The sequence below is a fragment of the Carcharhinus amblyrhynchos genome, chromosome 22 (genome assembly GCF_965287045.1).
Source record: "Carcharhinus amblyrhynchos chromosome 22, sCarAmb.v2.hapA, whole genome shotgun sequence".
Taxonomy (NCBI): domain Eukaryota; kingdom Metazoa; phylum Chordata; class Chondrichthyes; order Carcharhiniformes; family Carcharhinidae; genus Carcharhinus; species Carcharhinus amblyrhynchos.
The window spans coordinates 44166844-44238932 of NC_137345.1; the positions used below are offsets into that span (position 1 = coordinate 44166844).

At 45.7% G+C, this 72089-nt stretch overlaps 1 long non-coding RNA gene across 1 annotated transcript; it reads left to right on the forward strand.

The window, feature by feature from the left end:
* Window positions 1-8122: 8122 nt before the first annotated feature.
* LOC145357100 (uncharacterized) lies at window positions 8123-15679 on the forward strand. Its single transcript, XR_013889251.1, has 2 exons — window positions 8123-8681; window positions 10132-15679. It is a non-coding gene; the product is annotated as an uncharacterized LOC145357100 (long non-coding RNA).
* The last annotated feature ends 56410 nt before the right edge of the window (window positions 15680-72089 follow it).

Here is a 72089-nt window from a genome sequence, read left to right on the forward strand (position 1 = left end):
AGGGGTGAGGGGAGGGGGGAGAGGGGGTGAGGGGAGGGGGGGAGAGGGGTGAGGGGAGGGAGGGGGGTGAGGGGAGGGAGAGGGGGAGGGGAGGGGGGAGGGGAGGGGGGGGAGAGGGGGAGGGGAGGGGGGGGAGAGGGGGAGGGGAGGGGGGGAGAGGGGGGAGGGGAGGGGTGGGGGGAGGGGGGAGGGGGGGGGGAGGGGTGAGGGGGGGGAGGTGGGGGAGAGGGGTGAGGGGAGGGGGAGGGGGGAGGGGGGGGAGAGGGGTGAGGGGAGGGAGGAGGGGGGAGGGGGGGGGAGAGGGGTGAGGGGGAGGGAGGGAGGGGGAGGGAGGGAGAGGGGTGAGGGGAGGGAGGGGGGGAGAGGGGGAGGGGAGGGAGGGGGGGGAGAGGGGTGAGGGGAGGGAGGGAGGGGGGAGGGGGGGGAGAGGGGTGAGGGGAGGGAGGGAGGGGGGAGGGGGAGGGAGGGAGGGGGGAGGGGGGGAGAGGGGTGAGGGGAGGGAGGGGGGGGAGAGGGGTGAGGGGAGGGAGGGGGGGGAGAGGGGTGAGGGGAGGGAGGGGGGGGAGAGGGGTGAGGGGAGGGAGGGGGGGGAGAGGGGTGAGGGGAGGGAGGGGGGGGAGAGGGGTGAGGGGAGGGAGGGGGGGGAGAGGGGTGAGGGGAGGGAGGGAGGGGGGAGGGGGGGGAGAGGGGTGAGGGGAGGGAGGGGGGGGGAGGGGTGAGGGAGGGAGGGGGGGGAGGAGGGGTGAGGGGGAGGGAGGGGGGGGTGAGGGGAGGGAGGGGGGGGGAGAGGGGTGAGGGGAGGGAGGGGGGGGGAGAGGGGTGAGGGGATGGAGGGGGGGGGTGGGGGAGGGGGGGAGGGGGGAGGGGGGGGAGGAGGGGTGAGGGGGTGAGGGAGGGGGGAGGGGGGGGTGAGGGGAGGGAGGGGGGAGGGGGGGGTGAGGGGAGGGAGGGGGGGAGGGGGGGGTGAGGGGAGGGGGGGGGTGAGGGGAGGGGGGGGTGAGGGGAGGGGGGGTGAGGGGAGGGAGGGAGGGAGGGGGGAGGGGGGGGAGAGGGGGTGAGGGGAGGGAGGGAGGGGGGAGGGGGGGGAGAGGGGTGAGGGGAGGGTGGGAGGGGGGAGGGGGGGGAGAGGGGTGAGGGGAGGGAGGGAGGGGGGAGGGGGGGGAGAGGGGTGAGGGGAGGGAGGGAGGGGGGAGGGGGGGGGAGGGGGGAGGGGGAGGGGGGGAGAGGGGTGAGGGGAGGGAGGGAGGGGTGAGGGGAGGGAGGGGTGAGGGGAGGGAGGGGTGAGGGGAGGGAGGGGGGAGGGGGGGGAGAGGGGTGAGGGGAGGGAGGGGGGAGGGGGGGAGAGGGGTGAGGGGAGGGAGGGGGGGGAGAGGAGGGAGGGGGGGGAGAGGGGTGAGGGGAGGGAGGGGGGAGGGGGGGGGAGAGGGGTGAGGGGGAGGGAGGGAGGGGGGGGGGAGAGGGGTGAGGGGAGGGAGGGAGGGGGGAGGGGGGGGGGAGAGGGGTGAGGGGAGGGAGGGGGGGGGAGGGGGGGGGAGAGGGGTGAGGGGAGGGAGGGGGGGGGGAGAGGGGTGAGGGGAGAGGGGTGAGGGGTGAGGGGAGGGGTGAGGGGAGGGAGGGGGGGGAGAGGGGGGAGGGGTGGGGGGGCGAGGGGGGTGGGGGGAGAGGGGGGGGCGAGGGGGGTGGGGGGAGAGGGGGGGGCGAGGGGGGTGGGGGGGAGAGGGGGGTGGGGGGAGAGGGGGGGGGTGGGAGGTGGTGGGTGGGGGAGAGGGGGGGGGGTGGGGGGAGAGGGGGGGGGGTGGGGGGAGAGGGGGGGGGGGGTGGGGGGAGAGGGGGGGGCGGGGGGGTGGAGGGGGGGGCGAGGGGGGTGGAGGGGGGGCGAGGGGGGTGGGGGGGAGAGGGGGGGGCGAGGGGGGTGGGGGGAGAGGGGGGGCGAGGGGGGTGGGGGGAGAGGGGGGGGCGAGGGGAGTGGAGGGAGAGGGGGGAGAGGGGGGCGAGGGGGGCGGGGGAGAGGGGGGAGGGAGGGGAGAGGGGGGCGGGGGGAGAGGGGGGGGGCGGGGGGGAGAGTGGGGTGGGGGGAGAGTGGGGTGGGGGGGTGAGGTGAGGGGAGGGAGGGGAGAGTGGGGTGGGGGGTGAGGTGAGGGGAGGGAGGGGGAGGGGGGTGGGGGGTGAGGTGAGGGGAGGGAGGGGAGAGGGGGGTGGGGGGTGAGGTGAGGGGAGGGAGGGGAGAGGGGAGGGGGGGTGGGGGGTGAGGTGAGGGAGGGAGGGGAGAGGGGAGGGGGGGTGAGGGGGAGAGGGGGGGGTGAGGGGAGAGGGGGGGGTGAGGGGAGAGGGGGGGTTGAGGGGAGAGGGGGGGGTGAGGGGAGAGGGGGGGGTGAGGGGAGAGGGGGGGGTGAGGGGCTGGGGGGGGAGAGGGGAGGGGGGGGTGAGGGGAGGGGGGGGTGAGGGGAGGGGGGGTGAGGGGAGAGGGGGTGGAGGGGAGAGGGGAGGGAGGGGAGAGGGGAGGGGGGGGGTGAGGGGAGAGGGGGTGAGGGGAGAGGGGAGGGGGGGGAGGGGGGAGGGGGGGTGAGGGGAGAGGGGAGGGGGGGGTGAGGGGAGGGGGGGGTGAGGGGAGAGGGGAGGGGGGAGGGGGGGTGAGGGGCTGGAGGGCGGGGTGGGGGGGGGGTGAGGGGCTGAGGGGCTGGAGGGGGGGGTGAGGGGCTGGAGGGGGGAGGGGGGGTGAGGAAGCAGGAGACATTAGGGATGGGTTGATGATGGATGGCGAAGGATTGATTTGATTTATTATTGTCACATTATTAACATAATGAAAAATTATTGTTTCTTGTGCACTATATAGAAAAAGAATACTGTTCATAGAGAAGGAAATGAGACAGTGCGAATGTTGTGTTACAGTCATAGCTAGGGTATGTTGAAAGATCAACTTAATGCAAGGTAAGTCCATTCAGAAATCTGACAGAAGCTGTTCTTGAGTTGGTTGATATGTGACCTCAGACTTTTGTATCTTTTTCTGATGGAAGAAGGTGGATGAGAGAATGTCTGGGGTGTTTTTCCTGAGGTAGCAGGAAGTGTAAACAGAGTTAGTGGATGGAAGGCTGGTTTACGTGATGGACTGAACTTTGTTCATGACCTTTAAGTTTCTTGCAATCTTGGACAGAGTGGGAGCCATACCAAGCTGTGATACAATCAGGAAGAATGGTTTCTGTGGTGCATGGTGAGTGTTGTAGCTGATATGCCAAATTTCCTTAGCCTCCTGAGAAAGTAGAGGCGTTGGTGGGCTTTCTTAACTATAGTGTCAACATTGGCGGGGGCAGGGATGGGAGAGGGGGGAATTGGGACAGGTTCATGATCTGGACATTTAGAAACTTGAAGCTGTCAACTATTTTCACTTCATCACTGTGATTGCCAGGATCGGGGAGGGTTTGGTGTGTTGTGGAGGTGGGGAATGGTTGGAGTTAGGAGAATGATGATAGGCTGGGCTGGGTTGATGGGCAGATTTGTGGCTTTACTGCAGGGTGGGATGGTATCTTTGCTATGATTTAATGGAATAAAATGCTAAGTGAATTATTTCATTCATAAAACTCTTTGGGGAATTTCTTGTAGGGAGTTGTCAGTTGCTCAGGGAGGGATAAAGAGCCAATGCAAAATATATCAAAATCTATTTATCTCTGTTATGAGAGACTGTGATTCCAAAAAGAAATCTCTGCAGGGTCCAGAAAGGCTGAAAGCCTTGCTGTACAAAACAAAATATGCCAACAGCGATCAAGAGTTGCATTGTGTAACCTTAGATATCAAGGCAGAGTGTTAGATTGCTGTTAGGCTAAAATGTGGCAATTATAAGACACTAGTCCAGACATGTTTGGTTGGGAATAAGGTGTGTAGCTGATTATTTGTGAAATATTAGTTTAATTATTGCACAGAAAATATGTTTTACACTTTAAAAGAATGGTCAAGTCTCTGGCCCATTTTCTCCCTCCTCTTGATACTGGGCTAACCTGCTGCAGTAAGCATTTAGTCACCTTGACTGCCCCTGGAGTTGAGCGAAGTGAGCACTGGTAGCTCTTTTGCCTATGATGGGATATCCACGCACAGGGACTTTCCAGCAGAGACTGGGTAGCAGTCTGGGGATGGAAGCGCTGCTTAATCTGTTTCTCTTCCCTTTTCTACGAGATGGTGCTGAGGCCACTTGCTGAGATCAACTACCTCAAGACAGACTAGACGTCAAATCTGAGGCATCCCGGGGTTCATTTTAAACAGCCTTGATTTCCCTGCTCTCTATCCAGCAGCAAACAGGTTTTTTATTCTGATTTTTTCCTTTTATAAATGGTGGATGTTTTCACCAGCCCTTAAGTTTGGAAATGTTCCAGTCCACAATTAATGACTTACATGGCACAGTGGTTAGCACTGCTCTCTCACAGTGCTAGGCACCTGAGTTTAATTCCCAACTTGGGCCATTGTCTGCGTGGAGTTTGCACGTTCTCCCCGTGCCTGCGTGGGTTTCCTCTGGGTGCCCAGTTTCTCCTCACATTACGAAATACATGCTGGTTAGGTGCATTGGCCATGCTAAATTCTCCCTCTGTACCCGAACAGGCACCAGAGTGTGGCAACTATGGGATTTTCACAATAACTTCGTTAACACTGCAATGTAAGCCTACTTGTGACACTGATATAATAAATTGCACAGCAAACTCAAGGTGAGATAAAAAGAAAAGGGTTGTTTTATTTTGCATGCATGAAGGTTTCGTGATGTCCACCATTTTTTACATGCGCAATAATTGTGAGACAAGGACACAGTAAGAGGATCTAGTTGCTGCTATAACTGGACAGTAAGATCCCAGAACGGATTTCTGGTTCAAATGACTAACTTTTACTTTTTTTAAATCAAATGTGGAGGAATAGAGTCACAGGATGGCTAACTAGTTTTTATTTAACAACAAGAAAATAAACATTTATTAAACATGAACAGTTGGATTATAAATACCACTTTATTCTCCCTTTAGTTCAACAAATGCATGCTGGTTTTAAGATTAACACACATAGTGCAGTGCACTTGAAGCTATACTGGTCTCATTAACACACAGTCCTATTGGTGCGCACAAGATGACTTGTGGTGAAATACACACTCCTCTCTGAACCCAAATTGGTGTCTGTGGTTTTCTCCTCAGAATCCCCCCAGCTGATTATCATATGAGCGTTTCCAAACCCCAGTCCTAAAAACATATTTTAAATCTTTGTCTCATAATAATGTTTTCCATTAGCAGATTGCATTGCGAAATCTAATCTGGGTTTTTCAGATAACACTTCTACACAAAGCTTCCGCTTTGCTTTTAATCAACAAATCCAGTCCAACATTTTACACCATTTTTGTCTTGATTGCTGTCCAAACTGTCATAATTGCTTTAACCCTCAAATCCCAGACTCTTATTAAAATTACCTCAAATATTTTCATCTACCTCTGAAGGAATGCTGTCACACCTTAAATCTAGTTAATGCAATTCTCTCTTTAACTCGCAGCACTTCGCTTACTCTTCCTTGAGTTCTTCTGAACAACATTTTAGTCTCTGTTCATTTAACTTCAGTCGTCTGAAACACGTTTTCTGTCCCAATTTCCTGGTTATCTGGACTGTATCTTGTAGCTCTCTTGACCTGTTCAGCTTCTCCTGGCAAAGTTGAGAGCTGCTCACTACTCAGTGATCAGTCTCTAATCCCTCTAGCTTCCAGTTAAAAACTAAGAACAGAAGAATGCTCTCCCCTTTAAGCAATACTCCTCTTCACGCTGTAACTCTGCCTAAGCACAATAGAATCATAATTGAGACTTAACCAATCTCCACACAAACACCTTTGTCCATTATGAGTCTAACTGTAGGTCACTTTAAACACAGAAACATTAAATTAGACCCACCCAAACGATGCCTTATTTCTAATGTTTACACATACTGATATAGATCCCTTAAAACTACCTTTGGTTTCCTAGCAGCATGACCACAATAAAAATACAAGTATCAGATTTTCCTGTGTCCAGAGTCTAGAATCAAAAATCAATTGGAATATACCTTCCAAAGGGAGGTTGGCTGATTGTAATGTGTCCCAGTCTTTCCCAGTGCAAGGCTTGAATGTCAAATGAGTTAGTTAGTCAGAGGTACAAGTTCCAAGGTTTCAGCAGTTGGCAGGTTTGGTGAGGGTCCGAGATCCCTCTGGCCGTTGCCTGGAGTTTCTATTCACGTTTGAGACGTCAGACAGTGACTACTGGAATTCAGTTCCAGCAGATGATATATATCAGTGAAGCTTGGGGAAGATCATGTGACATACCTTCTCAATGTTGGACACAGATGACTGGAATCTTCAGATTTAATGAGAGTCGAAGTTCCTTTTGTTTTTTGGAGACACTGGTGTCGGGTTAACTAACTGCTGCTTTCTCTGAGCTATATTAGTCACCCCCACTCCTATGGCCAGTGTTATTCAGACACAGACATGTCAGCTCAGCAATTTTCCATTTTCAACAGAACAGAAAAAAATGACATTGTAAAATAGTCCAGGATGAAGTAGAAATGGTTGAGAACTTCAAGTTTTTTGGTGTCCAGGTATCAATAACCTATCCTGGTTCCCCCACACCAACACTATAGTTAAGAAAGCCCACCAACAATTCTTCTTTCTCAGAAGATTAAGGAAATTGGGCACGTCTGCTATGACTTGCACCAACTTTATAGATACACCATAGAAAGGATTCTTTCTAGTTGTATCACAGCTTGGTATGGCACTTGCGCTGCCCAAGACTGCAAGAAATTACAAAAGGTCGTGAATGAAGCCCAGTCCATCACGCAAATCAGCCTCCTATCCATTGACTCTGTCTACTCTTCCTACTGCCTACGGAAAAGCAGCCTGGACAAATTTTTTCCACCTTCTGTCGGGAAAAAGGATATGTACCAACTAACTCAAGAACCGCTTCTTCCCTGCTGCCATCAGACTTTTGAATGCGCCTAACTTGCGTTAAGTTGATTTTTCTTTGCACCTTAGCTATGACAGTAACACTGTGTTCTGCACTCTTTCCTTTTCTTCCCCCACGTACTCTATGAATAGTATGCTTTGTACACTATGCAAGAAACAATACTTTTCACTGTATACTAATACGTGTGACAAATCAAATTTGTTTTCTCTCACGTCTCAACCATGACAGTGTGTTGGCACAGAATCTCAATAATGATGGACTATGTCAAATGCCGAGAAGGTGTGGAGTTCTCATTCCTATTTGTGAAGCAGCCTGTCAGTAAATGAGACAAGATAAGCAGAGTTTGAAAGGTCAGAAACCGTTAGTTCTAGGAAAGCATAAAAATGGTGACAGGTTGAAGTCATGATGCAACTGGACATCTTAACTCTCATCATCCCTTATCCATGAACTACTGCATAGCTCCTGAGAGAAGCCAAGGACCAGAATTATTTCTCTCTGGACGTTTAATATACTGGTTCAGCCGCAGCTGGAGTAATGTGCCCGATTCTGGGCATCGTGCTTCAGGAAGATGTGACCGTACTATACAGGGACTATATTATACAGGATTAATGAGAATAGTTCCAGGGCTGAGGATCTTCAGTTATAGGTATCGTTTGGAGAAGCGAGCTTTGCTCTCTATCGAGAGATTTGATCAAGGTGTTCAAAATAATGAAGGGCCTGGACAGAGTAGTTAGAGATTGTTCCCACTGTGGGAAGGCTCAAGAACCAGAGGACTCCAATTTATAAGTATTTAAAAGAGCCAAAAATGTCATGAAAAGCTTTTGAATGCAGCAGTCTGCAATGCAGGACCTGAAAGAGTAGCAGGGATAGATTCAAGAGGGAATTGTATAAGCACCTGAAGAAAATTGCAGGACTCTGGGCAAAGGGCAGCGGGACAGGGACTAAATTGCTGTTGTAGAGAACCAGCACAGAATCAATGAGTCAAACGATCTCTGCTGTTAGAAGGTTTATCTGTGATTTGTAAAACACTCAGTGGTTAGCATGGCTGCCTCACAGCGCCAGGGATCCGGGTTCGATTCCTGGCTTGGGTCACTGTCTGTGTGAGTTTCCTCTGGGTGCTCAGGTTTCCTTCACGGTCTGAAAGATGTGCTGGTTGTGAAGAATGCATTGGCAATGCTAAATTCTCCCTTGGTGTATCCGAACAGGTGCTGGAGTGTGGCAACCAGGGGTTTTCAGTGACAGCGTTGCACTAATAAATAAGCTTAAAAAAGACTTAGCCATTTAAGTTGTTTGTTCTTCAAATGTATTCACAGAGCATTGTGCTGAACAGTGTCAAAAGTTTTGGCATGGCCCATCAACGGATTGTAACCATTCTCCAATTCTATCATTCCTTCTTAGCGGTGAATACAGTAACAGTACTTAATGCATTATTTGTGTAGGAGCACTTTTTCCCACTCTAACTGATTCTAGCCCAGGACTCAAAGTACAGAACTCCCCACCTGCCTCGGTTATCCTTGCCACCCCTATAGATTTGAAAGCCTGATCTCTTAAATGGTCCTTCACATTTTCTTTATTGTCTTCTTTTGAACATGGGATGCCCTGCATTTTTGTAGTGACCTGAAACCAAATGAAATGTGCCTTGTATGTTTTATTCAGGAGATTGGAATTTCGCCATGCCTCTTAGACACCTCACATTGACTTTCAGCAATCGTTCGGAAGTGTTTGATCTAAAATACTGCAAGTAAGTACCTATCCTGTTAAAAATAGAACTTGTACCTTTCAAATCCTCAGGACTTCCAGGAGTGCTTTAGCACCAGTGAGATACTTTCTGGAATGTGGTTATTGTGATAACATAGAAAAATGTCCAGTTTGTCCAGAACAAGGTCAGGAAAACTGTAATGAAATAAGTGATCAGATAATCTGTTTTTCAGTGTCTTGGTTTAAGGATAAATGTTTTTCTTCCTATCTCACCGGAACTACTTTATAGCTACTTGAGGGATAGCTTAGGGAATTGCTTTACTGGATGGAGCCACTGACGGTGCAGCTGTCTCTCAGCGTTGCGCTCTGGTACCACTGACAGTGCAGCTCTCTCTCAGCGTTGCACTCTGGCACCACTGACGGCGCAGCTGTCCCTCAGCGTTGCACACTGGTACCGCTGACGGCGCAGCTCTCCCTCAGCGTTGCACTCTGGGACATGTCTTTAACTCCCACCCAGATAGCTGATTTGCTTTTTTTTTTGCACTATTCCAAGTGTTCTGAGGCCAACTCTAGTGTCCCAGTTGTTCACGAGTGAGATGGCTACTTCAATGGGAACCAGGAACTGAACCTGACACCTTCATGGTTAGATGCATGAGTCGCAAAAACCCAGCCTGCAGGTGCAGCAGGTGGTCAGGAAGGCGAATGGGATGCTGGCCTTCATAGCGAGGGGGATTGAATATAAAAGTAGGGAGGTCTTGCTGCAGCTGTATAGGGCATTGGTGAGGCCGCAGCTGGAGTACTGTGTGCAGTTTTGGGCGCCGCACCTGCGCAAGGATATTTTGGCCTTGGAGGGAGTGCAGAGGAGGTTTACTAGGCTGATACCAGAGTTGAGGGGGTTGAGCTATGAGGAGAGGCTGAATAAACTAGGCTTGTACTCGTTAGAGTTTAGAAGAATGAGGGGAGATCTCATTGAGACGTATAAGATGATGAATGGGATGGATAGGATAGAGGTGGAAAGACTCTTCCCGCTCAAAAAAGACAGTAGGACTAGGGGGCACAGCCTCAAGATAAAGGGGGGGCGGTTCAGAACGGAGTTGAGGAGGAACTTCTTCACTCAAAGGGTGGTGAATCTCTGGAATTCTCTGCCCGTTGAAGTGGTGGAGGCTGCCTCGCTAAATATTTTTAAGAAGCGGGTTGATGGGTTTTTGATAAGAGAGGGGATTAAGGGTTATGGGGAGAGGGCGGGAAAGTGGAACTGAGCCACGACAGATCAGCCATGATCTTATTGAATGGCGGGGCAGGCTCGAAGGGCCAGATGGCCTACTCCTGCTCCTATTTCTTATGTTCTTATGTTCTTATGGCTCAGTAACATGTTGGGCAATGTATTTAACCTCTGAACCACGAGATGGGGGTGGGTGACTTGGCAATATTAAATTGTGTGTGTCAGCAGCACTGTGTCAATTCTTGAAGTATTTTTTATTTCATTTTTGCAGTTTATATATGAAGGAAGGTGCACCGGAAAATCCATTAATAAAGCCACAAGATTTACCTCATGGAAAAGATGCAACTCTGGAATTCTCCAATTCCCCAAATCCCAACCTTGGCATCACCGGGATCTTGACTTACCACTACGGGGAAACGGACTCTGGCTTTGCCATTTCTTTCCTAGTTCCGGTCCGTCGTCAGGACATTCCTGAAATCCCTGTCTTCTCTTTGCGATTCCTACCTACCCTCCAGAAGCCAGATCTTGACTCGGAGTTTTTCAAGCATCCAGATGCCGACCTCTACACTGATATGATCCGACATCCGACCCATACAACCAGTGGGAATGGTCTCTGTATTACTGGCAGCCCAATAACACCCATTCCCGACAGCAGACTCACAGTGACAATTACCGATGCCTAGGTGCTGGACTTTCCTCTTTAGGGCCTAATGCCCTCTGATCCAAATATATACCTTAGTCTGGCTTTCTGTAGCTGGATGGTAACTTGTCAAGTGCAGCACTAGGTAGGATAAAAATTGGGCAGGTAAGGGATTAAGCCTTTTTTTGTTTTGCTACTGATGAGATTATTTAACGACATGAATTAATTCACTTTACCAGGCTCCAATTAAGTTGCTGAAATTCATTTTTTTTAAAAAATCGGATGTTTGGTGCCCAGTTTACATGTAATCAGTGGCCTGAAAACAGACTATTTGAGACAGAGGAACTGTAAGTGTGAGCTATGTCTTCCTTACACTATTTCTTTCTGTTTGGTTTCTTTACTGTGTGAAACTTCACTCCTGGCATCAACTGCGGAGTTGTATCCATTCCACCAATCTCCCACTCCAAATTCCTGTCAATCATGGATTTAGAATCGCAGAGTAAATAGTCAGTGATATAAGCGAACTAGCAGTAGAATGATGAACTATTCCTCTGTTGTAATGAAATTAGGTTACAAAAATATCGTTGTAAATAATGTAAGAATTTTTTAATATGGTTTAGACTCGGTTTATGAGGAAATAATTAAGTTGCCTTGTTGAGTTATCTTTACCAAAACTCAAATGTTTTTGCTCAGTTTACAGTGATTTGCTTCTTTGACACGCAGAATGAGCGAATAGTAACGCTCGTTCATTGATGGCACATGGGTGCGGGTTTCTGTTGAGGGAAGATGGACTGTGGAATCTCCTTCCTCGGAATGAGAGGGTAATATGAAGCTCACAACTCGAGGAACTCTTCATGACATTACTGAGGCTTATTAGTTGGGAGGTTGAGCCCCTTCCAACCTGCCCAGAGGGGGTGAGTGGGACAGAGGGGAGAAATCTGAACACGTTTTTTGTAGATGTGGCTGCAGGTGAGACTAGTAGCCAGGCCCAAAGCAAGCCCTGCCAAAGCAGACTGAACTGTCTCTACTCATTGGGAATCAGGAACCCTGTGAAAATTCTGGGCACTGTAATCTTCATACACTAAGGAATGATGACTGGTGTCTTCAGTGAGCTGTTGAAAGTATTCGTTTGTGAACAGAATTTAACTTGCGTTCCAGTGTGGAGATGTCTGAACTGTGACGATCAGGACAATGCCACAGGTCTGGAAGGAACAAGCTGCCTCTGCTCTGAGGTTTTGTTTGATTTGGTTGGTTGCTGATGAAAATTAATAGTACATTTTAAGACCATCCATAACTGATACCACTGGAGCGAGATAGATATTTCTAATAGGGAAAATTAATTGTTGTCTTAAAAACATTTGTGTATCACATCGGAGAAATTTCTGGCTAATCTGTTCTGAAACTGAATTGCCTTAGTCATGATGTAGACTGTGATTTATTTTTCTAACAGAGAAAATGGATTCTGTCACCTAAGGACAGTTGTGATTGGTCTTGGCACTTTATCACTCAATTATTTAAGATTCTGCTATCTTTTTGCGGTGGTATGTTTTATATTTCTACTCAAATTCATATCGAATGCATATGAAATTCCTGCTGCATAGAAGTTAGTCATAAACTCTCATTTATTGCAATGATTCATGTATCATAATGTCCAAAAGTGAAGCTACACAACACTGCGCAGTAGGAATGATAGGCAGAGGTTTGATTGTGATCATGGAGCAAATTTAAGGTGAAGTGGATGAAGTACAGGGTTAAGGAGTTGGTTTTAGTGATTTATTTTGTTTCCATGAGTCTGGTGGCACCTGTGCACTATCCTAAGCTGCCTGACATTAAATAAATCATAGAATCCCTACAGTGCAGAAGAGGCCATTCAGCCCATCGATTCAGTACCGATTCCAGAGTCCTCTTCCACCACCTTATCCCTGTAACCCAACACATTCACCAGGGCTAATCCATCTAACCTACACATCATGGGGCAATTTATCACGACCAATCCACCTGAACCACACTTCATTGGACTGTGGGAGGAAACCGCAACACCTGGAGGAAACCAACATAGAGAGAATGTGTAAGCTCCACACAGACAGTGACCCAAGCCAGGAATCGAACGGGTCTCTGGCACTGTGAGGCAGCAGTGCTAACCACACTGACTTGTTCTGGAGAGAAGAACAGTAAGTAGTCTCACAACACCAGGTTAAAGTCCAATAGATTTAGTTGGTAGCACAAACTTTTGGAGCACTTCTCCTTCATCACCTGATTATGAGACTACTTACTGTGCCCACCCCAGTCCAATGCTGCCATCTCCACATCATGAAGAGAAAATGATGCGGGAATGAATATGCGATTGAATAAAATAGTTTGAGTTCTACATCTGGGTCCATTTCATACTCCTACAGATTTCACTTTGTGAAACATTACTTTCTATTTTTGATTCTGGACTTAAAGAGGAAATGGAGGAGGGTTCAGATTTTGAGATGAAAGTTTGTTTGTTGATTTGTGGTTGTGAGCTGATTTGAAAGGGAGGATGTGCAGACTGGATGCAGCATTTGACATACGGATTTTATGGTGCTTTTTCCTTCCTAACGCACAGAGGAACAATGAAAATGATGCTCTAGAACTTCCAATGCTACTTAAAGCCAATCACAAAATTCTAAAGCAAGACATCTTTTACTTTGTTCTGATTCCCAAATTTGCCAACTTGAATTCAGAAGTGAAAGCAGAGGACCTGCTAGTGTCAGATGTCTGTTCCCTTTGGTCTGACAGCTTGTACATTCTCACTTCCTCAACGGGACTGAAGCACTTCAATATTACAGAGGAAAAGCTTTTATCATTGCAAAGTAGTATATGACTGACCATTTTAATTAAAGAAAGGATTGCTCATCCTGTCCTCCCACCTGTTATCTTTTTCTTACTTCAATTGATTTGACTAGTATTATTTGTGTTTAATCTGTTCTACTTTTTAAAGATCTTTTCACTTCCATCTGCCGCCCCCGGCCGCATCTGCGTGGGTTTCCTGAGTGCTCTGGTTTCCTCCCACAGTCCAAAAGTCGTGCAGGTCAGGTGAATTGGCCATGTTTAAATTGCCCCTTAGTGTCTGAGGGATTAGGGTGAATGGGGGGATTGTGGGCAAGGGCCCGAGTGAGATTGTTGTCGGTGCAGGCTCAGTGGGCCAAATGGCTTCCTTCTGCACTGTATGGATTCTGTGACTTTATTTGACAAAAAAAATTGCCCTTAAGGTCAGTTTGAAAGAATTATTCATTTAACTGGAAGTAGGTTGGTCATATTTACAAATCTAACAAGGGAAGGGTTAGGCTGAACACGTCTCTCAGAATCCACTGAGCTGTTAGAACTTGTTAAACACTTTTTGTGTTCCTGACACTTTTGTTCAAAGCTCAGTAGGAGTGGCTGCGGTCAAATTGCATGCTTCTGAATGAAGATCTGCACTGTTCAGCACTGTACCAGAAATAGGGGAGTGGCTGTGACGGTAGAACAACAACTCCGGAAGCTGAATTTTCGATTCAGAGGCTGTTTTTTTTACCCCAGGTCCTAATCCCGCCCCAGTGATGAGGTAGACTGACCTGAGATTTTGACAGAGACACACTTCTATTTAGTGGGGAGACAGGTTCCCATCACATTAAGGACAGCAAGGCTGTTGTTGAAGTTGGACTGTCCGCCAATGGCCTTTCAGTTTGAGAGTAGCAGCTGGCTATAAAAGGTGAGTAAGTGAGAGGGTGTTTCAACATAGGAGGTGCCCAAATTTCCAAAAAATATAAACTAAAAATTGCATCTTGAAGGGACTGCCACTTGTGCGCAACCTAAGCTGACCCTTCTGTTGCACATTCTCAATTACACTGCACACCGGCACAGACTAGAAGAAATATTGTCAGCTGTAGCTCAGTGGGTAATCCTGTTGTCTCAGAGACGTAAGGTTGTGGGTTCAGATCCCACTGAAATGAAGTGAGCCCGGCTGAGTCCAGTCTGAAGGCGTACTGCTGGAAATGCTGTCTTCTGGATAAGATGTTTAAACCCCCTCCCGTGAACAGAAAAGCTCCCATGGCATTACTCTGAAATAAAACAAGGGTCTTTTGATCAATATTTATCCTGCACACAATACCCAAGAGTACACTTATCAGGTCATTTACATCATTGCTCTTTGTAGAATCTGGCAATGAGTAGATATTAGGCAGTCATTACAATCTAAAACATATTTCCTGGCCAAAGTGAAGAAGTTTGGAACATCCTGAGGTTATAAAAAGTGTTCCAAATTCACTTCACTGCTTTCACCTTCAGTAATTTGTAGGCTAGCATCAGAAAGTAACTATAAATGTTGCCTTGCTGTTGGATGATACCATCTATAGCATGATTCACCATAAGTTGAACTTGCCATTCGTAGCAAGCTTGGCGTATGCATTTCTCCAACTCCATATGACATGGTTGTGTCTTGATGCTCTGAGCGTAAGAACTCAATGTTATTTTAATGAATTCTTGAGAAATCCTTTTTGACTGCACCTCTGTATCTGCTTCTCCCCAGTATACAATAATACTTATTTAACCACTCAATTGGTACCACTGGACCTCACAAAGGTGCCTTTTATGCATGGGCAATAACTCAATCACCACACTAATTGAGAGCATCACAGCCAAGCACAGGCTGGTCATCTCTGATCTTTGCTTGCATCAGACATTGCTGGATGTTTATTAGAACCAGAAAGCCTGCTGATTGTCTAGTCCATGACAATGAGGTAAGTAGTGGTGCTTTACCAAAAGAAGCTGGCATTTATCTACAGTCTCTTCACAGAGGCATCAGAAGAACTGGATTATTAAACAAAAAAAGGAGACATTAAGGTGGTCAAAAATTGTCAAAGGTGGCATGTGTAGGGTTTAGGAAACAATTCCTTAGCGTACACTAAATTCATGGCCAGCGATGGTGTAAATCAGACTCGTTAGAACACAGAAGAATGCCATTCAACTCTTTGCATCCGTGCTGGCTCTCTGTAGAGCAATCTAATCAGTCATATCCTCCAGATTATCTTACCGTAATTTTGTAAGTTTATTTCCAAATGTCCATCTGATGCGTTTTTGAAGTCATTCAGTGTAATCTTTCCACCATCCTTTGTAGGCAGAATGTTTCAGTTATTACAATTTGCTACTTAATAAAGTTCTTCCTTACATCCCCCTGCATCTGTTGTCCAATGCTTTAAATCCATTCTTCTTGTCCTTACACCATTAGCTAACAGGAACAGCTATCCTTTGTCTGAACCTGTTATAAAATTGTACATCTCAACAAAACTGATTCATAGAATCACTGCAGTGCAGAAGGAGGCCATTTGGCCCATTGAGTCTGCACTGACAACAATTCCCGTATCTCCCTGCTTCTACCTTGCTAATTCCCCTAACACTAAGGGGCAATTTAGCATAGCCAATCAATCTAACCCACACATCTTTGGACTGAGGGGAGAAACCAAAGCACCCGGAGGAAACCCACAGTAACATGGGGAGAACGTGCAAACTCCGCACAGTGACTTGAGGCCACTGGAACCCAGGTCCCTGGTGGTGTGAGGCAACAGTGTACCACCATGCCGCCATCACTGCCCCCTTCATTCTCCTTGGAGCAAAACGGACTTAACTCCAGCTTCTCCGATCTAACTTTCTGGCTAAAATCCCTCATCCCTGCAACCATTCTGATAAAACTTTATGCCACCACAAGGATCCTCACATCCTTCCTTGTATGATTTAGCAGAAATGGACACACCACTTATTTGTGGCCTAATCAGAGCTTTGTACAGGTTCCGGATAACATCCTTGCTTTTTACTCAAAAGCTCTTTATGAAACCCAAGATCCCACGCTTTGCCAACTGCTTTCTCAATGTGTCTGTTATTTTAAAGATCCATGCACAGGAACCGGCAGGTCCCTCTGTCCATGTATTACTTTAAAGCTGTGCCATTTAATCTATTTTACCCCTCCCTTCTATCAAAATGCACCACCTCAAACTTCTCTGTATTAAATTACTTCTCCAACTGATGTGCCTATTCTGTTAGTCTTTCTACATCCTCTCACGGTTGATTAGTATAATCCTCACTGTCAGATGCACCCGTCAAGTTCAGTACCATGGGCAAATATTGTACTGTATTCCAATATCCATTTTTATGTATGTAAAGCCTTGGGAAACATCAAACTCCAGTCTGGAAAAACAACCATTTACCATGACTCACTGCTTTTAGTTCAAAAGCCAGTTGTTGTTTCAGTCAAGCTGAAACTTGTCCCTCTTCTTCATGACCCTGCATGTTATTAACCAGCCTTTCATGCGGTACTTTATGGATTTTAATAAAGTTTTCCATACTGATGACATCCACTGCATTTCCTTTGTTGGACTTTCAGATTATCATTCGGGTGGCGCAGTGGTTAGCACTGCTGCCTCACAGTGTCAGGAACCTGGGTTCAATTTTGGCCTCGGGTGGTTGTCTGTTTGGAGTTTATACTTCTCCCCGTGTCTGTGTTGGTTTCCTCCCACACTCTGAAGATGTGTGGGTTACATTGGCTATGCTGGAGTCAGGGGGATTAGCAGGGTTACAGTGATAGGGTCTGGGTGGGATGTGGTCAGCACAGACTTGATAGATTGAATGGCCTCCTTATGTATTGTAGGGATTCTATGCCTCACCAAAGAATTCAGTTAGATGAGTCGGGGGCTGTCTGCTTCCCAAGAGGCCAGAGGAAAGGAGAGTTTGAGGGAAGGCTTTTGACATAGAAGGCCACAGAGATAGGGAGGAGGGAGGCCATGAAATAGGAGGTTGAGGATTTTAAAATTGGGGGAAGGAGGAGAAACAGGAGCTGCGAGGACTAGGGTGATTCATGAGTGGGATTTGATGTGACAGAAGATGTGGAGGGTAGAGTTTTGAATGATTGATTAAAAGTATTGCTGGTGTTGGGAATCTGAAGTGAAACAAGAAATGCTCATCAAATCAGACAGCATCTATGGAGAGAGGAAGCAAGTTCATGTCCCAGGATTAATGTTCCAGGTTAATGAACTTTTTTTGTCAGAACTGGAAAAAGTTGAGAGTTTGTGTTTTAAACACATAGGGAAGGACGAGAAAACAGGAACGTCTCTGGAAAGCAGGAGAGATTGAATGGTGAAATTGGTGTTGATGTGAAGTGAAAGGTGATGGTCATGGACAAGTGAAGACAAAAGATGGGTCTGGAGGAGGGACTTACACCTCATGGCGGGGGTAAGTGGTGGGGGTGCAGAGGAATTGTCAGTACTGAAGAGGATGGAAACATCACAGAGGAACATTAAACTTGCAAGTTAAGTTTACCACAGAAATGTGGAGTGGTACATTTCAGTAGGCAGAAGGGGGAGGTTACTTGGTAAGCTAAAGTTGAAATGGGGTAAATGAGCAAAGAAATTTTGGAGTACAATTCTTTCATTTCAAAAATATACTTTATTCATAAATATGCTGAAATAAACCATTGCAGAAATAACATTTCCAATAATTACAAACAGAGCAAAATAGTCATAATTAGAATACGAGGCTCAGTTCAAGACATTATATTCATTACAGTTCAGTTCTTCAATAAACTATGTACATTCATCACATTTCACTGCTGTTTTTACAGCATTACATGCAGTAATGCATCCAAGGATGTTTTTTTACAGTTACTGGGCTCTTGCTCTGCCTTGGTTGAAAGGCTTTAAATGGTGGCACTGAGAGGCAGCAGTGGCCTTTCCCCATTGTGCCTTTGTGGCGGCTGCCCCAAGCTTGAGAGCATCCCTCAGCACTTAGTTCTGGACCTTGGAATGTGCAGTCGGCAACACTCGGCCAAGGACAAATCTTTGCACTGGAGGATCAGCAAGTTTTGGGAGGACCAAAGAGCGTCCTTCACTGAGCTGATGGCCCTCCAGCAGCAGTTGATATTTGTCTCGGTGTGTGTCCCTGGAAATAGCCTGTAGAGCGCAGAGTCCTGTGTCATTGAGCTGTTTGGGATGAACCTCGACAAATACCGCTGCAAGTCACTCCAGACCTCCTTTGCAAAGACACATTCCACAAGGAGGTGTGTGACTGTCTCATCACCCCTGCAACCACTTCAAGGGCAGCGTGCAGTGACGTTGAGACCTCAAGCGTGCATGAAGGATCTGACGGGAAGTGCCGTTCTCACCACCAACCAAGCCAGGTCTCGGTGCTTGTTTGAAAGTTCTGATGATGAGGCATTTTGCCAGATGACACTGACAGTCTGCTCAGGGAACCATCCGACAGGATCCACCATCTCCTTTCCCCTCGAGGACATTACAGACTGATAACTGCTAATCGCCACGTGGTCAAAGATATGTTTCTGGAAAAATTTATCCACAAAGGACAGGTGCTGTGATATGGTCCAACTTCTTGGAAGCATTCAGCAGGAGGCCAGACCCATCCTCTGCAACACTTGGGACAGAGAGAACCTCAAAAAGTAGTGGCACTTGGTGATAGCGTACCGAGGATCTACACAATGCAGACAAAGGTGGTATTGGGAACATTTTTCCTACCATTCTCTATAGATTTATGTATTGCTTCCCTCTGGACACAACCATATCCCCAGCACCTTGATAGTCTGTCCTGACAGTGAAGGGAGCAAAGGATCGGTCCACCTTGTTCCCGAAGAACATGGCTTTGTCCTTGCCCCTGTTGACTTTGGGTCCTGAGGCCAGTTTGAACTGCTCACAGTCATAGAGGAGCCTGCGAACAGGTGACAGGACCGAACAGAAGACAGCAGTGAACAGGGAAGTTTTGATTTGCCTGGGATGGTAACCCGTTTGATGCCTAGGTCCTTTCTGATGGACTTGGCAAAGGATTCAATGCAACACACAGGCAGGGCAGCCCTGCCTGAGTCCAGACCTGATCTGAAACCAATCTGATTCCCACCCACTCGGACTGCGCTACTGATGTCTGTGTAGAGTAGTTGGATCCAATTGTGGATTCCCTCCCAAAACCCCATTTTGAGAGCACGTCCATCATGTAGCTATGCAATATTCTGTCAAATGCCTTCTACTGGTCTAGGCTGACAGGTATCCACCTGCCTGTCCTGCATGTGGGCAATCATATCCCTGCGTAGTGCAAGGCTATCAGAGATCTTCCTGCTAGGTACAGCACAGGTTTGATCAGGATGATCACCAACCCCAAAGCAGACTTCACCTGGTTGGCAATGACCTTGGCTAGAATTTTGTAGTCTATGTTCAACAGTGAAATGGGTGGCTAATTTCTAATTTCTTCCCTTTCCCCTTCCCCCTTCTACTTGTAGCTGAGGGTGATGATGTCTTTCCTCACGGATTCTGACATGCTGCCTTCCATAAGCATACTGTCCTATAATTCCAGCAGGTCCGGGCCCGTCAACCCTGACAACACCGAGTAAAACTCAGCCGGTAAGCTGTCACTTCCAGGAGTTTTACCCTTCTGAAAGGGCTCAACGGCCTTTGTCAGCTCACCCAGAGATAACGGTCTGTCCAGGCTCTCCCACTGTCCGATCTCTAAGACCTCTGTGATAGACAACAGGAAAGACTGGGAGGCCATGCTGTCTGTTTACTTCAGGTCATACAGTCCGGCATAGAAGGATTTGCAGATCCTCAGAATGTCAGATTGCGATGACTTTACAGAGCCATCTTCTTCCTTCAGACTGCTGATCACAGAGATTTCTCTGTGCACCTTTTGGAACAAGAAACATGAGCATGTTTCATCCTACCCCATGGAGCGGACCCTGGATCGGAAGATGACCTCCGAGGCAGACAGCGAGGCTTGCTGGCTCTTCCCCTCCCGGAAATCCTCCTTGATGTTAACCCCCGTTGACTACAGTTGGAGTAGATTCTGTATGCTTTTTTGGAGTCGGGACACTCCCCACCCGCACCCCCAACTCCCCTCCACCACACCTCCCTATCTCTCCCTGCCCTTTACGAATGAAGAACTTTTTGATGTTCTCCTTGATTGTTTCCCACCAGCGCGATGAGACTCAAAGAAGGGTTTTCAGTGTTTCTCCAACCCTGGTAAACCCTTTTGAGTTCCTCGAGGTTGTCTGGGGTCAACAGTTCTACGTTTAGCTTCCAGGACCCTCTGCCTGCTTGGAGTACAAATACGCCAATCATCAAAGGTTGTGCCATAGATTAGCAAGGGTGCGAAAAAGCAAACCAACAACCAGGAGTTATTCCAGAGGAATAGAATTGAAAAGCAGCAAAGTAATGCTAATCCTGCATCAAACCTTGGTTAGACCATATTTGGTATACTTTGTCCAGTTCCGTTTGCCGTAGTTTAAAAGGATAGCCAGGTTTTTGGGAGGGTGCAGAGGAGATTTACAGATATGATACCAGAAATGAGCCAGAATGTAAAGTTTTATTTATTTGTCGCATTAATACAGCAATGAAGTAACTGTGAAAATCCTCTAGTCGCCACACTCCAGCATTTGTTTGGGTACACTGAGGGAGAATTTCACATGGCCAATGCACCTAAGCAGCACGTCTTTTAGATTGTAGGAGGAAACCGGAGAACCTGGAGGAAGTCAACGCAGGTGCAGGGAGAACGTGCAGAATCCTCACAGACAGTGGCTCAAGCCAGGAACTGAAACTGGTTCCTGGTGCTGTGAGGCAGCAGTGCTAACCACTTTGTCACCCTGTAAATATATCAGCAAAGGATCAACAGGCTGGCTGTCTTTTGGGAAGAGGCCTTAAGAGTGACCTGATAGAGATCTCTAAAATGATGAAATGTGGAGTGGAGCCAGAGAGAATGTTTCCCCTTGAAAGGGAAACATAACGAAGAGCAGATGAGGAGGAAATAATAATGAAGAGGAGCATAACGAGTCCATCAGTATAAAAGAGTCACCAAGAAATCCAATAAGGAATTCAGAAGAAACTTCTTTACCCAAAGAGCGGTGGGAATGTTGAACTCGTTACCACAGTGAGTGGTTGAAGCAACAAAGAAACCAACCAAAAATATGAGGGAGATAGGAATAGTGGGTTATGATGATAAATTTAGTGTGAAAAGATGGGAGGAAACTGGAGCAGCATAGAGTGCTTGGAACAAATGGTCTTTTTCTTTGGACTGTACAGGATACAGAGCAATGTGAAAATAGCACAACTGTTACCAGCACTGATTAGGGCTGTCTCGGAGCTGTGGAATACTGATTGGAGAGGTTCAACCATGGAGTGGTGGCAAAGCTGGGAATGCATTTCCAAGTCACGACACTTACAAAACTTGGCGAAGGAAGTGAGGTTGAAGATTAAGCAGTGAGGAGGCTCAACCATTGTTCCCCCTTGGTTCTAACTGTAAGTTCCAGCAGGTGGAGCACTTGTCTAAGATATTTGCCTAAACATCAGCCCGTCACCACTGAGTTCCTAAAGAAATGGAAGGTATGAGCTTAAAAAGCCCCAGGAGGTGGTGTAATTGTTTCATTTCCCGCACAGGCAGTTTTAAGCATGGAATTGGGTGAGTCTGTCAGTAACGTGGAACAGGTTTTCATCTCTGTTGGCTACGGAGTGGGTGACATTTTTGCCTCTGGGTCAGTTTGTGGGTTTGAGTCTCACTCTCAAGGTGTGAGCAGAGACTCCACGCTGGACGGTCTGGCACTCCCGTGCAATGTGCTGAGCTGAGGGACTGGCAGAGCTGTTATCTTTTGGCCAAGATGTTAAACCAACCCTGCCTCTAGATGGAAAAATCGCACAACATTATTTCAAAAAAAAGTAGGGCATTTCTTCCTGGTATCCCAGCCAATCTTTATTCCTCAACCAACCCCTCAGAAATGCATAATCTGGTCATTATTTCATTGCTTTTCATGGGACTTTGCTGTGCCCAAATGTGTCCTAATTTACAAACCTTTTGGAGCAGAATTTGTACCCACAGACGAAGATTTTTTTAGTTTAACATCTCATCAGGTAGACAGCACCTTTGACAGTGCGGCATCCTTCAGTACTGCGCTGGAATGTCAACTTAGATTTTGTGCTTGCATCCTGGAGTGGGCCTTGAACCCACTACCTTCTGCCTCAAGCTGAGGGGGTTACAATCTGAGCCACAGTAAATAGGTGTGGGCATTGCTTTGAGTTCTGTGCAGCAATGCTTGCCAAGTCAACACAACACAGATAAAGTGAGACGACAGTGGAATGGAGAACAATGGGAATCGCAGTATGAATCAATCATTATAACCAATGGAGTTGGCCAGGACTGGCGTCAATATGATCTGAGTGCAGTGGAGTCAATGTAATGATGAGTGATGCTGGTATAGAGCTTCATTCATCCGCAGTGCTGGCCCAGGATGATTCAGACCTCGAAGTACAACGCTTTTGGGTGGAGAGTTGGACAGGCTGTGAATTGGGAATTTGCATCGGAATTTCCATCATATATTCCCATCTCTGCAGGCACATTCAATTCAAAAATTATCCCTTTATTTCTCTGATCCGCTGTATTGATGATACCTTCAGGTATCAATCAGGATATAAATACCCCTCTTCCCATCTTTAACTACTTCCATTACTCACCCACATTTATGTCAAAACAATGACACATGGTTAACAGGATGTGCTGATGTATGACATGGATGATGCTGTATCCCTGACACTAGCCAGTCATGTGTTTGACTCTTGTGAGGGAGGTTGTCATCATGTCCACGAGTGACGTGCCTACTCTGTAACCTGTAGCTCAGAGTAGCATTAATAAACAGGTGTTCGGCAGATACTAGTATGTGTCTACAGTTTAAGAATGAAGTTTCACGTCTAGGGTGGAATTTTCCTGTCCCGCCCACCACAGGAACTGTAGTGGGCGGGATACGGACCATGCAAAGGTCCAGTGACCTCGGGTGGGATTTTCCAGCCCTGGGGAGAGTGCAGCCAGAAAATCCTTTCCCTGGAATCCAAGACAGAAGGACCCCTGCCCTTCCCCCCTTTACACACACACACACACACACACACGCACGCCCCGTCACATCTTAGAGCTTGGAGACAGCTGTGGAGATATTAATGTTAATGGAGACATTGATATAATTGAAGGAGCTAGAGAATTAAGAATCCTTTGAAAGTAGCTTGAGGCATTTTGATGGGAAAGGAGGTACATTGGAGAGAGGCAATGATGACTGTACCCAGTGAGCATGACAGGATCATCCAGACCTGAAATGTTGGCTCTATTCTCTCTCCACAGATACTGTCTGACCTGCTGAGATTTTCCTGCATTTTCTGTTTCTGTATTCTTTTTCCTTTTGTTCATTGCAATCTTAGATTTTCAATGCCCTTTCTGTCAAATGATACAGCTATAATAGTCTTCCCTGGAGTTAAAGGTCATTCTTCTTCATAAGCTTCTTCCACAGTACTTTGAAGAAAGCAACAAGTTCCTCAGAGTGTCCTAAATTCTTCTCTTCTAGTCCCAGAGAATCCAAAAATCTTCAGTCTTCTCTTTGAGTCAGTATTTTGTTGCAAAGTCTTTGTTCTCCTTTCAGTTCAGTCATTCTGTAATTTACACCCTGCTCCTCAGCAATCCTGATAAAAATGTTGTCCCAGTGTCCAGGGGATGACATCCTCCCAGCTGCAGAAGAAAGCTCTCCTGTCTCCAATCCGTCTTCCCTTTTGGCTGTGAATACGGAGGGAAATTGAAACTCCAGCAGTGTGACTTGGGGAGGGGAAGAGTGGGATTTGGCATTGAGTGGAGTGTAAAAAGGAAGTTACACAAATGCAACATAAATAGGTAAAGGCACAGTTTCACATTTGAAATGTGGGATACAGTAATTGGCAGGGGGGGAATGTACTGTGGAGGATGAACAGATGGAATGTGCTGATGTAGATGATGATGTCCCTCTTACACAAGTCAATCATGTGTTACATTCTCACTCTCTCTGAAAGGTTAGAATTATGTCTAATAGCTACGTTCCTACTTTGTAACCTGTTCAGGAGTATTAATAACCAAGTATTAAGTAGATACTAAAGTATGTCAAGAGTCTTTCTAAGAATCTAAAAGTCCAAGACAGAAGGACCCCATAAAATGGAAGTCCTAGGCTCCAGAAACCTTTCTCCCTTTCCTTTTCTAACCTCGGTCGACTACATACTAAATTCCTGGACCTAGGGAAAATGGCAGCAACCGGCCAGGTAATTCCTGCCTGCACAGCTTCCCCCTCACCTTAGCCCTTTTCTTAGTCACCTGTCTCAATCACTCTCGCCCTTACCCTGCAGTGCTGATGTATTACGCTGAAAGATAAGCGTTGAATGATTCTGATTTATTTTTAGTCCATTTTTCCCAGTTATGACAGGTTAGTTCTATTCATAGAACTCTATAAATAGAGTAACTCAGTTCTGTAACTATTGCTCTGGCAATCCCTTGGAGTTGAGGCTGACTCACTTTCACAAGTGTCGGAGGAGTCCAGTGTGTGAGCTACAGTCTCTGTCACAGGCGGGGCAGATGGTAGTTGGAGGAGTGAGTGAGTGGCATGCCTGGACTATCACGCACTCCTTTTGTTACTAACACTCTGTGATGAAACTTGAGGTGTTCAGCTTCTTCCCGGATGCTTTTCGGGTGGTCTTCAGTCAGAGATTCCCAGGTGTTGGTGGGGATGTTGGACTTTTTCAAGTGGCTTTGAGGATATCATTGAAGCATTTCCTGCGCTCTCTGGAGGCTCAGTTGCCATGCCATGTGCGAGTGCTTGTTCAGGAGCCTCATATCAGGCATGTGGACAATGTGTCCCACCCAGCAGAATATGGACAATGCTTCAATAACTGGGATGTTGGCCTGAGTGATAACACTGATATTGATGTGCCTATCCTGCTAATGAATTTGCAGCTTCTTGCGAAGACAGCACAGTTGTTACTTCGTCAGGCTTTTGAGTTGTCTGTTGTACATACTCTGAGACAGATAGGAAGGTAGGTATCACTACTGCTCTGTAAACCTTGAGCCTAGTGCCAGGTCTGAGTTCCTGGTCATCAAACATTCTCTTCCTCAGGTAACTGAAGGCTGCTTTGGCACATGAAGGCTGTTATACACCTTATTGTCGATGTCTGTCCTTGTTGACAGTTTCCAAGGTGTGGAAAGGGGTTCATATTGTCCAGGGCCTATTCACGTTCAGACTGGGATCAGGCAAGGCTGCTTCAATGCTCCTTCTTGCCCTCAGCAAGCTCCCTGGTGGAGTGGAGCTAAACTAAAGAACAAATCTGTTCAACCTCAGTCACTTGCAGGCCTGATCCAAGACCATCTCATCCTCTATCATTGAGTTACAGCATGCAGACGATTCTTGCCTTTGCAAACACTTAGAGTTTGAGCTCTAAATCATTGTCAACAACCTCACCGAGGTATACAAGAGCGTGGGCCTTACACTAAACATTCGTAAGTCAAAGACTCTCCACCAACCTGCCCCCGCCACACTGCACTGTCCCTCTGGTTATCAGAATCCACAATGTGGATCACTTTCCATAACTCATGTTCTCACTCAGACCGACATCCTGGTACTGAAGCATTGACCACTCTCAATCAGCTCTGCTGGGTGGGACACATCGTGCACATGTCTGACACTAGACTCCTGAAACAAGTGCTTGACTCTGAGCTTTGACAAAGCAAGTGAGCCCTCAGAGAGTGGAGGAAGCACTTAAGGGACACCCTGAAACCCTCTTTCAAAAATTGCGACATCTCCAGCAATAACTGGGGATTGCTGGCCCAAGACCACTGCATGTGGAGGAAAGGCATCCAGGAACTCCTTGAGTTTCATTGACGAGGACTAGCTGAAGCCAAGCATAGATGGTGAAAGGAGGGTGCTCCGTGACAGAGACTGTAGGCCACATACACTGGACTCATTCAGTCACCTGAGAACTCATTTTTAGTGAGGAAGCGAGTCACCTTTGACCCTGAGAAAATGTCTTAGAAAGAAGAGTAGACCTACTGACCAATCATTTCACCTGCTTGGTTAGTGGATACAATGCCATGTGATTTATGGCAATAAAAAGCTCCACTGATCTAGTTCTCTTATTAAGTTGTAAAAGAAGACATAAAGCTCAGATTGGTCAGTCATTTAATAAAGCAAATATATTATTAAAACTCAATACTGCAGAAGCTGGAGATCTGAAGTAAAAGCAAAACGTGCTGGAAAACCCAGCTGGTCTGGCAGCATCTGTGGAGAGAGAAACGGAGTTAAACTTTGATGTCATAGAATCCCTACAGTGCTTAAAGAGGCCATTTGGTCCATCAACTCTCCATCGACTCTCTGCGAGAGTAAATTTTCCAGGCTCTCTCCCTTGCCCTATCTCCATAACCACACATATTTCTCATGGCTAATCCATCTGAACTACACATCCTGGGTCTAAGGGACAATTTAGCAAGGTCAATCCACCCAACCCGCACATCTTTGGACTGTGGGAAGAAACTGGAGCGCCTGCAGGAAATCCACACAGACACGGGGAGAATGTGCAAACTCCACACAGGCAGTGATCTGAGGACGGAATTGAACCTGGGTCCCTGGAGCTGTGAAGCAGCAGTGCTAATCATTGTGCCATTGTGACGCCCCAATATGACCTTTCTTTGCAACACATTATATACACTTTATCAAGCTTCCTAATCCATACTCTGCTGAATAATTATTTTAGAAAATACCATTGCCTCCTTTATAACTGTTGCCTTTCTCTCTCTTGTTTCACTCATTTGTTCATGGGATATGGGTGTCAGTGGCTGGACCTGCATTTATTGCCCTTGAGAAGGTGGTGTTGAGTCATTTTTCTGTTTAGTGATTCGAAGAGGGTGTGTGAAGCTCCCTCCGTTCCACTGGATGTGTGCTCACTTTCCGGGGAGAGCAGAGACAAACTTCTTTGGGTGTCTTGGGAGGTGCCATTTGATTCACCAGCCATACTTCTGCCTGTGTCACCAGGTGGCAATATAAATAAGCAAACAGTAATGGGAGGCTGACATAGTGTTAGTGTGCAGAAATAATGACTGATATAGAACGCTGGGGTTTAACAGTCTAATTACAAGCAATCTATTTTCCTTCAGATTCAAGGATTGGAATGATTCATGTACCAAGTCAATGCACATTTAAACTTTCAGACTGCACATCTCCAGCAATGATTAACTGAGTATAAAACTATTGTATTGAAATTTGCTGATGCAAGAAGTTCACAATCAATTAATGAAAAAGATAAGAGGACACAAGTGGAAAGGCAGCAGAGGTTAAATTGAATAACTGGAGAAGGTAAGGGGTAAGAGGTTTAGAGGGGATGTGAGGAAGATCTTTTTCACCCTAAGGGTGTTGGGAATTTGGAACCCGCTGCCTGAAAGGATGGTGGAAGTAAAGACCCTCATAATGTTTAAGAAGTATTTAGATCTGCACTTGTGATGCCAAGGCATACACGGCTAGGGGAGGAAACAGGAGCACCTGGAGGAAACCCACGCAGACAGAGGGAGAGCGTGCAAACTCCACACAAACAATGATCCAAGCCGGGAATCGAAGCCAGGTCTCTGTGCTGCCAAATCTCTCCTATCTTCTGTCCTCATCCACGGGAACAATTTTAAGTTGATGGCCCCAATATCACATTAGCCACTCAGGAGAGTTTGGTAATTAAATTGGGTTCTGTTACATTGCCACAGAGTGTAAGAGTGGTGGCTGCTCTGAGGATATCTGACATTCACCAATGGCACACTGAGGGAATTAAATTCCTTTTGGTTCATTGAAATGTTCGAGTTCATGACACAGGGCAATGCATGTGAAGTCAATGGCAGCAGGCACCGTGGCAAAACATACCAACCCTGTGCCAACTCTGTTTGCTTATCTTTGGTAAGAGGGAATGAAACTAAATGATTGCTCTGTCTATAGAGAGCTTTGGTGGCCTCCATATCCATCTGTGCACTACAAGCAGCGCAACATTGCTTCTATCTCCAGCAACAACCTGAAATAAAGCAGACAGGTAAAAGGGCCACAGGCAATATTGTCCTTGCTCTGCTTTGATGTGGCTGCAACAGTTGGTGGATTTTGGTCAAAGCTTGTTCTCTGAAGTGTAGACATCTCATGCATTTGTCTCCACTCAGGTTGAGGTGGGAGAATTCCTTCAAACTCTCAGCAGGTATGGTCACCTGCAGTGTGCCCTTCTCCTCATTCTATCCTTCCTCTTCTAGCAGCTTACCCTGCTCCGCCTGATCTCTCATTATGTTCCTGGTCATGTTCAATTTCCAAAGAAAACCCTTTCAGGCCTTTTGTGTCTGGGATAACTTAGATCATAGATCATAGAATAGAATCATGCATTGCAGAAGAGGCCTTTCGGTCCATTGAGTCTAGACCGACACATTAGAAACACCTGAACTCCCACCTCACCCCATCGGCCAACACTTGGCCCATAGCCCTGAATTTATGACATGTCAAATGCTCATTTAGGTATTTTTTAAAGGATTTGAGGGAATTTGCCTCTACCACTTTCCCAGGCAGCGCATTCTAGAACATAACCACCCCTGGGTAAAGAAAACCCATCATAAGCTTTCAAATAAGCAAAACATACCTCAGCACCTACCAGACCACTCCCTGTAGATTTTTCAGACTTTATTGCTCCAGCAACCTAAAGATAAAATGCAGTAAGTATCCACCTAATAGTCAAAGCCTTGTTACTGGGCGACGAGGGTTATCTGTTCATGATGTAAGTTTGCGACTATTCAGGAACCTCTGCACAACAGACAGAAATGAGAGCCAAGATTGAGGGTGGCGTGGTGGCACAGTGGTTAGCACTGCTGCCTCACAGCGTCAGGTATCTGGGTTCAGTACTGGTTTTGGCTGACTGTCTATGTGGAGTCTGCAGGTACTCCCCATGTTTGCGTGGGTTTCCTCCAGGTGCTCCGGTTTCTTCCCAAATTCCAAATATGTGCGGGTTAGGTTAATTAGCCATATGAAATTGCCCCTTAATGTCAGGGGGATTAGAAGGGTAAATATGTGGAGTTACAGGGATAGGGTAGGACTTGGATGGGATTGTGGTCGATACAGGCTTGATGGGCGAAATAGCTCCTTCTGCACTGTAGGGATTCTATGAGATTTCTGTACAGAGGATTGTCGGAGTGAGAAACGCTTTCTCAGATTCTTTTACAACAAGGGAAAATCGAATAAAACTTGAAGCAGAGGAAGGTATAGGCTGTGGGGAGGGAGCATGGCAATGGGAGCAGTATTTAATTACTCTGTGAAAGAAGCTGCACACTAATGAATGGCCTCTGACTGTGCTTTAGGTTGCTATGGTTTTGCAGGAGAAATGCGACCTTATGTTGCCAAGGACTTTAGGGAGAATGAAATGCCAAGGCCGTAGATCATACTTTGTGATAGCTTGCGCCACCTTTTGGATCAAGTTATTAACTGACATTAAAAAAACATTAAATCCACTTTAAGTGTGCCAGCTCCAGGGACCTGGGTTCAATTCCCGGCTTGGTAGTCCTGGACAACAGACAGACAGAAAATCTGAGGGAAGTCACAGTGTCATCAGTGAATAACACTGGGTTTTAAAAAAAACTTGTTTTGGTTTCTACTTATATGCCCTGGAGGTGCACCCCTGAATTTAATTAATCCTGTGGATAACAGCTTCAGATAGACTGGATGGCTGGTTGAGATTAACATGATATCAAAGCTCCCAAATTTAATGAATTCTGTGATGGATATCTGTCTCAGTCTTTGGGTAGAAATGGAGGGCCGTTAACCTGGGCATGGAATATACTTGGATTTATTGAAGGCACTCAGTATCATTCTACATCTGAGGCTTTTATGGGAGATTAAGCCTCGTGAAATTAATTGCCAATTAGATTTAAGATTAGCCTGGCAGTAGAATTGGTGGGGGGCAGCAGTGGGAGATGGCGTCCAGGATAAATGGACTGTGGGGACTCTGACCAGTGGGGACGTTGTGGGTCTGTTCACATTCCGTCTCTGAGCTTGTCTGGTTAATAAATCTGACATCAGCTTTAGTTTGAATGCAGCCAGCTGGTATTTCCAATCTTTGGGAGCAAATGGTAAAGTGTAGACATCCCAAGTGGTTTCCTCCAGTGGAGCACTACAGAACTAAAATCTTATTTGCAGCACAGCAAGGGTACAGGCCCTGCACCCTGGGAGGCTACATATGGAAACCTAATGTTTTACACATGGGAAGACGTGTAACTAGAACAGGATCATGAACAATGAGCTGAATTGAGACTATCTAATCTCACAAAGCCATCACCCCAGACACACAGTGGGCATCTTCATATCCTTGGTCTGCGAGTTCTGTTGTGCCTCTTCTTTCCCCATGGATTGTAAACATTGTTTCACTGCCCAGTGGTACACAGTGGCAGTAGTGTGTACCATCGACAAAATGCACTCCACCAATTCACCCAATGTTTCTTTTACCAAACCCATAACCTTTCCCACCTAAAAGGACAAGGGCAGCAGACACATGGGAACAACACCTGCCAATTCCTCTCCAAGTGACTCACTTGTTTATTATTTATTTATTAGTGTCACAGGTAGGTCCACCTTAATACTGCAATGAAGTTATTATGAAAATCCCCTAGTTGCCACACTCTGGCTCCTGTTCAGGTACACTGAGGGAGAATTTAACATGGCCAATTGCACCTAACCAGCACGTCTTTTGGACTGGGGGAGGAAACGGAGTATCCCGAGGAAACTCACGTGGAAATGGGGAGAATGTGCAGACTCTGCACAGATAGTGACTCAAGCTGGGAATTGCCATTGTGAGGCAACAGTTTAACCACCGTGCCGTCCGTCACCAACCTGACTTGGAAATATATCACTATTCCTTCACTGTCACTGAATCAAAATCCTGGAATATCCTCTTTATCAGCACTGTAGGTTTACCTACACCACATGGACTGTAATGATTCAGGAAGGCAGCTCAACACCACCCTAGCAAGGGCAATTAGGAATAACCATAATGCCGACATCGTGTGAATGAGTAATTAATAAATCCTGCTATGGTGAGAATGATTAAAATCATCATGTTCTCTGTCTGATGCTACATTTAATTTTAAACATTTGAATCCTGCTGCTGGCGTTTGATCCATCGCAGCCGTACACACTGCTCACCTGGGGACACATACTGGCAACTCTGCTTCTGAGGATGATGTATAAAAAGCAGAAAAAAAGCAAATTCAGATTATGCACTAGTGAAAGATTTCACCCTCTCGACAGGGGGACAGATGTGAGTCGTGACCTCAAAGACTGGCTCCTCAGGGCAATTTTCAATAAACATGTTGAACTGAGCACTGGGTTATACACTGGGGATGTTTTATTTTTGCTGCGATTACCACTTTCACCAGTCCCTTGGCAGACTCATCTTCACTGGTGGAGCAGTGCCACATTCTCCAGATCAAATCTAACACCTTAGCGGGAATTCTCCGATATTGTTCATCCTGCCACAGCTGCAGCGGCATCAGAGAATCCCAGCCGCAGATGAGCCTGGAAAATCCCAGCCGTGGATTAGGTCAGAGAATCCCAGCCTTGGATCAAGTTGGAGAATCCCAGCCGCAGACCAAGTGGGAGAATCCCAGCAGCGGACCAAGTCGGAGAACCTCAGCCTTGGACCAGATCGTAGAATCCCAGCTGGGACCAGTTTGGAGAATCCCAGCCTCGGACCAGGTTGGAGAATCCCAGCCTCGGACCAGGTTGGAGAATCCCAGCTGGGACCAGGTTGGAGAATCCCATTCACAGACCAGATTGGAGATTCCCAGCCTCGGACTAGGTCAGAGAATCCCAGCTGAGACCAGGTTGGAGAATCCCATTCACGGACCAGATTGGAGAACCCCAGCCTCGGACCAGATCAGAAAATCCCAGCCTTGGACCAGGTTGGAGAATCCCAGCCCATACCTTGGGGTTAAACTGGCATCACCCTCCTAGTGTTGACTGCTAGCATCTCCCATCCTCTGTCCTTTAATGGAGATTCTTGTGTGTTGCGGAGAAGGGGCGGGTAAGGGGAGGGTGAAGTTGTACAGATTTCTTTCAAGGGATCCTGATGACTTGCTTACCTTTCCATCTAAGATGGAGACTGAATTGACTTGCTAATCACGTCAGTTCCATTGATCTGTAAGCCTCCTGGCCTTCCTGGCTGACCTCCCACATTCTACCCTCTGTAAATTTGAGGTCACCCAAAACTGCTGCCTCTACGTTATCTCACAGCCAATCATCACCCCATTTGCTGACTGACCTGCAATGGCTCCTAGTCAAGTAATGCCCTAATTTTGAAATCTCTTTGTTTTGAAATTTGTTCAAAGTGCCACCCCTCCATACCTTTGTAATCCATCCCTGCCCCACAAACCAAAGAGATAGCTGTTCTAATTGTGGCCTTTGGTGCATTCCCAAGAGTGGCACCTTTAGGTGGCTGTAGGCCTCAAATCCTGGAATTCCTCTCTCGCACTCTCCAACTCTCAATTCGCTTTTCTCCATTAGGCACTCTTGAAAAACCTACCTCTGTCACCAAGTGTTTGACCATTAGATGTAAGATTCTGTATCTGCTTGGTGTCATTCTCTAGTTTATAATGCTCCTGCGAAGCACCTTTGGACGTTTCATTATGTTCAAGGCGCCACAGCAATGTAAATTGTTGTTTATATGTTGTTCATGTGCTTTGCTGGCGAGTTCACTCCTCCCCCTTAATCTCAAAACAAACATAACTCCAGGTGTTGACACAGCTGATTCCTGGCAACAAGAATTCTGAATATGAAAATAATAAGCTTACTGTCTGATAAGCAAAACCTTAGCGCAACCCGGGGCAGTAATTATTTTTCGGGATAACACCACACTGAATTTGTCCCTGTCATACAGGTTGTTACACAAAAGTGACTTTTAATATTATTGCACGATTGCTTCGACAGTCTGTGCTTTGGATTGGTGTTGTTTAAAAGTGCTGGTTGGAGACCAGAAAGGGGGCCACGTTAGAGATGACATCACACAATATGAGATTACGTTCCTGGTGCAGACCTGTGTCCTCCTCGGGGGATCAGCTAGTCTTTTGCACAATCCCAATCATCTTCTGTCCGTGAACTTCACCCTGGTAAATATTGCCACTTTAATGAAGCTGAGGTATCTACTTCTGTAGGTGGCAGGATAGTCTTCCATTAACAGTGCCACACTACTCCGCATTGAACCAACCCTCGCCACAACTCTTCACTAAGCTATTGAGAGGATATGAAGGGAAGGGTCTTTGGAAGAAGTCTCCTGAATTAAAGCATAGCTCCAACACTCAACAAATGATTAAGTGGTATCAGATGAATGCTGGCCTAGCTAACGAAGCCCACATCCCTCGAATGAATAAACAAAAATAATGAATAATTTTTTTAAAAGGGTATATATAGTAACCACCCATAAACCGTCCTTCTGAATGACTAAAGTTGCGATATTTTCACTGAGACTGGAAAGGTGAGGGGAGGCTCAAAATCAAGTAAGTATCCAGCAAGACCAGGGACATGATAGCTCTCCTGAACATAATGATAGGATTACGTTGCCGTTTGTTGGATCTGATTCTCATCCAGCAACTAGACATGTGACGAACTGGCCAGAAACCTGGAGGGAAAATCCAGAGCCAGGAAAGCACAGCTCAGGACCATATGGTCCATGGTGATTAGAAATGAGGAAGGACAGATATTGTGGCAGCAGAGGAAAAAGGACGTCACAGGGAAGAGAGGGAACATTACCGAGAGAGAGAGAGACCATCACAGAGAGAGGCCGTCAGAGAGAGAGAGAAAGGTCATCACTGAGATAGAGGGAGAACATTAATGAGAGAGAAAGAACATCACTAAGTTTATCAGACTGATGGAGATTTTGTCATGTTCTGGTTAAGATTTGTGTGAGCTCAGGTGGATTGAACTCTGCTCTCAGTATTACTGTGTCAGGGATTTACTGCTATAAAAATGTATTCCTTTTTGCTCTTTTATGGTCTATTTATGTAATAGCTTATTGTGGGCAGTCATCAACAAATATTCTCCAAGATGCAGAGATGGATTAAGCAGGTGTTGTCCACAAACACTACACACATGGACACAGACAGAACAATTGAATAAATTCAATAGGATTAGCAAGGAGCCTTTCATTATCCTCTTGTTGAAATAAAATCTCACTGTGTCATCTTCTATCATACTGCTTCTCCCTAGGTTGCGCAGAACCTTGGAGCTCCATTAGCTTTCCTTTTAGTATCTGCAAGCTTTTACAGTCTAAAGCTGATATTAAGAATGATTTTGGATACTGTTGGAAACATAGAGGAAGGAAATGTGTTTAAGATAGTATGTGATTGTCAATTAACAAAGAAAAGCTCACACTCATTTTTTATTCATTTGTAGGACATGGGCGTCACTGGCTGGCCAGCATTTATTGCCCATCCCTAGTTGCCCTCGGAGGGCAGTTGAGAGTTAATCACATTGCTGTGGCCCTGGAGTCACATGGAGACCAGACCAGGCGAGGACAACAGGTTTCCTTCCCTAAAGGACATTAGTCAACCAGATGAGTTTTTCTGACAGTTGACAATGGTTTCAATGGATTCTTAATTCCAGATTTTTTAAATTATTGAATTCAAATTCCACCATCTGTCATGGCAGGATTCAAATCTAGATCTCCAGAACATTTAGCTGAGTTTCTGGATTAGTAGTCCAATGATAATACCACCAGGCTATTGCCTCCCTTATAAAGCATCTTGCAGAATGTACTAGAACAGTTTAAGCCAATGAAGTAGTTTGAAGTGTGCACACTAGTAATGTAGGAAACACGGCAGCCAATCAGCGCACAGCAAGAGCCTCTGACAGAGCTGCACTCCCTCAGTACTGCACGAAAGCATTAACCTAGATTACATACTGCAGTCCCTGGAGTGGAACTTGAACTCACAGCTTCCTGTGCTGCCATGCTTGATTCTAACTGACTGATGTTTCAATAATTAAAGATTTATTGTTGTTATGGAAAATTGGGTTTGTATGCCCGTGGCTTCCTGACATATGATCATTGCTCCCAACCGGAGCTACCATTAATCCAATCACCCCCTAAATAATCCATCATCTTGCAGCATTTCTCTGCTTTCTAACCATTGTGAAGTTTTACAGTTAAGAATCTCACCCTTTTCACATTGGGTTTTTCAACATGCTAAGAAACATGCAGGTGAACGGGAGTGAAAGTGCTTTATGAGTGACCAGTCAGAAACTGGTAGCAGGATATGTCATTAGGCAGTGAAATTGCTACATCAGAATTAAACAATGGCAGAACAAAAGCTAAATTGATTAATGTATTCAAACAACTCAAAGGATAGATTCAGCTACAAACTACCCATACACTCAGACTTCAAGTCCAAACTCATTCCTAGTTTACTAAGCACGGGTATAATTATTCCTGCTTGGAATAAGAGCGATTTATAAAATGCATTTTTGCCTGTCTTGATCTAATCTATATTCAGAAAGAATGTTCCCGATGGTGGGGGAGTCTAGAACAAAGGGTGATAGTTTGAGAATAAGAAGTAAACCTTTTAGAACTGAGGTGAGGAGAAATTTCTTCGCCCAGACGATGGTAAATGTGTGGAACTCACTATCACAGAAAGTAGTTGAGGCCAAAACATTGTGTAACTTCAAGAAGAAAATAGCTCTTGAGCTAAAGGGATCGAGGGATATAGGGGTGAGGGGGAATCAGGATATTGAATTTGATGATCAGCCATGATCAAAATGAGTGGGGGAGAAGGCTCAAAGGGCCAAGTGGCCTACTCCTGCTTCTAGTTTCTGTTTCTATAACAAAATTCAGCTCTGTTTTAAACTATTACAATGACTTTCAGTGTGGTTCTGAGACTAAGAGAAATGTGGGGACTCTAATATTGAAATCAGATGCTTATCCCATGAGTGCATGATGTTGTGATTGAACAGAAATGCATACTATTCCTTGCCCCAATGAGAGTGAGTGCATGATAATGTAAATGGCATAAAAATGACTTATTTCACAGAGAAGGCTGCAAAGCCTTACTACCAGTAAAGTTTATGTGTGGCTCTCTATCTGGGTGGTTTGCTGAATGATACCAAAATTCTGACATCATTTCAATGCATTCAAAAATTATCAGCGATCAACTGACATGAAATAGGTTTGAGCTCAGATCAGCAGCTTTTTGCCATCTTCTGATAGAAATATAAAAAGATGCCATAGGTAGCGAGTGCACTCAATGCTACCCAGCTCACTCAGTGCTATCCAATGCGCTCAGTGCTATCCAGTGCACTCAGTGCTATCGAATGCACTCAGTACTAACCAGTGCACTCAATGCTTTCCAGTGCACTCAGTGCTATCCAGTGCACTCAGTGCTATCCAGTGCACTCAGTGCTATCCAGTGTCCTCAGTGCTATCCAGTGCACTCAGTGCTATCCAGTGCGCTCAATGCTATCCAGTGCACTCAGTGCTATCCAGTGTCCTCAGTGCTATCCAGTGCGCTCAGTGCTACCCAGTGTGCTCAGTGCTATCCAGTGCACTCAGTACTAACCAGTGCACTCAGTGCTATCCAGTGCACTCAGTGCTATCCAGTGCGCTCAGTGCTATCTAGTGCACTCAGTGCTGACCAGTGCACTCAGTACTAACCAGTGCACTCAGTACTAACCAGTGCACTCAGTGCTATCCAGTGCGCTCAGTGCTATCCAGTGCGCTCAGTGCTATCTAGTGCACTCAGTGCTGACCAGTGCACTCAGTGCTATCCAGTGCACTCAGTGCTATTCAGCGTACTCAGTGCTATCCAGTGCACTCAGTGCTATTCAGTGTACTCAGTGCTAACCAGTGCACTCAGTGCTATCCAGTGCACTCAGTGCTATTCAGTGTACTCAGTGCTAACCAGTGCGCTCAGTGCTATCCAGTGCGCTCAGTGCTATCCAGTGCACTCAGTGCTACCCAGTGCACTCAGTACTAACCAGTGCACTGAGTACTAACCAGTGCACTCAGTGCTGTCCAGTGCACTCAGTACTATCCAGTGCACTCAGTGCTATCCAGTGCACTCAGTACTAACCAGTGCACTCAGTACTAACCAGTGCACTCAGTGCTATCCAGTGCACTCAATGCTATCCAGTACACTCAGTGCTATCCAGTGCGCTCAATGCTATCCAGTGCACTCAGTGCTATCCAGTGCACTCAGTACTAACCAGTGCACTCAGTACTAACCAGTGCACTCAGTGCTATCTAGTGCGCTCAATGCTATCCAGTGCACTCAGTGCTATCCAGTGCACTCAGTACTAACCAGTGCACTCAGTACTAACCAGTGTGCTCAATGCTATCCAGTGCACTCAGTGCTATCCAGTGCACTCAGTACTAACCAGTGCACTCAGTACTAACCAGTGCACTCAGTGCTATCCAGTGCGCTCAATGCTATCCAGTGCACTCAGTGCTATCCAGTGCACTCAGTACTAACCAGTGCACTCAGTACTAACCAGTGTGCTCAGTGCTATCCAGTGCACTCAATGCTTTCCAGTGCACTCAGTGCTATCCAGTGCACTCAGTGCTATCCAGTGCACTCAGTGCTATCCAGTGTCCTCAGTGCTATCCAGTGCGCTCAATGCTATCCAGTGCACTCAGTGCTATCCAGTGTCCTCAGTGCTATCCAGTGTCCTCAGTGCTACCCAGTGTGCTCAGTGCTATCCAGTACACTCAGTACTAACCAGTGCACTCAGTGCTATCCAGTGCACTCAGTGCTATCCAGTGCGCTCAGTGCTATCTAGTGCACTCAGTGCTGACCAGTGCACTCAGTACTAACCAGTGCACTCAGTGCTATCCAGTGCACTCAATGCTATCCAGTACACTCAGTGCTATCCAGTGCGCTCAATGCTATCCAGTGCACTCAGTGCTATCCAGTGCACTCAGTACTAACCAGTGCACTCAGTACTAACCAGTGCACTCAGTGCTATCTAGTGCGCTCAATGCTATCCAGTGCACTCAGTGCTATCCAGTGCACTCAGTACTAACCAGTGCACTCAGTACTAACCAGTGTGCTCAATGCTATCCAGTGCACTCAGTGCTATCCAGTGCACTCAGTACTAACCAGTGCACTCAGTACTAACCAGTGCACTCAGTGCTATCCAGTGCGCTCAATGCTATCCAGTGCACTCAGTACTAACCAGTGCACTCAGTACTAACCAGTGCACTCAGTACTAACCAGTGCACTCAGTGCTATCCAGTGCGCTCAATGCTATCCAGTGCACTCAGTACTAACCAGTGCACTCAGTGCTATCCAGTGCACTCAGTACTAACCAGTGCACTGAGTACTAACCAGTGCACTCAGTGCTGTCCAGTGCACTCAGTACTATCCAGTGCACTCAGTGCTATCCAGTGCACTCAGTACTAACCAGTGCACTCAGTACTAACCAGTGCACTCAGTGCTATCCAGTGCACTCAATGCTATCCAGTACACTCAGTGCTATCCAGAGCGCTCAATGCTATCCAGTGCACTCAGTGCTATCCAGTGCACTCAGTACTAACCAGTGCACTCAGTACTAACCAGTGCACTCAGTGATATCTAGTGCGCTCAATGCTATCCAGTGCACTCAGTGCTATCCAGTGCACTCAGTACTAACCAGTGCACTCAGTACTAACCAGTGTGCTCAATGCTATCCAGTGCACTCAGTGCTATCCAGTGCACTCAGTACTAACCAGTGCACTCAGTACTAACCAGTGTGCTCAATGCTATCCAGTGCACTCAGTGCTATCCAGTGCACTCAGTACTAACCAGTGCACTCAGTACTAACCAGTGCACTCAGTGCTATCCAGTGCACTCAGTACTAACCCGTGTACTCAGTACTAACCAGTGTGCTCAATGCTATCCAGTGCACTCAGTGCTATCCAGTGCACTCAGTACTAACCAGTGCACTCAGTGCTATCCAGTGCACTCAGTACTAACCAGTGCACTCAGTACTAACCAGTGCACTCAGTGCTATCCAGTGCACTCAATGCTATCCAGTACACTCAGTGCTATCCAGTGCGCTCAATGCTATCCAGTGCACTCAGTGCTATCCAGTGCACTCAGTACTAACCAGTGCACTCAGTACTAACCAGTGCACTCAGTGCTATCTAGTGCGCTCAATGCTATCCAGTGCACTCAGTGCTATCCAGTGCACTCAGTACTAACCAGTGCACTCAGTACTAACCAGTGTGCTCAATGCTATCCAGTGCACTCAGTGCTATCCAGTGCACTCAGTACTAACCAGTGCACTCAGTACTAACCAGTGCACTCAGTGCTATCCAGTGCGCTCAATGCTATCCAGTGCACTCAGTGCTATCCAGTGCACTCAGTACTAACCAGTGCACTCAGTACTAACCAGTGTGCTCAGTGCTATCCAGTGCACTCAGTGCTATCCAGTGCACTCAGTACTAACCAGTGCACTCAGTGCTATCTAGTGCGCTCAGTGCTATCCAGTGCACTCAGTGCTATCCAGTGCACTCAGTACTAACCAGTGCACTCAGTGCTATCTAGTGCACTCAGTGCTATCCAGTGCACTCAGTGCTATCCAGTGCACTCAGTGCTATCCAGTGCACTCAGTACTAACCAGTGTGCTCAATGCTATCCAGTGCACTCAGCAGTCGGCATTGAAAAATACAAGAATAATAATTAGTTAAATAATATCTGAATTTATTTGTATTTTTTCATTTAGACAAAAAATATCCCTCTCCACTCTACAATTCATGCTTGTGAGAAGCCAGCCAATGTTCTTAATTCATTTTAGCCTCGGGTCAATACTTCCAACGCACCCTCACCCACTTCTCAGGCTGAACTCTTTCTTCACCCTCTCACCCCCACTGAATTTCAGGGTCTAAACTCTCCGAACTCTTCAACCTCCCCGCTCTGTGTCTCAACTCTATCTCCCAACCAGGGTCTAAAATCTTTAATCAATACCTTCTCCCTCCAGTCTCCAACCTTCCTCCCCCTACCACCACCACCCCAAGTCTCCACGTCTAAACTCATCCAGCTCCTCCCTTCAGTCTCCAAACTCTTACCAACCCTCTCCTGAAAACCCTAAGCTCCCCTCTCACCAATCGCTTACACTCTCTCTACCTTTAGTCTCTAGGCCTTGGGCCCACTGTCACTGCTGAACTCCAGGCCCCACATCCCTATCAAAATCTAGGCCTTGGGTTCTGCTGAACACAGACTTAGGCTGCCCCAGGCTCTGTCCAACAACCCTATCCCCCCTTCACCCCCCCCTCCCCCGCAACTCCTGAAATACTTACCCTGTTGCCATCACCATTGTCGTTCCCACCAGAGCCGCCACCTGTTCCAGCCAGCCCTGCAAACTGCACTCTGGCTGAAAGAACTAGGAGTGAAAGGATTGGGGGGGGGGAACGGGGAAGAAAATGGGGAAGAGAAAGAGAGATAAGGGGAAAGAAGAGAAGAGAAAGAGTAGAGGGGGAGAAAGAGGAGGGAGGGAGGTATGGATAGAGAAAGGAGAAGGAAGTGGAGAGGAGAGAGGAGAGACAGACGGACAGAGAGAAGGGAAGGTGAGAGGGAGAAAAGGGAGGGTGAAGAGGGAAAGGGGCAAGGGAGACAGAGAGGAGGAGGTAGGGCAGGGCGGGAGAAACGAGGAGGAATGAGAGTGAGGGGGAGAGGAGAAAGGTCAGAGGGTGAGGCAAGAGAAAGGAGGGGAAAAGGGGCAGGGAGAGAGCGAAGAGGAGAGAGGGATGAAGGAGGAGAGAGGGGAGAGAAAGGCAGAAGAGGGGAGAAGGGGTGAGAGTCACTTGGTGAATTTTAACTGTTTACTGCCACGTTTGGCCTGGGCTTTTTGAATGAAACTAACCCCATTGTGTATAATTTATGCTGGAGCGCGCTGACGTATGATTAAGTTCTGTTGATGGATAAGCCACAAAGCCTTCACATCTCAAACTCTAGCTTTGCTTAAAGGTGACCTGTTTACGAGGAGTATGTTTGTGTACATGACACACCCAAAGAATCCAAGTATACTTATTTATACGCCATGAATACTGAGAAACCTAAAGCTAGCAACAACAACAGATTGCGTGTCTACAGCACACACACAGCCAGCTCAGAGCTCTTACAGAACTGAGAAACCCAATGAGCGGTGAACAGCAAGGAAAGGGATAATTGAAAGATTAAGGGGGTGTGTGGAAGGTGGAGCAACACTAACAGCAGCTTATTCTTCATTACCTCTACTTATTTTAGGAGTGGTGTTGGGACAAGCTGATGCACTGCGCAATCTTTCTCCCTCATCCCTCACCAGGAGAACCATTGGACAATTTCTAAATTCAGTGCCAGCCGTTGGTCGCAGCGATGTACAACGTGGCTGCTGCAGTAACCTTCATAACAATAGTGACTGGTATAAAGCAATTGCCTGGTTGTAAATTACTTCATGGTGCCTGACAATGTGAAACTTGTAATATAAATACAAACTCTTAATTGGTTGAGAGATTCAAGTTTCTAGGTGTTCAGATCACCAACATCCTGTCCTGGTGGCTCCATGCGGATGCTATCGTTAAGAAAACTCACCGTCTCTACTTTCTGATGAGGCTAAGGATGTTTGGCATGTCAGCTACAACTCTCACTAACTTTTACAGATACATTATAGAAAGCATTCTTTCTGGTTATAACACAGCTTGGGATGGCTCCTGTTCTGCCCAGGACGGCAAAGAACTACAAAACGTCGTGAATGTAGCCCAATCCAGCACGCAAACCAGCCTCCCATCCATTGACTTCATCTATACTTCCAGCTCGGAAAAGGAGCCAGCATAATTAAGGAATACACGCAGCCTGGACATACTCTCTTCACTTCTTCCACTGGGAAAAAGATACAAAAGTCTGAGGTCACGTACCAACAGACTCAAGAACAGCTTCTTCCCTGCTGCTGTCAGACTTTTGAATGGGTTTACCTCGTATTAAGTTGATCTTTCTCTACACCCTAGTAATGACTGTAACACTACATCCTGCACTCTCTTCTTTCCTTCTCCCCTATGTTCTCTATGAACGGTATGCTTTGTCTGTATAGTGTGTAAGAAACAATACTTTTCACTGTATCCCAATACATGAGACGATAATAAATCAAATCAAAATTAATTGGTCTTGCAGCTTTGTTTGAAGGAGAACAGGTGAGCTGGCTTCTCTCTCCTGGTAATGGTTCGTGAACATCCTACTACCATTACTGTCATTCCATTTCCTCTTTCAAGCTTCTAGGCAGAGTGAAGGGGTACAATTTCCCCATCCTGCCCACCAAGGAAATCGTAGTGGGTGGGACCATGCACAGATCCATTGACCTCAGGTGGGATTTTCCGGCTTGGACTGAGCGCAACCAGAATATCCTGGGCCTTACTATGGTAGACTTAATTCTTTACAGGTCTAATGTGGAAAAACATAGTTTTCAGTCTGACACTGGCTCACTTGACCCAGCTTTGTTCTACCAGGACCAATAAAGAAAGAGTGAAGACAGTAACTCCTTCCTCCAGAGCCTCTTGTCCCTGGATTGCTTACCTTGCTGACTCAGACAAATGTGAGGTAATGCATTTTGGAAGGTCTAATATAGCTAGGAAATATACAGTAAATGGCAAAACCCTTAAGAGTATTTCCAAGCAAAGGGATCTGGGTGTACAGGTACACAGCTCACTGAAAGTGGCAATGCAGGTGGAGAAGGTAGTCAAGAAGGCATACGGCATGCTTGTCTTCATTGGCCAGGCATTGAGTTTAAAAATTGGCAAGTCATGTTGCAGCTTTATAGAACCTTAGTTAGGCTGCACTTGGAATATAGTGTTCAATTCTGATCGCCAAACTACCAGAAGGATGTGGAGGCTTTGGAGAGGGTACAGAAAAGATTTACCAGGATGTTGTATGGAGGGCATTCACTATGAAGAGAGGTTGGACAAACTTGGTTTGTTCTTATTGGAACAACGGAGGTTGAGGGGCTACCTGATAGAAGTCTACAAGATTATGAGAGATATGGACAGAGTGGATAGTCAGAAGCTTTTTCCCAGGGTGGAAGAATCAATTACTGGGGGACAAAGTTTAAAGAAGATGTATGAGGCAAGTCTTTTACACAGAGGGTGGTGGGTGTCTGGAAATCGTTGCCGGGGGAGGTAGTGGAAGCAGATACGGTAGTGACTTTTAAGAGGCGTCTTGACAAATACATGAATGTGATGGGAATAGAGGGATATGGTCCCCAGAAGGGTAGGGAGCTTCAGTTCAGTTGGGCAGCATGGTCAGTGTAGGCTTGATGGGCGAAGGGCCTGTTCCTGTGCCATAATTTCCTTTGCTCTTTGTTCTTTGCACCCTTTGTTGTATGTTCCACAACCTTTTAAATTCAAGAGTTAAAACAAAATGCTGCCAATATTGGAAATCTGAAATTAAAAAAATCAGAAAATGTTGGAAAAGCTCAGTAAGCCGGCAGCTGGAGGGAGTAACCAAGGGACGGACTTTCCAGCATTTCTGGCCACTCTCCAAATTTCCCCATCTCGTCCATGACAGTACTGGCAAATCCCAGGCAAAGTTAATGTTCTGAATCCATATGAGAGTGGAAACGTGGTGGAGCAGGTGGGTGCTCTCAACGGCAGAAAGCTCATCACATTTCCATCTCTTTTCAGCTCTGAGGAAGAGGTATATTGAATGCGAGATGTTAATTGTATTCCTCTCCCCGCAGATGCTGCCAGACCTGTCGAGTTTATCCAGCATTTCTTGTTTTCTTACTTTAAATTCTAAACTTGGTTTCATTTCTATTTCATTGTTTTTTAATTTACTCTCAGGAGCGGCTCAGTGGCGCAGCGGTTAGTACTGCTGCCTCACAGTGCCAGGGACCCCATTTCAATTCCCAGCTTGCATCATTGTCTGCGTGGAGTTTGCATGTTCTCCCCATGTCTGCGTGGGTTTCCTCCCAGTGCTCCAGTTTCCTCCCATAGTCCAAAGATGTGCAAGTTAGATGCATTGGCCATGCTAAATTGTCCCTTAGTGTACCCAAACAGGCACTGGCATGTGGTGACTAGGGGAGAACTTCATTGCAGTGTGAATTTGAGCCTCCTTGTGACTAATAAATGAACTTTATTTTAAAAAACTTTAATTTATTCTTTCATGGGACGTAGATGTCACTGGCATTTATTGCCCACCCCTGTTGCCCGTGAACTGAGAGGTATGCTGGGCCATTTCAGAGGGCAGTTGAGAGTCACCCACATTGCTGTGGGTCTGGACTCATATGTAGGCCAGACCAGGTAAGGACAGCAGATTTTCTTCTCTAAAGGACATTAGTGAGTGAACTCAGATGGGTTTTTACAACAATTGACAATGGTTTCATGTCACCATTACTAAAATCAGCTTTTAATTCCAAATTAATTCATTCACTGAAAGCCTCATCTATTTTTCTCCAGTGTTCTATCTTAGTATGGTTTGACATTGGATGACCTAAGACATCACTAAGGTTAGCCAGTATAAAAGTGAAATAAAAAAGAGCTGATACAGTTTGTTGTATCACAGTACTGCTATCTCTCAGTGTCTTTGTAATTTACCAATCTTCAGAAAGAGACACATATTAGAGGGAAAACTAAACAAGAGAAAGAATCTCTGAAACCTCTCCCTGCTCTCTTCCTGGCAGTATTCTAAAGATTGTACTGTCACCTTTATGAGTAGATTACATTCTTTACTCCTATCCTTACCCATGCCCCAGGTAAATTTGTGTTTATATAATCACATTCCATGCTGTCATTAATTTATACATAACAATTACAAAATATTTACTAAAAACATGTCAAAAAATGCTTTGCAAAGTGAAGGACGTCCAGGTCCTTTTTGACATGATTAATGGATTAAGAAGTTGACTGCAAATGTCCTTAAGGGAGGAAGGGTTTCCTCTGGTTTCTAAGTGTGAGATCCATCATAGTGAGAGAGTTTCCTCTGTTCAGTATTTGGTAAGACCATCATAGATACAGTGAGAAGTTTATTCTGCTTACAATGTGTCAGGAACATCAAAGAGACCAGTAAAGGGAGGGGTGGGGTGGGTTGGCGGGGGAGAGGTGTGGCAGAGCTGCTGAGATGTGTTCATTCATTCTGCTAAAGTCTATTGTGTCCAGTTGAGGCCACAAGGAGCTTTTTAGGAATCGAGATCAGTCTGATATACTCTCGAATCACCTTTCCTGGATAGCCTGGTTCTGCTTGGAGAATTCTTGCTGAACCGTGGGGTTACCCATTGTCTGCTCTGAGTAGAACCTGGAACCTCCAGCTTGCAGTGAGTGAATGGCTGTCTAGGTGTCCTTTTAACATCCAATCAGGTAACAAGGGGAATGGTGACTGACTCCCGCCTCCACTGGGGGATTTGGCAAGCTCCGCATGGATACAAACCTAATGTGCTGAGCAGCGCAAGATCGTGTGTGGTCAGCCCTCCTGCCCACAATGGAATCCACTCTAACTTCTATCCTTGCCATCAAACATGCACTCCAGAACAGAAGGTTTCAGTCTCTGCTTCAGTAATTGGACTGATAGTTGGAGTTTCTTCAAGGCTGCAAAATGATTTGGAAATGGAGCACAGGCAGAGAGTAGAAGCTGCGTGCAGAGGAAGAAGAAGGGGATGTCACTAATAGGGTAGATAAAATGGAGCCAGTTGATGTAGAATGCTTGGATTCCAGTAAGGCATTTGGTAAGGTGTCAGAGGTAAGATTGATATTCAAGATAAGAGCTCAAGGAGTTGGGGGTAACATATCAGCATAAATAGGGCATTGGTCAACTGACAGGAAGCATAGAATAGAGATAAATAGGCCATTTTCAAGTTGACAGGCTCTAACTAGTCGACTGCCACAAAGATCAGTGCTGGGGTCTGGCTATTTACAACTGTATTAATGACTCAGACTTGTAAGACTTGATGGTCTTACAAGTGCCATCTGGAGTCTCCAGGGTTGTTGTGTTCCATAGCCTTCTTCCCAGGAAAGAGATCCACTGCCTGAACAGCTACCTGTTTAAAAAATAAAGGTTAATTCTTCGGGGTCCAATTCTGACTCCCAGATTTGTCGGAGTCACCGAAAGATTTGCCTTTCAACCACTGATGGTTAATTTTCCCAAATCCCCTCAATCTGGGAGACATCAAATTCACTTCAAGATAACTAGCAGTTGCTGTGACACCAGGTCTTATGGTCCTAGATGGATGCCAAGTAGACAACGGACTGCTAAACGACATCATTGGGCAGAATGGTTGATGACCTTGGCCAGATGAAGTGAGAGATGGAATGGGCATCCATGATGTTATATTTTGAAAGTGTCTGTTCACCCATAGACTGGCAGGCACAATACACAAGAACACAATCAATAAAATCAGGAGTAAGCCACCAGGGCCTTCAAGCCTACCCCAACATTAATACGATTATGGCTGATCAATGCCAGACTCAACTCCTTTTCTGTGCCATTTTCCCATAGCCCTCTATCCCTTGATCTGTCAAATATTTAAGGTTTTTTAAAAGTTTTTATTTTCTTGTGTCACAAGTAGGCTTACATTAACATTGCAGTGAAGTTACTGTGAAAATCCCCTAGTCGCCACATTCCAGCGCCTGTTTGGGTACACTGAGGGGGAATTTAGCATGGCCAATGCACCTAATCGGCACATCTTTCGGACTGTGGGAGGAAACTGGAGCACCCAGAGGAAACTCATGCAGACGCTGGGAGAACGTGCAGACTGCGCACAGACAGTGACCCAAGCTGGAGTCGAAGCTGGGTCCCTGGTGCTGTGAGGCAGCAGGGCTAATCACTGTGCTACCGTGCCACCCTCTTTAAATGCTCCATTTTAAATACTTCTAATGATCCAGCCCCCACCACCACCCTTTGGGGCAAAGAAATTTTTACACACCTCAGTTTTAAATGACCAGTCAGCAGGCTAACAGGCTGACAACCATCTGATCTCCTTCCCTGGCCACCCAAACTGGAGTGACTTCACAGGAGTCCCAGCATGATCCTGTGTGTCGCTACACCAGCAGGCTGGCAACAAACTCAAACCACCATATCCATGGACCTTGCAGCCTGCAGAGCTGCCCTTATTGCAGCAGCCCCACACACAGCCACCTCAACATTTCCTGCTAGAGGGAGCCAATGGCCTAGTGGTATTCTCGCTACACTATTAACCCAGAAACTCAGCCTCAAAGTGAGTTCGAAACCCACCACGGCAAATGGTAGAATTTGAATTCAATAAAAAAATCTGGAATTAGGAATCTATTGATGACCATGAAACCCTTGTAAATTGGTGGAAAAACTTATCTGGTTCACTAATGCTCTTTAGGGAAGGAAATCTGCCATTTTCACCTGGTCTGGCCTACATGTGACTCCAGAGCCACAGCAATGTGGTTGACTCTTAACTGCCCCCTGAAATGGTCTAGCAAGCCATTCAGTTCAAGGGCAACTAGGGATGAGCAATAAATCCTGGCCAGCCAGCGATGCCCATGTCTCACGGATGAATACAAAAATGGTGAAACAGATTGGTTTGGAGAAATCTGGAGCATGCGCCAAGTTCAAGGAAGACGGGAGCTTCTGAGAATGTTGAAGCATCAAAGAAAGGAAAATTATGCCTTTAAGATTGCTCATTTCACCATCTTGTGGCCAAAGCAATTTTGTAACCTTGAAGCACGGTCACTATCATGTGAGGAAATGCGGCAGCTAAGTTGCGCACAGCACGATCCCACAAATGGCAAAATGATAAAGAGCAGCTGATCTGTTTTTGAGGTGTTGTTTGAGGGATAAATACAGGGAAGGACATTGGAAAAAATTTCCTTGCTCTTTGAATAGTGTGATGGGTCTCTTGCGTCTACTTGAAGGGGCAAATGAGAACTTGAGCTGAAGTTATAGTGAGAAGATGGAAGATTCCCCCCCTCCTCCGGCCCCCCAGGGTATTGCAGTGTTCCAGTTGGAGGTAAGTGTACTGAATGAATAACCAGGCCAGCTAATGGGAACTCAGCAAATTCAAGCAAGGCCAAGTGAAAACATTGTCGATAAGAATATTTGCTGGACAGTGTAATAGCAAGATGGATGACATTGGTTTAATCCCACCCTATGCATTCCTATGTTGGTACGAATATAGGAATGTGCACCATCATTTAAAAGCCCTTCTATTGGTTTCTCCCCCATTGTACAGGCCAGACTGTATGGGGTTAAATGTTTTGAGCTCACATACTGTGTATATCCTGTATTGTAGGCATCATTATCTTTCTGTTAATAACAGAATCGCAAGTTGTGCATTGCCAGTTTTCAGTATGTGTTCGTGGTGAGTGAGGTTCCAGTCATTAGTATGAACTCAGAAAATAACCTTCATATAAACCTCAAAACAGACAACTGTTGTGAGGAGAACACTTAAGTGTGCTGGGATTACTGCAGACAGTTAGTGGATGGACAGGAAATCTTCTTGAATTTGTTCAGGGAATTTGGGCATTCTTAGCAAGGCCAAAGTTAACTGCCCAACCCTGGTTGGCCACAAGAAGGTGATGGTGGTGGACCTTCTTCTTAAATTACCTGAATCTGTGTGGTGAATGTGCTTTAATAATGCAGACAGTGGGGATGTGCCAGCGTTGTGACCCAGCCACAATGAAATCAATTAGATCATGTTCACAGAGAGCTGTTATTGATGGCAGTGGATCTGACAAGCCGCTGGTTATGAATGGAGTCCCTCAGACTGGGTCTGCCCAACACTGAGCTAAAGAACAACTTGCATGGCAGCAGACAGAAATGTGGCCGAGAGGGTTGGGTTCAAGGGGAGGCATAACGAGAATGGGCAGGCTGATTTAAATAAGAATGAGTCTGCTCTTGGTGTTTGTCACTTAATGTGAACAAATGCAACGTCAGGAATGTGGAGCTCGGATACTTTGGGCAGGTCGATACTTGTTCGAAAGAAATAGGTCAGGAAGAAGGGTTAGGAGTAGTAATTGATCACCCTTCAAATTAAAGAAACCCACACAGTGTGAGCTTGTTATAACGTATTGGGCTGCATTGTTATGACTATTATGTACAAAACAAAGACAACTCGAAGCATTTGGAGTGTTTTGTCTCTGCTTCAGAGGGCTGCAGGATGGCTATGTGTTCTCAGCGAACTCCTCCTTGGGTTAGAGAATATCTCACTAAGAGGAAGCCTGTGCCCCCACCCTGAGTCCTTTGAGAGGCTCCAGAACTCACTGGATGGTCTCCCCTGTCTCCCGCCCTCTCCATGTAGCAGAGGTCCCCATTGTTACCAGAATGCCAGGTGTGCTGAAAAGGGGGCCTTAGCTGGTCATCAGTTTGGACTGGTATTTCTCATGTGTAACTGCGATCTCCTGGAATCCATCTGATTACCTCAGGCACCATTTTCTGGAATTTTCACAGCTTTTCCTCTCTTTCCTGGAAGCTGCCATTACTGAGGGAGGTGGGTAGGGATAGGGGGGGTGGTGGAGAGAGGTGGTGAGGGGATGGGCGTTGGGGAGTTTGGAACAGGGTACAGGGAATGGCGATGGCCATGTATGAGTTCACATTATTGAATGGGGAGAGCTGGATGGGCCTTACGCTCTCTTCTGACCCTCCCTGTGAAATGTTCCCTGTCCAGAGCTATAGCCTTGATCAGAAAGGAGTGTTCACATTTTTTTTATTTAGCCTAATAGCCCACGGGGGAGAGAAAGAGCGGGGGTGGTGGGGTGGAAGTGGAGAGGAGTTTTAATTTTGTTACAAAACGATACCTGCCAGAAGAGAGACACACGCTCAGGAGTAAACCTCGGGTAAGGTATAAGTGTTACGTAAGAAGCTATTACACGAGAGGTGAAAAGAATGAAGCACATTCTTCAGAGGATTAGTCACAATCAAATCAGATATGGTTTCCCAGAAATGAGGGTGGACAATCTCTTTCTCGTAAACCCTGTAAACCGGTTTGGCCACTCTGATTTCTCAAAGCATGTCGTTACTGATTTTTCTTTAATTACAAGATGAACAAATGCCTTAAATCTCAGCATAATGCCGATTATTTACAATATTAGCGCACATCATTGTGCCTTCCGAGGTATGGTGATTTCAGGCCTTGAGAATTAATGATAGAGACTGGTTCCAACCCATGGACAATGGTCTCCTTCTCATTTCTGACACATTTTTATTGATGACATCAGACACATTTGTTCCTGCAGTTGCCATCCATGTGGTGGAGTTAAGCCAACACCACGAAAATGCATTGATGACAGTCCTGATTCGAGACAGCGGGTTCATTTAGCACGCACGTACTTGCGTGTATCTTAGTAGAGTCAATGTGCTTAGGGTATATCTCAGTCAGCCATTTGGACAATGCCCCTTCATGGACATGAACACATGCACCTTCCTCCTCTTCCCCGCTCCGTCTCCCCCGCAGCACCCCCCCCAACCCACCCTCAGCCGCCCCATCTACTCCCGACCAACTTTAACACTCTACAAGGATATCCAGTTATTCAAATAAACACACTGAAAACGCTCAGAGGATTTTATTTGAATTCTTTATCAATCCTTCAAACTAGTCCCTGTAGTTGATTGAATTGTTTTGATTAATCTAAACCATTGGCCAAAAAGAAAACCAGCTGGTTTGGTGTCTACATTATACAAATCACAGCGCATGTGACAGGAGACCGAGTAATGGGTAGTGCCCCTACTGCTGGACCAGAAGCTCCAGGTTCCACTCGAACATCAGGACTTGCTGGCCACAGAGGAACCATTCGTAATGTGCTTCAATGGGCTGGTAATCAGTTCGGGAATCCTTCCCCACTGTTCCCCAAAGAGAAGTGAAGAGCAGTATGTGTATGTATGTGAGTGGGTGTGTGTATGTGTGTGTATGTGTGTGTATGTGAGTGAGTGTACGTGTGTAAGTGTTTGGAGTGTGTGTGACTGAGTGTGTGTGTGTGAGTGAGTGAGTGTGTGAATGTGTGTGTGTGAGTGAGTGTGTGAGTGAGTCAGTGTATCTGAGTGAGTAAGCATGTGAGTGTGTGTGTGAGTGAGTGTGCGTGTGTGAGTGAGTGAAATTACGCTAATAAAAGAACAGACCATATGACAGAACAGGAACTCTGGTACCTACATGGAGACTATTTTCTAAATGGGGAAATGCTTAGAAAATCAGACACATAAAAGGGTTTTGGGAGTCATCGTTCAAGATTCTCTTAAGGTTAATGTGCAGGTTCAGTTGGCAGTTAGGAAGACAAATGCAATGTTAGCATTCATGCCGAACGGGCTAGAATACAAGAGCAAGGATATACATCTGAGGCTGTATGAGGCTCTGGTCAGATCCCATTTGGAGTGTTGTGAGCAGTTTTCGACCCCATATCTAAGGAAGGATGTGCTGGCCTTTGAAAGGGTCCAGAGGAGGTTTACAAGGGTGATCCCTGGAATGAAGAGCTTGTTGTATGAGGAATAGTTGAGGACTCTGGGACTCAGAGTTTAGAAGGATTAGGGGGGGTCTTATTGAAATTTACAGGATACTACGAGGCCTGGATAGAGTGGACGTGGAGAGGATGTTTCCACCAGTAGGAAAAACTAGAACCAGAGGACACAACCTCAGGCTAAAGGGATTCTTTAAAACAGAGATGAGGAAGAATTTCTTCAGAGAGTGGTGAATCTGTGGAACTCTTTACTGCAGAAGGCTGTGGAGGCCAAGTCATTGAGTGTCTTTAAGACAGAGATAGATAGTTTTGTGATTATTGAGGGGATTGAGGTTATGGAGACAAGGCAGGAGAATGGGGATGAGAAAAACATCAGCCATGATTGAAGGGCAGAGCAGACTCGATGGGCCAAGTGGCCTAATTCTGCTCCATGTTTTATGGTCTTATTTGCAAAGAATCTAAACAAAATCCTCTGAGCTTTTGTGTGTGATTATTTGCATTATTGAATATTTTTGTAAATTTGAAATGCGAACAGAAAACACTGGGGGGAGGGGGAAAAGTCATGTTCTGAGATTTCCAGCTTCCACATCATCTCAGTGTTCCCAAGAGTGCAGGATGCAAAACACTGCACTAATGTGGCTGTACGGACTCCATGACAGCAGCTCCTAATGTTTAGAAACTGCAAGAATTACCATTCCATCAATGTACAACTGGTGTGTGATCATCAGAAATGAATGCTGCAAGGCTGTGCAAGGTATCCCAGGAGTTTCTACAGCTCCTACTTCCTGAATCATTCTCAAAGGCCTGAGATCCTCCCAGGGTCAGTATGTCTGCAGCGATCACTGCTTGGGGATGAGGGGTACCCACTGGAACACTGGCTGATAATTCCAGTGTGTTGTTCTCACAATAGCACTGAGAGGGACAATGCTCCTCAGGGCTGCACACAGTCCCTCATTGAGCAGACCGTAGGGCCACAGGAGATGTGCTTGATCTGCATGGCTACTCAGCTGGCTCACTGTAAGATACTCAGGGGAGGGTTTCCTGGATGATCATAATGTGCTGCACCCTTGACAATCTAGCCATGCAAAGAGTTGAACCCTACCCAAAGGCTGAAGTGGAGGAGGATGAGAGCTCATCGGGAGATGAGGATGTGGAAGTCCAGGAAGTTTAATGGGGATCCTGAGGGTCAATATGAAAGCAACGGCACCATCGAGGAAGGAGAGCATGGAAGATGTGCCTGTGATGCTTTGATAGCTGACTGCTTCCTTGGAAGAATAACATTGTGAGGTCATATGGTCACATCTTTCCTAGCCCTCAAACCCATTTCCTGTCATTTCAGGGGCTATCTAACCAATCACTGGAAGAATGAGTCTTATAATCACACTTCCATGTCTTGGCCTCCTGAATCACTTGGACATGATGGTGATGGTGTAATACAATTATCACTGGACTAAGTTAAACATTTTTTAAAGATTACGTATTAGTGTCACAAGTAGGCTTACATTAACACTGCAATGAAGTTACTGTGAAAATCTCCTAATGACCCAATGACTAGTGACCCAGGATAATGCTCTGGAGATCTAGGTTCGAATTCCCATCGTGGCAGATGGTGAAATGTGAGTTCATAAACAATCTGGAATTAGAAGTCTAATGATGACCATGAAACCATTGTTAGAAACCCATCTGGTTTATTGATGTCCTTTAGGGAAGGAAATAAGTTCATAAGTTTATAAGATATAGGAGTAGAATGAGGCCATTCAGCCCATCGAGTCAGCTTTGCTAATCGATCATGGTTGATATGCTCCTCATCCCCATTTTCTTGCCTTCTCCCCATAATCCTTCAACCCATTATTCATGAAAAATCTGTCTCACTCCTTCTTAAATTTATTCACTGTTCCAGCATCCACCACACCTTCGGGTTGCGAATTCCACAGATTAACAACCTTTTAGGAGAAGTAGTTTCTCTTTAACTCTGTTTTAAATTTGATACCCCTTATCCTAAGAAAATGACCTCTTGTCCTAGAATGCCCCACTCCAAGTCTACTTTATCCATACCTTTTATCATCTTGTGCACCTCAGTTTGATCTCCCCTCATTCTTCTAAATTCCGGAGAGATAGGCCTGAACTTTTCAATCTCTCTTCATATGAAAAACTTCTCATCTCTGGAATCAATCTAGTGAACCTCCTCTGAACTGCCTCCAATGCCACTACATCTTTCCTCAAATATGGGGACCAAAACTGTGACAGTACTCCAGGTGCAGCCTCACTAATGCCTTGTATAGCTGCAACAATACTTCCTTCTCTTTATATTCTATTCCTTTAGTTATAAATGCCAACGTTCCATTCACTTCCTTTGTTATCTGCTGTACCTGCATGCTAGTTTTCTGTGACTCATGAATGAGGATACCCAGATCCTTCTGCACTGGAGCACCAGAAGTCTCTCCCCATTTAGACAATAAATCGCCTTCCCATTTTTCTGACCAAAATGCATGACCTCACACTCGTCCACGTCCATCTGCCACATTTTGGCCCACTCTCTTAACCTACCTATATCAATTTATACGCTTCTTATTTCCTCATTGCAACTTACTGTCCTGCCTATTTTTGTGTCATTTGCAAATTTGGCTGTAGAGCCTTCTATCCCTGTATCCAAGTGATTAATATAGATTGTAAATAGTTGGGGCCCAAGGGCCAAACCCTGTGGCACCCCACTAGTTACTTCTTGCCATCCAGAAAAAAACCCATCTATCCTGACTCACTGTCTTTTGTCCATTAGCCAGTCACCTATCCAAGCTAATAAGTTACCCTATTCCCATGTGATCTAACCTTGGGAATTAATCTTTTGTGTGACACCTTGTCAAATGCCTTCCAGAAGCCCAGATTTACTACGTCTACAGGATTGCCATTATCCACTTTGCTTGTTACATCTTCAAAGAACTCTAGCAAATTAGTCAAACATGAGTTTCCCTTCATAAAACCATGCTGACTCTGATGTATAGCATTTTGACTTTCCAAAGTTCTGATATTGCTTCCTTGATAATTGGTTCTAACACTTTCCCAACAACAGATGTTAAACAAGCTGGTATGTCATTTCCCAGATTTTGCCTCCTTCCCTTTTTGAATAAGAGTATTACATTAGCATTTTTCCAATCCAATAGAACCTTTGCCGTGTCAAGGGAATTTTGAAATATTATAACCAATGGAGCCACTATCTCCACCTGGAATTGGGGCAGCATGATGGCACAGTGGATAACACTGCGGCATCACAGCACAGGGGACCCAAGTTCAGTTCTCAGCTTGGGTCACTGTCTGTGTGGAGATTGCATGTCTCCCTGTGTGGGTTTGCTCTGGGCACTCCAATTTCCTTCCATAGTCCAAAGATGTGCTGGTTAGGTGCATTGGCCATGCTAAATTCTCCCTCAGTGTATCTGAACAGAGTGTGGAGGCTAGGGGATTTTCACAGTAACTGTAAGTCTACTTGTGACAAATAAATTAACTTTAATTTAGTTTAAGTGAGATTCCTTCATTCTGGCCAATAGGAAGGGTGTCATCAGAAAGAATAACACGCATCACACACCACTGCATTTATACAAACTTGGAAAATTCCACCCAATATTTTGACTCTGAGTCTTCTTCGGAACCCTTGCAGAGTCTTGAGCATGGGAGTATGGACAGGGTGAGTAGGGAGCAACTGTTCTCCTTGGTTGAGGGGTCAATCATGAGGGGGTACACTTTTATTCAGAGATCCTATAGAACCATAGAAAATTACAGCTCAGAAACAGGCCTTTTGGCCCTTCTTGTATGTGCCGAACCATTTTTTGTCTAGTCCCACTGACTTGCACTTGAACCATATCCCTCCACACCCCTCTCATCCATGAACCCGTCCAAGTTTTTCTTAAATGTTAAAAGTGATCCCGCATTTACCACTTTATCCGGCAGCTCATTCCACACTCCCACCACTCTCTGCGTGAAGAAGTCCCCCCCAGATATTCCCTTTAAACTTTTCCCCTTTCACCTTTAACCCATGCCGTCTGGTTTTTTTCTCCCCTTGCCTCAGTGGAAAAAGCCTGCTTGCATTCCCTCTATCTATACCCATCAAAATCTTATACACTTCTATCAAATCTCCCCTCATTCTTCTATGCTCCAGGGAATAAAGTCCTAACCTATTCAACCTCTCTCTGCAACTCAGCTTCTCAAGTCCCGGCAACATCCTTGTGAACCTTCTCTGCACTCTTTCAATCTTATTTACATCCTTCCTGTAACTAGGTGACCAAAACTGTACACAATAATCTAAATTCGGCCTCACCAATGCCTTATTCAACCTTACTGTAACACTCCAACTTTTATACTCGGTACTCCGATTTATAAAGGCCAATGTACCAAAAGCACTCTTCACAACCCTATCTGCCTGTGATGTCACTTTAGGGAAGGAGATTTGAGAAAAAACTTTTGCTCAAAGGGTTGTGAGAATCTGCAATGCACTGTCTGTGAGGGTTGGAAACCTTACCTATATATTTGGACAAGCTCTTGAAATATCATGATATTCAAGTACAGGAAAATGGGATTAGCGCACCTTTCGTGATAGTTATTGTCGATGCGGATTGGATGAGCCAAAGAGCCTTTTCTGCACTGTATGACTCTTTGGGTGCAATTGTCTCATCCCATTCGCCATGGGAATTGTAGCGGGCAGGATATGGACCATGTAAAGGTCCATTGACTCCGGGTGGGATTTTCCAGCTTTGGGGCGAGCACGGCCTATGACTACATTGCCTCTTCCAAGATATAGGTAGGTATAGCCAGGTAGTGAGAGCTAAGTAAATCCTTGTAGAATAGAAGACCCATTTCCCCAAGGTGACAGAGTCAATGTTAATTAGTGGACTAGAAAGACCAGCAAACTCACTGTTGGAATCATCATGTTAATACAAATAAAAATACAAGAAGTTACCCTGATCTTTCACTCTGAATGAGTAAACTTTTTAATATGCCATGACTCAATTGTTTCATTTAAAATTTGGTTATTTCAAAATTGTTCCAGAGTGCACGATGATGTGGACCATTAAATAATATTTGTCATGATTTTGTTTTCATTCTAGTTTACTTTTCCATCATTGGAATCTGGAATTGCATTTTTAACTGGCACTGCAGTAGGGAACAGCTATAATAATATTGCTAAATTTGACCCAAGTCAACTGGTGAAAGATGGTGAAATGGGCTCATTAAAAGGTGAGCCTTACTTTTGATATTATGATAATATTTAGATTTAAATTAAACACCGATTAAGCAACTGTCCTACCTACGCCCATTTCAAGAGTCAGTCATGAGCTGGAGCTAACATGAGCCCTTTGGCATCATTATTATGCAACTTGCATAGATCCAGAAGGCCCAAAGCAGAACTGCAAACAGATAATATCCTAACTTCCAGCAATTAAAACATTAATATAAGTGGAAAATTAAGATGACACACCCACACACTAGTCCTAGTATCCAAATTATCCTATATAGCACAAGTCTTTAACAGATGAATGGGAGCTGAGTTTAGGCTGATTTAATTAGATTCAATGTGTCACGACAAAATAATAACTTCATAACATTGTGAAGAGTAATACCCACGTGCCCACGCATTTTCATTTCCGACTCCTGGGGTTTGCCCCTCTTAATCGCGGTTCAGCTTGCAAAACTGCAGCTGAAGTCACTCCAGGGACAATACCACTGACCTCGCCCTCCTGATTTTATTTAGTAAGATCATGGTTGATCTGATATCATCCTGTCTACTCCCAATAACCTGTCATCCCTTGAAGAGAGTTCCAAAGACTCAAGGCCCTTAGAGTGAAAAAAAATGGCCTTCCATTTTAAACAGTGACCCCTAGTTTTTTAGACGTGCAAACTCCAAACAGCTAGTCACCCAAAGCTGACATTGAACCTGGTCCCTGGAGCTGTGAGGCAGCAGTGCTAACCACTGTCCTGCCATGCACAGTTTCTGTAATGGACATTGAATGTCAGTCAAAGTAAGCAAATGGTAGACCTCAAAATTAACCATGTGGCATTTGAATCACAAGGCAGGATTTTCCAACATCGCTCGAGCGAGACCAGAAATTCCCATCTGAGGTCAAATACATTTCCATTGTTGGACCCTCGCCCACTCTGATTCCATGATGGGTGAGATTGTAGAGTTCCAGCAACAGAGTCATTAATTGTCCCAGCTAATCATGTTTTGGTTGCAGGGGCTACAGTTTAAGCAGTAAAATAGTTGTTTGAGGAGATCAAAACCTTACTGTGATGTTGTGGAACATTCCATAGCTCTCATTGAAGGTTGCTGATCTTGTGTGTGAGGTAGTGAAAGGAGGTTCATCAGCCACATTTGGAGAGGGTAGCCCTTGACACAAAGCAACCATTCTCCAGCGCATCTTGGAGGTCTGAAATAGGAGGCAGTGTGGGAAAATGGGTATTGGCCAGGTAACAGAAATGCATCAAGATGAATTCCATGCTGTGGTTACACACCAGCTGCATGGTCAGAGAATGGTAGCCCTGGTGGTTCCTGTATTGATCCCCTTCGACATGGGGGAGCCTGCAGCGTTGCATGCATGTAGCTGATAGCACCCTACACCATCAGGAAGCCCGCTATCCAGGCTGTATGTACAACATGCCCGAAGGGAGGGGTCTGGCTGCATGGGGCTTGCAGGTGAATGGCAGCCAACTCGTGACTGCAAACCCCATTATCCCAGGAGAAGGGACCTGCCTGACAGGGGCTCCTGTGATTGGTCTTTCCATTATAACAGGCTCCCTATAGGTTGTCAAGGGCAGAGGAGGCAAGTGGGAGTGAGGGGATTCTCACACTTGGTTCTCACCATTCTTATCATATGGCAATGTCTTTATGTACAGTTATGTATTAGGGGCAGGAATACCCATCCTTGCTCCATCAGGATGCCTTTCACCTGGAAGGGGTGGAATGCACACAACAACTCACAGCAAGACTGAATCCAGGAGCCTTCCATTCCGTGTAAGCTATACAAAACTGTTAACAATGTTTGTTCCCCTGTGCCACCAGCCCTCATTCAAAACATCTTAAATTTTCAAACCCTACCAAGTGCATTCTCAACATCTGCAGCAGAGGTGGAGGTGGCATGCTCACTTCTTCAAAATTCTTTCATGGTTTGTGGGTGTCTCTGGTTAGACCAGCATTCTTATTGCCCATCTCTAATTGCCCTTGCGAAGGTGGTGGTGAGCTGTCTTCTTGAATTGCTGCAGTCCATGTGGTGGAGGTACACCCACAGTGCTGTTAGGAATGGAATTCCAGGATTGTGACACAGCAACAGTGAAGGAAGGCAATATATTTCCAAGTCAGGATGGTGAGTGACTTGAAGGGAAACCAGTAGGTGGTGGTGTTCCCGTGTACCTGCTGCCTTTGTCCTTCCAGGTGGTAGAGGTGATAGGTTAAAAATAAAATTTCTATTCCCCATGTTGTCTTAAGGTAAAATTTTAATTTCAAATAAATTCCTGATTCCATATTTCTTGACCATGATATTTTAAAGACTTCACCCATTTTATATGACTCTTTATTTTTTTCTCTCATGAGGTACAGGCATCAAGCTTCATAAAGAATTTACACATACAAGTTAAGATTGAAATTGGAATAATATCAAATATAACTCCAAAGCAGCTCGGGTGTGCCCACATTGGGGGTTATCAGGGTACATTTACACACCCATTCTTTCAATCTTTAAGAGCCTTTTAATATTGCAACGTATCTCACATACAAACAAGCACAGACACTGATTTAATGATAATTCTTGTCTGTTCAATGTTACTTAAACATTGGAGAAGGGTGTTGCCATTTTGTAGGTCAAAGGGTGATCATTACTATCCACACTTATTCAAAGCGATTTTAGGTTGACCCTATGATCTAAAACTTCATGAACCATACGGACCACCAAACCTCCTGCTTTGATTGTCTTTCAGCTGAGTTGGGTGATTTCTAATCAGAGAAAATCTGGCAGACTAACATTACCCACAATACCTTGGGATAGGAGGGCAGCAATCAACATCAGCCGTTTCCATGAAGCCTATTTGATTGGATATTGGCTGAGGATACTTTTTTTTAAAGTTTATTTATTAGTGTCACAAGTAGGCTTGCATTAAGACTGCAATGAAGTTACTGTGAAAATGCCCCTTCAGATACGATGCTAACACCCGGGTTCCACTATCTGAGTCTCACCGTCTCTGTACGGGCTACCAACGGACAGCTTGAGCCAAAGCGGCTTCTTGCCCATTTCCACCCAGGATGGCTGGGAGGAGCTCCTGCCTATGTACAGCACCTGCTCACTGTGTCAACACTGTCTTTGGCACCTGAGCAAGGCTTGTGTCTACCATTTTCACAGCCAGACTGCCCACGGATGCTGCCAATGAATAGCATACAGCAAACAACAGCTGCAGTCCACATCCGCAATTGGCAAAGAATGAAAGACAGGCAGCCTCCATCCTACTCATTGAGTGTCTTCAAGACAGAGATAGATAGGTTCTTGATTAATAAGGGGATCAGGGGTTATGGGGAAATGGCAGGAGAATGGGGATGAGAAAATATCAGCCACGATTGAATGGTGGAGTAGACTCGATGAGCCGAGTGGCGCAATTCTATTCCTATGTCTCATGGTCTTGTGGTCTTATGCTCCTGCCGCTAAGCCAAGCGGGCTTAGTGGGCATGCTGGAATAAAGGGGAAACTGGGTTCACAATACTCATGCGGAGCTGAGGAGATCATTTGTCATCTTAGCTCATTTGTACATGGATGGAGATGACCTTGTTTCTACCCTGTGTGATTTACCCAGTGGCAATTCATCTATCTGCAAAGGATAGATTTATTTTGGATAAGTTGTCAAACTGTGGACTTGCAGCTTTAGGAAAACAAGTTAGGAATGAAAACCAGGCATTGTTTGGGCAATGGCTCAGATACTGGAATTTTGGGGCCAACACACCTCAGTTCGGTTAACCCAGTTATCAGGTCATGAAAGACAGCACAAAGCCCTTTACTGTATTAGTAACTGCAATCTGAGCATTAATTAAACAGTGTTAGTGGGGAGATGGGTGGGTGGGGGGTGGGGGGGGGAGTTGCCAGGCAATTGCTATTAAATACTTCAGGAGTTACTATTAGCTGTCACGCAGATTTCGGTAAGTGAGAACGTTTCTGTTTTATTAAAATGAGAAAGTGACACCATATAATAACAGCATTCTGACTTGACAACTCATCAGTAAAGTGGGTTTGCATTAATAACACAAACAGTCCCCTAACGATTAAGGAGCTTTAATTTAGTGCAGTATGACTGCACCTTATCCTTTGTATTAAGGCCTTTCTGTAGACTAGTGCCAATAGTGGTGTATAATGACATTCAATTATCGATCTTGTTACCCTTTCATTTTGTTCAATTCGTTATTGGATGTCATGTCAAATAAAATTCGTACGAAATACACCCTTTCCAGTTCTGCTGCTTCATCTGTCCTTGAAAACAGTACCTTACACACAGTGACAGGTAGCAGCGTGTAGCTCAAACTCTTGCCTGCTCTTCATGTATCGTCCAGACAGTGAACATTTGCGGGCTGGCAAATCCCCAGGGAGAAACAAACCTGTCCTCATTTAGGTAGGTTCAAGTGGCCAAAGTGTTCCTGGGCTATTTTTATTTACAGCCCCACTCCTCCAGCCCCACCACTGACCAGACCACGATTATTGTGGGACTGTTATCAGATCCAGGATTTAATGAGCAGAATTTGATATGAATTGCACCCATTTTCCCAACAGAAAACAGGTTCAATAAACCCGAGGTTACCAGTGGTCAGCCTGGCCTGAGGGTTGGTATGTTTGCTCAGAGCAGGTGTATGCTCAGATGGAGGCCTGTTATGGGCCCTGCAACACCAGTCAATCCCAGGACACATTACTGTTCCTGTCTTGTTCCTTTGTTTCCCAGCGAGAATTGTCATTTAACCCAATTTTCTTTAACTCATAGAATCCCTACAGTGAAGGAGGAGACCATTTGGCCCATGAAGCCTGCACTGACCACAACCCCACCCAGGCTCTATTCCCATAATCCAACTAATCCCCCAAACTACACATCTTGGGGCACTAAGAGGCAATTCAGCATGGCCAGTCAAACTAACCCGCATATCTTTGGACTGTGGGAGGAAACTGGAGCGCCTGGAAGAAACCTACGCAGACACGGGGAGAATGTGCAGACTCCACACAGACCTGAGGCTGGAATTGAACCCGGGTCATTGGTGCTGTGAGACAGCAGTGCTAACCACTGTGCCACTGGTCCTGCCAAGTCCCACCGCTATTCTGAGATGGGCACGACTGTCACACTACTGATGTGGACATCTACCCCGGTTATGTGGATAAGCTTCAGAAACCTGAACTCATGAAAAATTCTGCTACCATATCCTAACCTGTGCTAAATCCCATTCACCCATCACCCCTGTGCTTGGTGACCTACATTAACTCCTCTTGAAGCAGCATCTCAGTTTTAAAATGCTCATTTCTAAATGCTCATCCTTGTTTTGAAATCCATCCTTGATCTTTCCCATCCCTATATCTGTAATCTCCTCCAACAATCCTCCCTACAAGGGATTGTAACCTTTTGTACATCCCCAGTTTTAATCTTTTTACTATTGCTGGCCACACCGCTTCAAGTGCCTAAGCCGTGAGTTCTGGAATTCGTTCCCCAAACTTTTCCAGCTCTCTATGTCTCTCTCCCACTTTAAGATGCTCCTTAAAACCTACCTCTTTAACCAAGCTTTTGGTCATGGGACTTAATGTCTCCTTATGAGACCTGGTGTAAAATTTTGTCTGATAAAGCTCCCATGAAGCGCCTGGGAACATTTTGCGATGTTGAGATAGGTTATTGTTGTTGTTTCTGCAGCTTCGGCCTTGGTCAGTAATGTCCAGATGGACAGCGGTATCACCCTTCCAAACTTCCAGCCATGAAACCAAATTTACAGGCCTTGATTTATCAATTTCTTATTTCTATCTACACCTTCTCCTCCTTACTGGGATTTTGTCCTGTGGACTCTGGCTGTCTTCTGAATTGGGATCAGGTCATGCTAACCTTACAGGTCTGCCTTCCTCTGAAATGCAGGGCCAGTCAGGTTGAGAGCATACCCTCAGCCGGCTGAGGCCAATTAACTCAACATGGACAAGGGATGCATCTGGGATCCTCTTGCTCTGTGTATGCCACAGTGGGTAAACTTGCATTGCTGTTGGATGTTAGGCCTTTCTTGAAGGAATGTAAATGCTCACACTGCTGCCTCACAATGCCAGGGACCTGGGTTCAATTCCGGCCTTGGGTGTCTGTATGGACTTTGCTTGTTTTCCCCATGTTGCGTGGGTTTCCTGTGGGCACTCCAATTGCATCCCACACTCCAAAGATGTGCAGGTTAGGATGATTGGCTATATTAAACTAGCCCTTAGTGTTAGGTGGATTAGCTGTGATAAATATGGAGGATTGCGGGGATGGAGGCGGTGGTATATGGGTAATATATGCTCTTTCAGAGAGTTGGCGCAAATTTGATGGGCCGAATGGCCTCCTTCTGCAGGATTGTATGGATTTTATGGACAAGTGTGTGGGGCAGCAGTGACAGTACCTCGGCATCTGCAGGATACCAGGAAGATGGAATATCGGCTGCCAATAGGACAAATTCTGTGCCATGCTCTTTGCCAACTTGGAACTAAACTCTTCCATAATCCTTGATAGTGGCGAAGACTCTGTGGCAGAAGAGCCAATGCATCCTGCAACACAGTGTACATCCTCATTCAGTGCCCTCCTGTATTAGATGGGTCAGGAAGTCGGGTGGATGGGAGTTATTATGAGACTATCAACAGCTTGTGAATGAACTTCATGGTCCATGTTTGGAAATTGGGCATCATATCAGCCAACAGGGCTGTGTGACATCATGATGGAACAGTTCAGCTGCTTGGCGTGTTCACGGAGGACCCCTGACTGAACACCCTTCTCAACATGGCGTGCCCCATGGGCCAAACTGGACATGGTGTGGATTGTGCCAGTCGGACTCCAGAAGTGCAATCTCTAGTGGGGGTTCAGATTCCAAATCATGCTCTACAGCTACAAGGGCAGCAGACTGGCACAGTGGTTAGCACTACTACCTCACAGCGCCAGGGACCCAGGGTTCGATTCCAATCTCGGGTGACTTACTGTGTGGAGTTCGCACAATCTCCCTGTATCTGCGTGGGTTTCCTCCGGGTGCTCTGGTTTCCTCCCCACTATCCAAAGATGTGCGGGATAAGTTGATTGGCTGTGCTAAATTGCTTGTTTGTGTCAGGGAGATTGGCAGTGTAAATGCATAGGGTTATGGAGCTAGGGCCTGGGTGGGATTGTGGTCGGTGTAGGTTCAGTGGACCCAATGTTCTCCTTCTGCACTGTAGGCATTCTATGACTTTGGAATGAGTGTTAGAGTAAACTGATAACATTTAACTCTTTTTGGCCAATATAAGCAACTCCCCATTTCAAACCTGGAAGTTTTCAAGCAGAGGGCTGATTGAAATTTACTTTCAGTTCCTTTATCCAGCATTAAACTTTCTCAAAGGGTTCCTATCCCTCAGAATTTTACACTGGATACAGTTGCTATATAATTTCCATTCATGGCATTTACAGGAGAAGACAGACTCAATAGACGTGTTGCCATAGCTGTTTGTACGAGTAGTATAACATTACATATTCCCGGATCAAGGGACTTCTGTTAATAACAATCAAACAAGGTGTGGAGATAGCTGGGGGGCTGTACAGTCTATTTTCTCTACAAGCGACTTTGAACTGATTTGTTATTCTTGTGATTTCTAGAACTGCTAGTGATTTAGTTTTAACTTTAATTCATGGGATGTGAGCTTCACTGGAAAAGCCATCATTTGTTATCCATCCCTAATTGCCCGAGAGAAAGAGATGGTGAATTGCCTTCTTGAACAGTCGCACTCCGTATTGTCTAGGTGTGTCCATTGTTATGTATGTTGGGACTTAGCCTTTTTAAGGGAACGGTCATGTGAGTCCGGATGTGGGGTGAGCTGGCCGGGAACCGACCTGAGGGGTCAATTGTAGTTTGGAGTGTGGTGTGAGTGAGACTTCAGTAAGTACCTTGTTCCCTGACACTTGTCTGTGGGATAGTTCTTGAGGAGACCCTTGGTACTAAGAGATTTAACACCCATGATGCTTTTAAGGATGGAGTTCCAGGATTTTGACCCAGTAATAGTGAAGGAACAGCATTTTGTTCCAAGTCACGATGGTCAATGCTTGGAGGCAAATTGCAGGTGGTGGTATTCCCACACACTTGCTACCCTTGGCCTTCGAGATGGTAGAGGTTGCAGGTTTTGAAGATATTGTTCAAAGAGCCTTGGCGAGTTGCTACAATGCACCTTATAGCTGGCACACTTTGCTGCTACTGTTCATTAGTGCCGGAGGGAGTGGGTGTTTAAGGTTGTGGATGAGATGCCAATCAAATGGGCTGCTTTATCCTGAATGGTATTGCACTGTTGGAGCTGCTTATCCAGGCAAGTGGAGAATAATCCATCACACTCCTCACTTGTGCTGTGGACAACTGGGGCATCAGGGAATGAGTTATTTGTCCAGAATTCCCAGTTTCTGATAAATTCTTGGAGCCAGGAGGTTGGTCCAGTTCAGTTTCTGCTCAATGAAAACCCCCCAGGATGCTGATGGTGGGGAAATTAAATTTTATCAATAGCTCTGAATGTCAAAGGAGATGGGTATGGAATCGCTTGTCAGGGGTAATCATGGCCTGGTACTTAATCCTAATTTCCCTTCTGTTGCAGCTTGTACATTCCTCTGTGAGGATGCTGAAAAGTTGGATTAAATCTCGGCCTCTGAAAAGGAAGTTCAGACTCTCTGGTGCAATCCTGGCCTGAGGTAGAAGCTTATGGCTGTAACTTTAATCAGGGGAAGTACGTTACCAAAGCAGGAAGAGTTTAAAAGATATATGTTAACAAAAGTAAGTTTTAAAAGTGGGGTCTCAGTACCAATGTCTTTATATTGAGGCTGTGTATAGACGGGGGAGCCTTAGTGGCCTAATCTAGCCTTTTCATATCGGACCAAGGGATCCTGCTACTCTGCTCTGCTGGATTTTACATGCTTCTCTCCTTTGTCCCTGACCATATAGTCAGGAAAGACTGCACCCATGGGCCAAACTATTACCCCAGAGTGATTTCCTTTCCACACACACAACCAACCAGCCACCACCCTCATAATCTTTCACTTGGATTCCTGCCTCCACTTCGAGCATCTTCGACCAACCTCAAACTGTGCATGAATCTACCTGTGGGACTGTTAAGACTCCAGAGCTGGCAGCCCTCTGGTTGGGCCTGCAGCATTGGGAGTCAGCACACCACCCTTCCAGCGAGAATATGGCCATTTTGGAGCCCACCTCTGGATGATTGCTGAGCAGAGCTCACTGCCCCAAGTATGGACTTGTTGCCCTCACTTAGACCCAACATCAAGGTCTCAATGCCTGCTGCAAAATCTAGCCTGTTAACTCTAATGCTTTCACCAAGATTGCACTGGGTCTGCTGATTATTTCCTACATTTTCAGTTGTTATTTCAGAATACAGCTTCTTCTATATTTCTCGCCCCTTTGTCACCCAGTTTTTTTAATTTATTCGTGGGACATGGGTGTCGCTGGCTGGCCAGCATTTCTTGTCCATCCTTGTTGCCCTTGAGAAGGTGGTGGTGAGCTGCCTTCTTGAATTGCTGCAGTCTGTGTCCTGTGGCTTGACCCACAATGCTATTAGGGAGGGAATTCCAGGATTTTGACCCAACAACTGTGAAGGAACAGCAATATATTTCCAAGTCAGGATGGGAATTTGCAGGTGGTGGTGTTCCCATGTAGCCCTTGCCCTTCCAGATGGAAATGATAGCAGGTTGGGAAGGTGCTAAGGATTTTTGGTGAATTGTTTACTGGGAATGGTACGGTGGCACAGTGGTTAGCACTGCTGCCTCATAGCACCAGGGACCCGGTTTCAATTCCTAGCTTGGATCACGATTTGTGTGGAGTTTGCACATTCTCCCAGTGTCTGTGTGGGTTTCCTCTGGATGCTCTGCTTTCCTCCCACAGTCCAAAGATGTGCTGATTAGGTGGATTGGCCATGCTAAATTCTCCCTCACTGTACCTGAACAGGCACCGGAGTGTGACAACTAGGGGATTTTCACAGTAACTTCATTGCAGTGTTAATCTATGCCTATTGGTAACACTAATAAAATAAAAAACTTTTTAAATCCACCTCAGTTGTACAAGAACTGTGAAATACAATTCATTAGGGTAGATATCCAATGATTCAATAGCAACAATTTGACTTAGTTCCAGCACAGTTCAAACTATTGACAGACTCAGATGGAAGAATGCTGTTTATACCCAATATTCCATGGCCACCTCATAACCTTTCCAGTATGAATAGCTTGCCCAGCACTGCAGCACATCAGAATGCATGCTGGGATTGAACATGAACTTTTACAAGCGTGTTGTAGTCTAGTGCTATAGACAGAGATGGTAGAGCTTCCAATATGCTTTCCATCATTTCACTGACCAGGAATCCCTCTTGCTGTTCTGTACTGCCACCCCTCTCCTGTATTTTGAATGTGTGCAAATAAACTAACCCTTTGAGTTCATCCTACCTCGAATTTGCTGTGGGGTTGTTAATGGAAATTGGATCCCACCAAAAGCGCGAGGCTGGGAAATATGTTATCATTTATAAAGGGGGAAGCAAATCAAAACAGCTGTCAGTTTATAGAAAGTGGTGAGAGGAGGTGGCAGGGCGGCACAGTGGTTAGCACTGTCTCACAGTGCCACGGTCCGGGGTTCGATTCCCGGCTTGGGTCACTGTCTGTGTGGAGTTTGCATGTTCTTCCCATGTCTGCATGGGTTTCCTCCGGGTGCTCCGGTTTTCTCCCATGCAGACACAGGGAGGAAAGATGTGCTGGTTGGGTACATTGGCCATACCAAATTTTCCCTCAGTGTACCCAAACAGGCACCAGAGTGTGGCGACTAAGGGATTTTCATAGTAACTTCATTGCAATGTTAATGTAAGCCTACTTATGACTAATAAATAAACTTTTTTACTTTGAGAAATGAGTGCTGTCTAAAGCAAGAATTCTACCAAAAGCAAAGCCAAAACCATAATTACATGATAGAAGTTAACACCCCAACCTGTCAGCTTCACACAACACAGCAACATTGAGAGATTACACTTTGCCACAAAGAAATGTGACATAACCTGGTTTAATGACTCAACGCTAATGCTCCATAAATAAATTCCATTTGACAATAAAAGATCAATTAACCCCTGTCTTTCTGTTGAAAGTGAATATTTGGCAACTTAATACAAGATCACTGCCAGCTATCTATGCTAGTAAATTCACTAGAATTTCATATATGGTTATATTGCAATAGAAAAAATGTGCTCAGGTCTCATTCTCAGCTCAGAGTGACCCAGATAAACAACACACGCATTGGATCAGACTTTTTCTTAAATGAGTCTGGGTGATGTTTGATTTGTTTTGGTTTGATTTGATTTATTATTATCACATGTATTAACATACAGTGAAAAGTATTGTTTCTTACACATTATACAGACAAAACATTACATTCGTAGAGAACAAAGGAGAAAGTGCAGAATGCAGTGTTACAGTCATAGCTAGGTTGTAGAGAAAGATCAACTTAATGCAAGGTAGGTCCATTCAAAAGCCTGACAGCAGGCGGGAAGAAGCTGTTCCTAAGTCGGTTGGTACATGACTTCAGACTTTTGTAGCTTTTTCCCGATGGAAGAAGGTGGAAGAGAGAATGTCCAGGATGCACGAGATGCTTAATTATGCTGGCTGCCTTGCCGAGGCAACGGGAAGTATAGACAGAGTCAATGGATGGGAAGTTGGTTTGGGTGATGAATTGAGCTACATTCACAACCTTTTGTAGTTTCTTGTGGTCTTGGGCAGAGCAGGAGCCCATACCAAGCTGTGACACAACCGGAAAGAATGCTTTCTATGGTGCATCTGTAAAAGTTAGTGAGAGTTGTAGCTGACATGACAAATTTTCTTAGTCTTTTGAGAAACCCTTTCTACTTCATCCCCAATGATGTAGACAGGGGCATGTTCTCCTTTACCCTTCCTGAGGTTGATGACAATCTCCTTCGTTTTGTTGATATTGAGGGAGAGATTCTTGTTGCCTCACCAGTTCACCAGATTCTCTATCTCATTCTTGTACTTTGTCTTGTCATGGTTAGATGTTAATATTGTGAGATGGGTGCTTTTAACTTGGATTTTAAACATAGCACTTGATTACAGACAGACTGTAGTCACACTTCGTATCTGCCAAACACTTGTTCATTAGTACTACTTCTAAACAAGTTACAGCATAGGTATGATTCCAACCTCTCTCTCAAGTCTAACGTAGGATATCAGTGGTAGATCATCATCTATATCATACGTTAGCATGCCCCATCAGTTAACCCTTTATATTACACCACCCCAAACAAGCCTATCCTACTTTTAAACCACAACACCATGAAACTATTGCCGAAATCTTGCTGCCATTTCCACTGGTGGGATCTTACAGACCCGCCAATGGCACACCCCTGGTTAATGAAAGACTAATCCCAAAGACTGAAGAAAATAGTCCTTTGGATTCTGTGGGACAAAGAGAAATCAGGACCTTTTGAGGAACTTGTTGCTCCCTCGAAGGGCTCTAAGAAGAAACTTCTTAAGAGGAATGTAGTTGATTGGCCTATGCTAAATTGCCTGTTAGTGTCAGGGGAATTAGCAGGGTGAATATGTGGGGTTACTGGGACAGGGCCTGGGTGGGATTGTTGTTGTTGAAGGCTTGATGGGTCAAATAACTTCCTTTTGCACTGTAGGCATTCAATGATTCCATGATTGGAGGTAGGCTGGGAGGAGGTAGAGAAACTGGGGAATGAGGTGGGCAGGAAACTCCAGAGTTTCCTGGGTTAAAAATAAAAGATTATTGTTACCTGTGGGTGCATAAGGATGACGCAAATGGAGACTGAGGATTCATGTTTGGTCCATAATGTGAAACTATGAGCCCAACTCAAAGAGTGCAACATTTATTAAGTAAATACAATAGCATTGACCGACGTCAAGTAATCAGATATCATTTAATTCAAACTTTGGAAAATATGCCCAAACATAGTTAGTAATCTTAAAAAGAAATAGAATAAAATTTGGGAATTTCTTCAGAGGTATTCCTTTTCCACTGTCTAAAATTCAAAAACCAAAGCCCAATTTACAAGCTTAAGCTCGGTTTCCAATGCACTTTTGGCAAAGTTATAGTCCAGGGAAGGGATGGGGGGTTGGGGAGCGGGAGGGGGGAGTAGGAGCAGATCCTAGGACACTCCTCCTCAAATTAGTTAGAAAATGAGAACAGGAAGTAGAAAACTTGTATGCCTGAGAAACAGGTATTTATTGGCAAAGATGTACAAGGAAAATATATTCATGTGGTTACTGATTATGTGCTAAATGTTTCCAGTCATTGTGAAGCTGTTGCCAAGTAATCTAATTTACGACAAGTGATTGTGTTCTGTGACACTGCCACCGTAGTAATTAATAGATATCAGTTAGATCTAACAACTCAAAACTGGACACCCGTGAGGAGCTGTAGGCCATCAGTAGCAGCAGAACTGTATACAATCACAATTTGTAACTTATGACCAGGAGTATCCCCCACTCAACCATTCCCACCAAGCCAGGGGATCAACCCTGGTTCAATAGAGAGTGCAGGAGGGCATGCCAGGAGCAGCACCAGACACACCTAAAGATGAAGTTACAACACAGGACAACTTGCAAAATAGTGAAAGGAACAAATGATAGACAGAGCTACGGAATCCCACCACCAACAGAAGAGATCTAAGCTCTGCAGTCCTTCGAACTCCAGTGGTAAATAGTGGTGGATAATTAAATAACTCATTGGAGGAGGAGGCTCCATAAATATCCGCATTCTCAACGATGGAGGAGCCCAGCACATCAGTGCAAAAGATAAGGTAGAAGCATTCACAGTAATCTTCAGCCAGAAGTGCCAAGAAGTGATCCATCTCAGCCTCACCTGGAGGTATCACAGCATCGCAGTTGCAAATCTTTGGCCAATTATATTCACTCCAAGTGATATCAGGTAATGTTTAAATGCATCAGACATTGCAAAGGTGATGGGCCCTGACAATATTCCAGCAATAGTACCCAAGACTTGTGCTCCAGAACTTGCTGTGGCCTCCCCAGCCAAGTTGTTCCAGTACAGCTGCATCATTTGTATCTACCTGGCAAAATGGAAAATTGCCCTATTTGTACACAAAAAGGATAAATCCAACCCTGCCAGTTACCATCTCTTCAGTCTACTCACGATCATCATTAGAGTGATGGAAGAGGTCATCAACAGTGCTATCAAGCAGCACTTACACAGTGTCACACGTTCAGTTTGTGTTCTGCCAGAGTCGCTCACCATCTGACCTTATTACAGTCTTGGGTCAAGCATAGACAAAAGGCTGCACTCCAGAGGTGAGAAGAGCTTGACTCTTCTTGGCATTGAGGCCTCATTTAGCCAATTATGGCATCAAGGAGCCCTGGCCAAACTTGAATCAATGGTAATCAGGCAGGAAACCCTTCACTGGCTGGAGTCATATTTTGCACTTAGGAGGATGGTTGTGGTGGTTGAAGGTCAATAATCTCAGCTACAGAATGGCTCTGCAGGAGTTCCTCAGGGTATCATTTCTACAGTGCAGAAAGAGGCCATTTGGCCCATCGAGTCTGCACCGACCACAATCCCACCCAGGCCCTACCCCCATATCCCTTCATATTTACTCACTAATCCCTCTAACCTAGGACATTAAGGAGCAATTTTTTAGCATGGCCAATCAACCTAACCCGCACATCTTTGGACTGTGGGAAGAAACCAGAGCACCTGAGGAAACCCATGCAGACACAAGGAGAATGTGCAAACTCCACACAGACAGTGACCCAAGCTGGGAATCAAACCCAGGTCCCTGGAGCTGTGAAGCAGCAATGCTAACCACTGTGCTACTGTGCCACCCCAAGGTAGTGTCCTTGCCCCAACCATCTTCAGTTGTTTCATCAATGATCTTCCTTCCATTAGAAGGTCAGAAGTGGTGATGTTCACAGATAATTGCACAATGTTCAGCACCAGTCACAACTCAGATACTGAAGCATTCCATGTCCAAATGCAGCAAGGCTTGGTCAATATCTAGGGTTGGGCTGACAAGTGGTGAATAACATTTGCACCACACAAGTGCCAGGCAATGACCATCTCCAACAAGAGAGGATCGAATCATTACCTCTCAACATGCAATGGCATTATTACTAAATACCCCACTATCAACATACCAGGATTACAAT